General features: G+C 42.0%; 2 long non-coding RNA genes across 3 annotated transcripts; one reads left to right on the forward strand and one right to left on the reverse strand.

Annotated features, from left to right (window-relative positions):
• The first annotated feature begins 24,585 nt into the window (after window positions 1–24,585).
• LOC129143862 (uncharacterized) lies at window positions 24,586–54,468 on the forward strand. 2 transcript variants are annotated; one of them, XR_010156742.1, is made up of 4 exons: window positions 24,586–25,143; window positions 52,777–52,896; window positions 53,039–53,178; window positions 53,742–54,468. It is a non-coding gene; the product is annotated as an uncharacterized LOC129143862 (long non-coding RNA). The 2 variants fall into 2 exon arrangements; XR_008547812.2 differs by having other exon boundaries at window positions 24,590–25,143; window positions 52,777–52,860.
• LOC107974476 (uncharacterized) lies at window positions 42,197–56,665 on the reverse strand. Its single transcript, XR_001717281.3, has 4 exons — window positions 56,500–56,665; window positions 55,261–55,398; window positions 46,508–46,583; window positions 42,197–43,548 (listed from the first exon to the last, which is right to left on the reverse strand). It is a non-coding gene; the product is annotated as an uncharacterized LOC107974476 (long non-coding RNA).
• Between the last annotated feature and the right edge of the window lie 15,424 nt (window positions 56,666–72,089).

Genomic DNA, 72,089 nt, shown 5'->3' on the forward strand with positions numbered 1-72,089 from the left:
TGAGACTCTGTCTCAAAAAAAAAAAAAAAAAAAAAAAAGGGACAGAAGAATAACATTATGTAAGATTTCCAGCATATACTCTCTCTTCATTTCCCATTCCTTTCATTTCTTCATTCATGAAACAAAATATTTAGCATTTGCTATGAGCCAGTTTTAACCATCAGGACAAAATGGCAAACAAAAGTCATGAAAATTACAGTCTAGCTGAAAAGACAAAATTTATCAAATAATTATACAAATAAATGTAAAACTATAATAGTGATAAGTGCTATGAAGAGGAGATGCACACATTATGTGTCCATATCTATTGTCTGTCCATCTGGAATGATAAAGCAAATGTAAGACATTCATAATTAGAATATATTGCTATATAGAAATAATGGTGTACAGAAATTCTTGGTACTATTCTTGCAACTTTTCTGTATGTGTGAAATTATTTCAAAATTAAAAAGGCTTTTTCAAAGCAGTAACTGGTGTGGTGGTGTGTACACTTATTAGACAGAACTACCTGGATTGGTTATCTCTGTTTAGTACTTGATTCAAACTTGGCCAAATTATATTGCCTGGCATTGTAATTCCTCTTTCGGTGCTAATCATTGTCCCTGCAGAATCCTGTGGCCCACACATGGTAATAAAATGAATGAAAAATCCATTGTAAATCACACTTTGTATTAAAACATATGAACAAAACTCCCTGCCTTTGTTTTTTCTATTTTAAAAAGTGATATGTAATTAATATGTAAAATTAGTAAAGAATACAATAAGTCTAATAAAAAATGAAAATTACTTATAACTCATCAGTCAGTGATAATCACTGTTAACATGTTGGAAAATTTCCATCATATATTTATGTTTTTCATTTAGCAGTGTGAGTTGTTTGTTGTGTGTTGCAAATTACCCTGAAACTTAGCTGTTTAAAACAATAAACATTATTTTACACAGTATCTGAAGGTCAAGAATCTGGGAGTGACTCAGCTGAGTGGTTCTGAATCAAAGTTTCTTATGAGGTTGTAGTTAAGTCGTGGCTACGATAGCAGTCAGTTGAGAGCTGGGGAATTAGTGTCCAACTTCATTCATGTAGCTGTTGATAAAGAGGCTTCAGGCTCTCAGCAGGTAAGCCTCTTCATTGAGCTCACATAATATGAAAGCTGCCTTCTCCCAGAGGAAGTGATGAGAGAAAGATAGACAGAGAGGGAGAGAAGACAGAATGTGCAGTCCTTTATAACCTAGTCTTGAAAGTGACATATCATTTCTGCTATATTCCATTTGTCGTACAGACTAAACCTGACACAGTGTAGGAGATCCCTACACAAGCATGTGAATACCAGGAAGCAGCAGATGTTGGGGGCCATCTTGGAGGCTGGTGATGAGATAACACTCTACCATGAGTATTTTACCACATTGTAAAAGCATTTCCTACATTATTTCAATGATTGCATTATTTGTTATAGGCCTTCAAATTCATGTATAAGGGGGTATTATAAAGTTATGAGGCTATTTTTTCAACAAATACACCAGAATTTATCCATTCCTCCAAATCAGTGCTGTCTTTCAAACAGCTCACCTTGGGAACCTATGAACTTATTCTAGAGATGTCAGGCTGTTGTCACAAACAAGCCTGGGGTTCCTTTTTGAAATTAGGACTGGATTGTTGCAGCATATTATTTTTAATAAACTCAAAGATGATATGAGGCAGTTATGTTAGCAAGTAGAATTGCTGTAGTCTGAGGGTGTTCCCCAAAATTCATATGTTGAAACTTGTCTATGTCATTGTCTCATGCGGTGCTTAAGTCATGAGAATGGAGCATTCACGGATGGGATCAGGGCCGTTACAACAGGGCTTGTGGGAGGGGGTTTGCCTCTTTCCACCCCTTCTGCCATGTGGTAACATGGTGTGAATCTCCTTTTCCTGTCTCTTCTACTATGTGAGGACAGAGCAATAAGGCACCATCTTGGATGCAGAAAACAGGCCCTCACCAGACACTAAACCTCCTGATGACTTGATGTTAGACTTCCCAGCCTTTAGAACTGTAAGAAAGAACTTTCTGTTATTTATAAATCACCATTTTGTTACAGCAGCCCAAAAATGCTAAGACAAGAACATATGTTGGATTTATTCTTGTTCTGCTGCTGCTCCATTTGCAATACCAGACCAGATGTATTATTTAAAAATGTATTTTGACACCCAACTAAAGCTTAACAAAATGATATTTCTTAGCCAAATTAATCATCACATGAGTGAACTATGGGTGTTGAACTATGGGTGAACATTACTGATTCAGAGATTTCTGCTCTTTGGGCTCTGAATGGGTCCCCCACCCCCAGCCACCTGCCCAGTGAGTATCTTGAAGTGTTTCTTCCCTAAGTGTAACTCTCAGGAGAAGTACTATATTGATAGAAACTTACATTCTCCAGGGTATAATACTGTATTTATGTATTTACATAGCCATCAATTTTGCTGGCAAAAGAAAATTGTGGACTGGGAAAGCAACATGAAGGCAGAATCAAGGCTTATTTCACTTTGTTTCTCATGGTGCCTGGCACACAGTAGGCACCTAATACATGTTTCTTGAATTAACAGTGAAATTCTTGTGTTGTAAAAAAAAATAATACTTGAGCTAATAATACTTGTCTGGTAGTCTAAATCTTAAAAAGATTCATACTGATATTTGGTACTGGGGTTTCCTTTTTTCACTTTGACGTTGTGACATTGAAGAATTTCTTCATTTTTCTTAAAGTCCTGCAGTAACATTAGTTGGACTGAAATTGACAGCATGCTCAAAAACATGGACATGGCTTTTGTGTTCAAACTCCCCAAGTAAACAACAACAACAAAAAATCACCACCAAAAACAAATACACAAATTAATATCAGGATTTTAAAACTGGAATCATCTTCTAACTTTCCTTGGAGTTGCAATAGGTTTAGTTGTGCCATCTCTATACTAAAAGCCATTGCAGTTATTGGTTTTCTCTAAGACATCTAGAAAGATGTATGTGTGTGCCATATATGTAGTCATCATAACTTTTTCAAACAACTGCTCGGGGACAGGATGAGGCAGTGAGGAAATGAGCAAATTGCTACCATTCTCCCAGAAAGTTAATGTTATATTAGTGGCTCTATTTTGGAGGAGGAAAACAATCCAGTTTCAAAGCTAGCATAAGCATTATGCTCATCACTCTCTCACTTCCTTACAGAGGGCGCAGGAGAGTCTGTAATTTCATGCCAAGCTCTCCAACCATGATGTGGCATGGCTTTTTGCTTTACCTGGTTTCTTCCTATATTAAAGGGAAAAGGAATTAAAGGCAGTTCCAATGTTGAAACATTGAGCCCAGACCATTGCAAATAAAAACAACAAATCCTAATGAAAGGAATAAAATTCCCTATAGGAGCTCTGTAATGAGAGAAGTCACCGGGTGCCCAGAGTAGTCTGAGAAGCATACATTTAATGAGGTTCTGGTAAAACCGTGGGGACCTAGCCATTCTCTCAATGCAAATGAGCGGTTCCCATCAGCATTGTCCTCATCCTTTGGTGAACTCCTCTCCTTTCTCTCTTTCTTTTTTAAAACATAACTTCATGCTTACAGAACAGTCAAAATAATAAAAAGAAATGGAGTGCCCTTTATCCAAACCTACCAAATTGTTAGTATTTCTTTCTGTTTGCTTGCTTTATCATTCTTTCTCTCTCTCTCTCCACACACACACACACACACACACTCACATTTTTATTTTTTTAGCCATTTGAGAAGTTATTGTGTCCCTTTACCGTAAAATACTTTCAGGTGTATTTCCTTTGAACAGAAAAGAATCTGCTTACATAATCCCAATACAATTATCAAATCAGGAAAATTAACAATGATACTATCTTTTTTCTAATCTATAGCTCTTATTTATTTATTTATTTATTTATTTATTTATTTATTTATTTGAGACAGAGTCTTGCTCTGCAGTGATCACCACTGAATTCCAGCCTGAAGCCCCTCCTGGGCTCAAGTGATACTCCCACCTCAGCCTCCTGAGTAGCTGGGGCTACAGGCACACCTGCCTAATTTTTTTAGTTTTTTGTAGACAGGAGGTTTCACCATATTGCCCAGGCTGGTCTTGAACTCCTAGACTCAAGCGATCTGCCCGCCTTGGCCTCCCAAAGTGCTGGGATTACAGGTGTGAGCCATGGTGCCTGGCCCTTATTCAAATTTTTCACTTATCTGACTAATGTCCTCTAGAGAAAAAGAAAAATTACATTTTTTTTTTCTGATCCAGGATCCAATCGAGGATAGCCTGTTGCACTTGGTTTTTGGGTCTCTTTAATCTCCTTTGATTTGGGACAGTTCCTCTGTCATACTTCATGTCTCATGACCTTGACAATTTTGAAGAATATTTTGTAGAACCTCCCTCTGTTTGGGTTTGTCTGATAAGATGTAGGTTATGATTTTTGGGAGGAGGATCATGAAAGTGATGCTGTGTCCTCCTTCATCAGCATGTCAGGAGGCACATGAGTTTGGTCTACTCCAATATTGGTGATGTTAGCTCTGCCTAGCTTTTTGAAATCCTACTTCTTTTCTGTGATTGTGAGACAAAATAACTTCTTCTTTTCTTTTTTTTTTTTTTTTTTTTTTTTTGAGATGGAGTTTTGTTCTTGTTGCCCAGGCTGAAGTGCAATGGCTCAATCTCTGCCCACTGTAACCTCGGCCTTCCAGGTTCAAGCAATTCTCCTGCCTCAGCCTCCCAAATAGCTGGGATTACAGGCATGTGTCACCGTGTCCAGCCAATTTTTTGTATTTAGTAGAGATGGGGTTTCACCATATTGGTCAGGCTGGTCTTGAACCCCTGACCTCAGGTGATCCACCCACCTCAGCCTCCCGAAGTGTTGGGATTACAGGCGTGAGCCATGGCACGCAGCCCAAAATAACTTCTGAGACTCTTAAAGACACATAAATTGAAGTTGGCCCTGTCTTCATTCTTTATCTGCCACTGCCCTCCCCGCTCCAGATCTATTCTCTCCCCTCCTTTGTTGCATTTTGTACCCTGGGAGGCTGATTGCTAGGAAACTGCCTCCCTTGGCCTTCTCTGCTCCTAGCTTCCTAGATTCAGCAGATAGAAAATACCAGCAAGAGATCAAAGTGTGGAAGGTGAGGAAAGTCAAGGAATTCATTCCCCTGGGTCCCTCACTGCTTTGCTTTAGGCCCGTGTCCTTGGCAGGGGCTGTGCACCTTCAGGACCACAGCTCATTGTGTCCTCTCAGCTCTGGTGTGGGTGGCCTCCTGCTACTGCCAGTCTCTAGGTGCCTCAACACACAGCTGTGCTCTTAGCTCTACCCACACCTCGAAATGCAGTCCTTGGCTAAAGATCCTTCATTTTTAATATGTGAGTTGAATTCTGTTTCCTGCCATGACTCTCACTGGTCCAACTTTTACGTAGAACTTCTGGGGAATAGATGTCATGAAAGAGATGGCCTTTTGTACATTGTGGACAGAAGGGCCGGTGATGGCATTTAGTACATTAAGAAGAACAAAAGCCAGTTGTTGATCATTTACTACAGGTAAGGCACCAAATCAAGTCCTGAAGAACTGCGAGACATATTTCTTTTTCCTCAGAGTGCTTAGAATGGAATCGAGGAGATCGATGGTGTACGATAGAGGAGTTCAGAAGGGAGCGAGATCCCTAAGGCTTGAGCAGTAAGGGAAAGTTTCTGGGCTGCAGCAGAGGACATGAGAGAATTCAGGTGTATTAAGTGTTTTCTGTTGGCCAGGCCTGTTACCCAGAGCCTTGTTCTCTCTTTTATTTCTCTTATTTCTTTTATCTCATGGTCGCTTCATCTTACAGGTGAGGACACAAAGGCTCAGAGGAGTCAAGTAATTTGTCTGAAGTCATAGATGTAACTTGTGAACCCGCTGGGATTTGAACCCAGTTTTGTCTGAAATCTAAAGCTCATGCTCTTTTCATTGTAAAAGCAATAAGGAGTAAGACACGGGGCTTCGTAGAGGAGAGATGTTGGGAGAATTGTCAGGGAAGCAGGAATGTTTGTGATGTTTGGAGTCATTAATTTCTGAGAGAAAATAAAAGACATACAAGAAGAATCAGAGTGTAGCAAGGGCTACAGGGTTTCCATAGGCCAGTCTCTTCATATAGGAAACTAGGTGAGTGCTATTGCCTATGATGCAAAGCCAATGACCAACAGATATGATGCAGAAGAAAGATTGTACAAGATGAAAGTCGGCCATCCATTAGAGTGGAATTGTCCAGATGCCTTATTAACGGTTGGTGAAAATATCCTGAATATAATGAATTGCCATTTTTGCAGCGATCTAAGTACAAAAAGACAATGTTTAGACAAGAAATAGTTAAATGTTTTATCATCCCATATCCCAAGTTAATAACAATTAGATTAAAATTTAGTCCAAGGGATTGTGTGCTAAGATAATATATTTCAACATATAAATCCTAAGTACTTAGATTTACACACCACCTTTCTTCCAAAGAGTTAAAGGCTGACAATCAAAAAAAGGGAGATCAGTCAAAGTCTCAGAGCAAAGGCTAGTCTTAGAATTAACAGAATTAAACCAATACAGATAGAATATTTGTCAATTAAAAGTGCTCAAAATAGGCATTATTCCATTCCTGCCTCACAACAATTTTGTAAGCAAGTACTGTTAATATTATCACTTGGCCAGGAGCAGTGGCTCACATCTGTAATCTCAGCACTTTGGGAAGCCAAGGTGGAAGGATTGCACGAGCCCAGGAGTTTGACAGCCTGAGCAACCTGGTGAGACATCATCTCTATAGAAAGTTTAAAAAATAAGCTGAGTGTGGTGATGCACACCTGTGGTCCCAGCTACTCAGGAGGCTGAGGTGGGAGGATTGCTTTAGCCCAGGCCAGGAGGTAGAGGCTTCAGTGAGCTGTGATCACACCACTGCACTCCAGCCTGGGTGACAGAGCAAGACCTTGTCTCAAATATAACATATACATATACATATAAATCTATATTTTATAATAATAAAAGTAATTAAAATACAAATATATAAATAATAACAAAGTAATATAATATGTAATATATACAAATATATAATGCTATAATATATTTACAAAAATATAGGCCAGGTGTGGTGGCTCACACCTGTAATCCCAGCACTTTGGGAGGCCGAGGCGGGCAGATCATGAGGTCAGGAGATCGACATCATCCTGGCTAACACGGTGAAACCCCATCTCTAATAAAAATACGAAAAAATTACCCGGGCGTGGTGGCAGGCGCCTGTAGTCCCAGCTACTCGGGAGGCTGAGGCAGGAGAATGGCGTGAACTCGGGGGGCGGAGCTTGCAGTGAGCTGAGATGATGTCACTGCACTCCAGCCTGGGCGACAGAGAGAGACTCCGTCTCAAAAAAAAAAAAAAGAAAAAAATACATATTTACATACATTTATATATAAATATATTTACATATATAAATTTTATAGTCTATACAGATATATAATATACTGTATATAGTATCATCAAATATATAAATACATATTTATACATAATATTTATGTATTTATATATGTATAAATATATATGGTGATAATATATATAAATATACTTATTTATATATCATATTTATATAATATATTTATAAATATATATGGTGATAATATATACAGATATATGATCACAACTTTCCAGTTGCCTGGTTCTGAGTTTGCGTCTCCTTATTGAATGGGAAGAATGAGTCTTCTATGCCTGGTGTTAGGGCTTCTTACCTTCCTCTAGGCTCCAAGTCACTTTCTTCACTTTCCAACACCCTTCTTTTTGTCATAGTCCCTTACTTTTAGCAGTCTGGTCTCCTTGCCTGCTGATGCATTCACTGATATGTAAGGCCGTCGCTGATGATAATTTAAGGTATCATCTTTCCAGGGGGTTCCAAATTTTAAACAAAAACTCTGAAATGAGTTTCAATTTAATTTGATTCAATCAATTCAATTTTTAAAAAATTGGAGCTTTACTGGTACTGTCACAGTTGATAATATTGGTCACATGGTATCATATTCTGGGGTAAGGAAACCCCACATACCATGTACTTTTAAAGAAAAGTCTGGGCCAGGTGCAGTGGCTCAGGCCTGTAATCCCAGCACTTTGGGAGGCTGAGATGGGTGGATCACCTGAGGTCGGGAGTTCGAGACCAGCCTGATCAACGTGGAGAAACCCCGTCTCTACTACAAATACAAAATTAGCTGGGTGTGGTGGTGCATACCTATAATCCCAGCTACTTGGGAGGCTGAGGCAGGAGAATCACTTGAACCCAGGAGGCGGAGGTTGCGGTGAGCTGACAGCCATTGCACTCCAGCCTGAGCAACAAGACTGGAACTCCATCACAAAAAAAAAAAAAAAAAAAAAGAAAAAGAAAAGTCTCGTCCAGGTGCGGTGACTCACACCTGTAATCCCAGCACTTTGGGAGGTGAAGGCGGGCAGATTGTCTGAGCTCAGGAGTCTGAGACCAGCCTGGGCAGACTGAATGAAACCCCGTCTCTACTAAAATACAAAAAATTAGGTGGTAAGCGCCCCTAGTCTCAGCTACTCCAGAGGCTGAGGCGGGAGAATCACTTGAACCCAGGAGGCAGAGGTTGCAGTGAGCCAAGATGGTGCCACTGCACTCCAGCCTGGACAAGAGAGCAAGACTCAGTCTTGAAAGAAAGAAAAGAAAAAGAAGTAAAGGAAAGGGGAAAGGGGAAAGGAAAGGCAGTCTGGGCATGGCCATCAGAGGAGCAGAGAACATGGCATAGACCTTCCACAATGCAGTGGAGGTGGAGTAGAAGTGTTTTGGGTTTGCTCTTGGCTTTTTTTCTCCTGTAGATCTGTTTTCTTTTTTTATGAAGAGGCCATGGGTTTGGAGGAGTGGACCCTTGAGGTATCTGAGCTTGGCTTTGCTGCTGGGCTTAACCTTAACATCCCATACTCCTCCATCTTCTTAAGGGAATAAAGGAAAGGTTACAGATGGATGGCTCCCATCATCACATTACAGTGGAGAAACATCACCAGACTTACTGCTTTTAAAGAGTAATATAGAAATGCAAACTTGAAAGGCTACCTCCAAAATCCTGACATCTGGCCCTCCCACAAAGATGTCCAAAGGAAGAAAAAAATTGATTTCCATAAAGCTGGCCCTTTGCAATGTGCAGCTGTCCTCTTGGTTACAACAGATAATTTTTCCTAGATTAGCAGCACAATGTTGATTTATTAGGTTTAGCATAAAATTCCTGGAATGGAAAGTGAAAAAGATGTGAGATGTTAATTGTTTTTTTTCCTCCATATTTGCTAGGAAATAACTCCCAAAGGTCTCAGGAATTATGGTGGAAATTCTCCCCTCTTGTCTTTGCTGACTCAAGCAAAGGGTAGGCAGTACAGAGTTGAACTCCGTCCTTAACTCCCAAGAATCTCAAATGACAAGTCTCTCCTGGACACTGCATGGGGCAAAAAAACCATTCCTATGGGTGGAAAGCAGGTTGTAACAAAAAAAAAAAAGGTCCAGATTGTGCTTCGGGAGTAGGGGAAGACTGGTTTTCAATGATAGTACTTACTGGACAACTTTTTCCCACTCCTAGCCTGGACCCAACCTGAATATTTGAAATTGATACTTTTCCAGAAGATCCGAGCCATGTGTCCCTGTACTTAAATAGAGACCAAACTTTTGAGAAGTAACTCTTTCCACATGTAGAAAAATGAAATGCTTTTCTTCCACCATAGTAGTAAAAGCATAAAACAATTCTCCACAGGAGTTTGCAGATGGGATCAATAATTTGTTTTTTTCCCTTTTATTGAGATGAAGGTAAATTCCTAAAACAGACTTCTTTTTATTTGCTATTATTTTACAATTTATTTTTATTTTTTGTGGAGATGGGGGTCTCTCTATGCTGTGCAGGCTCATCTGGAACTCCAGAGCTCAAGTGATCCTCCCATCTTGGCCTCCTAAAATGCGGAGATTACACATGTGAGCCACCATGCCTGGCCCTAAAACAGATTTCATTCCTTATGCTTAAATCTGAATGCATATTGCTTTTCCTTCATTCTTCAGCATCATGAATGAACACTCACACTGTTTTGACATTGGTCAAGTTGGTCTCAACTCCAGCCTGGGCAGTCTGCATTCCCAATCAATGCATCTACATCCTGTATTCAACAGTGGCGTAGAAACTGCTGTGCTCCAAATTCAGGGTATGCAGAATTTTAGTCCTTCCCTTTTATGTGAAAGTTAAAATTTAAAGAACAGTAAAAGGTAAATAAGTCATAATTTAATATAAACCTCAGGCAGAGGCTATGTTACTCATAGCTTTGCCATCTGGAATTTTGATAAATTAGATTTGGATTATCTCTTACAGATTGTAGTTTACCTTTAAAGAGGCCAAATGCTATTTCCTGTCAGTTTTCTTAACTACCTGTCAAGCATAATTCCGCCTCATAGCCTAGGACTGATTACAGTGAAGGAGGTATAGGCCACAGCTGATCCAGCCATCATCTGCTAGCCAAACAAAGTGGTTAAAAATCAGTGCAATTCTGCCATCAGCCAAATTTTAGAATGAAATACTTTAGGGGCAGCTGCTCTTTTACCAGAAAATCATATAGCTTTAGCACTTCCTTGCTGTCTGAGATTTCCAGACCCCCTTGATATGGTTTGTCTTTGTGTCCCCACCCAAATCTCATTTCGAATTGTAATCCCCATCATCCCCACTTGACGAGGGAGGGACCTGGTTGGAGGTGACTGGATCATGGGGGCGGTTTCCTCCGTGCTGTTCTTGTGATAGTGAGTGGGTTCTCATGACATCTAATTTTGTTGTTGTTGTTGTTGTTTTTTAAGATGGAGTCTCACTCTGTCGCTAGGCTGGAGTACAGTGGTGTGATCTTGGCTTACTGCAACCTCCGCCTCCTGGATTCAAACAATTCTCGTGCCTCAGCCTCCCCAGTAGCTGGGATTACAGGCACACACCACCACACCCAGATAATTTTTGTATTTTTAGTAGAGACGGGCTTTCCCCATGTTGGCCAGAATGGTCTCGATCTCCTGACCTTGTGATCCGCCTGCCTCAGCCTCTGAAAGTGCTGGGATTACAGGCTTGAGCCACCGTGCCCTACCAACATCTAATTGTTTTATAAGGGGATCTTCCCCCTTGGCACTCTCTCTCGCTTTCTCTCTTTCTCTTTCTCTGTCTCTCATGTTGCCATGTAAGACGTGCCTGCTTCCCCTTCTGCCATGATTTTAAGTTTCCTGAGGCCTCCCTAGCCATGCGGAACTGTGAGTCAATTAAACCTCTTTCCTTTATAAATTATCCAGTCTTGGGTATTTCTTTATAGCAGTGTGAGAATGGACTAATATACCCCCTAAAAAAATCCCTTGAAAATGAACAAATTCCATCTATCTGTATGATAGACTGGTGAGTCATAGAGCAGCCCAGAGAAACACAATGGTCCATTATAGAGTGAGAAGTTGTAGGTGTTAAAGAAGATCACAAAGGAAACCAGTTCTTGCTTTCAGCTCAGCCTACATATCCTGGCTGTGATCTCCATGGCACAATCAGAATTTTGGAATGGTGCTCATTTTAATCTTATGAGTCAGGGCTTATGCGTATTCATTAAAACACCACAGGAACAGGTGGTATACAAAAGCAGAAAGCAAGAGGGGGTACAGAGAGCAGTCAAACATTTTTTCCAGTGAATGTGGGAGAAAGAGAGGAGAAAGGAGAAACTATGTACATTTCGGGAATTTCCTCTGGTTGTTTTGTGGGCAGAGTGACATTCAAGGATACAGGCTCAGATGGGGTTATAAGCCATTGGGGGTTACAATTAGACTTCTAGTTCCATTTGTCTTTTGCTTTGAGGAGTTTCTGTGGTTTTCTCTGGGAGAGTGATAGTACCGGTTTGGGATCTCTCTCTGTGTTGAACTATTCCAGGTCCTTCTTGAGAAGACATGAATAACTCTGCACTGTCTTTTTCCATAACTTGAGAGGAATTAAAAAATAATATTTAGGCCAGGCACCGTGGCTCATGCCTGTGATTACAGCACTTTGGGAGGCTGAGGCAGGCGGATCACCTGAGGTCAGGAGTTCGAGACCAGATCGGCCAACATGGTGAAACCCCATCTCTACTAAAAATACAAAAATTGGCAGGGTGTGATGGTGCGCGCCTGTAATCCCAGCTACTCAGGAGGCTGTGGCAGGAGAATCACTTGAACCCAGGAGGCGGAGGTTGCAGTGAGCCAAGATTGTGCCACTGCACTCCAGCCTGGGTGACAGAGTGAGACCCTGTCTCAAATAATAATAATAATAATAATATTTAGGCATTTTAAATTGGACAAGCACACAAGAACATCGCTGCTGTAACTGGGATGGACTCAGCACATATGTTCATGGATCTTCCCATTCATCTTGCTCTCACTTGGCTTTTGCCTGGCTGGGAATGGCCATCTGAGCCACTGGTACATCAGTGTGTAAACCTGCCAAGTTCAGCTTGGGTCTCTGTCTTCCATAAAGCCTGCCAACCCATACATCTGGACTTCCTTCTGTCACTGCTGCACAGATTCCATATATGTTTCCTGAATGTTTTTGTGTTCCACCTGAAACACCAGCAATTCCAATTGTGGGATTATATCTTTAGTAAATGTCTTCTATAGCCACGAGGCGGCAAGCACAGAGTAGCACACAGTGGGTTCTTGGGTAAATATCTGTCAAAGGTGTGAGTCATAGAGAACAATTAGAGCTAGAAATTTATTGCCAGAAAGAAGAGAAAGGAAAAGCAGGACTATAGGAGGGGTGGAGAAACTCAGCTTAAGGCTACCCAACTGACCATTAGCTTGTGAAATGTCTTCACCTGTTTTGGAGGACAGCGGAATGTGTATCTGTTTCCACGTCTAACAGCTGAAGGGTAAAAATATCTCAGTTTAGAGCTCTTTCTCAGGCATCAATCTGGTCATTTGGGCTGCCCTTCTCTTGGGCTTAGTTATTCCAGGTGTAGGATACAGGGGCCACTTGTGCACCGGAACAGAAGGAGCCCCTATGGGGGACGTGTTGAGAAGACTGCGTGGGCATGGAGAAGTGGTTCTATATGGAAGTCCTTCTAAAGGCCAAGATAAGAGACCCCCTTCACCCCTCCACCCCAACTCCTCTCAGCATTTTTAGAGACTGGGAAGCATTTCTTGACAGTGCTTTGTTTCTGAAAGAAAGCAAGACAGAAAAATTTGGAGTCACTATCCAGGAGATACTTTGTCCTCCTAGAGAAAATAAGGCTCAGAAAGAGTGGTCTGAGTATTTGTCTTAGAAGAAGTGGATACAACTGAATCTGAATGAATCTTTCTCCCATGATGAAACAAAAAATCCCAGCACAAAATCTGTGAGAATCTTGGTCATGAGAAATGTCAGAAAATGAAATAAATTTTAGCCCTGATGAAAAAAAATTATGCTAACCCAAAAATGAGCGGTTACTAAATGTAAGATACAGAGATGTATGTATACATATTTATATACACATGTATAGATAATTGATACATTATATATATGATGTGATCTACCACACACACAGGCCTACAGGCAATTGACAAGTAGGAAATGAGGAAGTCAATCAGTCAATCAGTTTCAAGGACTCTGCTGGGTGATCTACATTGTTATGTGCCCTGAAGGGTAAATATAAAGGGACAGGTGTCCAGATTGCCCTGCCTTAGAATTAGTTGCCTTTTTTTTTTTTTTTTGAGGCGGAGTCTTGCTCTGTTGCCCAGGCTGGAGTGCAGTGTCACGATCTCAGCTCACTACAGCCTCCGCCTCCTGGGTTCAAGCAATTCTCCTGTCTCAGCCTCCTGAGTAGCTGGGATTACAGGCACCGGCCACCATGCCTGGCTAATTTTTGTATTTTTAGTAGATATGGGGTTTCACCATGCTGGCCAGATCTGGAACTCCTGACCTCAGGTGATCTGCCTGCCTCAGCCTCCAAAAGTTCTGGGATTACAGGCGTGAGCCACCGCATCCAGCTAGAATTAGTTTTTAATAAAGAAAAGAGGCTGAGTAGAACCTTACTGGGACATCAAATAGTCCTGGTCAGGGAAATAGAGCCAGTAAGAACAGAGATGTAACCGCTGAGTTAGGGATGCTCAAACGCACTGATAGTACTGCAAATCCTATGTTTGGATGGGGCCAGCCCTTGCAAATGTAGAGCAGTCTGTGAGTAATTTGAGGAGATTCTGCTGTCCTCAAATCATCTCCTCTAGCCATATTTCATGACACTTCCTCCCCTGTTCTAACATTTGAAATTCTCACCTCGGAGGACTGCTTCAGTCTAGATAATGAAAATAAGGTCATTGCTAAAGCCCTCATTTCCACTGTTTTTCAGCCTTTTAAAGCCTATTTTTTTCTTGGCCAACATAAAACATGCCTTCCTTTAATGTTATTTGATGTTTTAAAAAAAAAAAGTTGCAACTAAAAACAATGCAAAAATTTTATTTTGATCACTTCATCAAACTACAAAGATTCCCCTCTCTATCCCCTCCCATTTTCTGATTGAGGAGCGTGACCTGGATGCAGAGAATGTGAGCTCCATGTGGGGAGTGGCTGTATCTTGTTTGTTGCTGTTTCCCCAACTTCTAGCAGTATTTGGAGCAAAATCAGGGCTCATGTTTGTCCTTCCATCCGGAAGATGTGGCTGTGGCTGTGAATCTGGATGAATCTTGTGCCATGAGGAGAAAATCAAGGCATAAAATCTGTGGGGATGTTTTTAACACAGAGAAGCAGAAGTGATGGGTCTGTGCCTTGGAAAGTCTATGACAGTCTTCATGGGTTGATGTTTTCCAGGCAGCACTCAGAAAGCTGCCCTGAGTGGATGAGCTAGGAGGTCCATAATTTCCATAGGGTAGAAGGACAGATAACAGTAACAAGCCACCAGTGGCCACGTAACTGCAACTATGATCAGAGAAACAGGTGAGGGCAGTATGGGTCTTAGAACAGGTTTCAGAAACTCAGGCTTTGGTCAAGCAAGAGGGGACATTGGGTACTACGGGGATGGAAGTGACGTACAGAGGACAGTGGCGTGGAGTGAAACCGATCATCTAGCCCTCTGCCCCAGACACCCCCAACTTCTTGTCATCTCCTTATGCAAGGACCCAAAGTTCTTCTGACTGGCTGCCCCTCCAGCCTCATCTCCTGTTCTGTTTCCTCTTGCCTGCAGTTCCAGCCACATGGATCTCGGTGCTATTGCTCAACCATGCTGCAGAATCACTACCATCTCTCAGCCTTTGCCCCTGATGCCCCCTCTGCCGGGAAGCCTCTTTCCCTAGATACTGACACTGCTTTTCACTCACTCCATCCAAGCCCCGCCCAGATTCACCTTCCCAGAGGTCTTCCCTGGACACCCCATCCAAACCACACCCTCTTTTCTTCTCTTTCTATCCTCCTCTCAGTTGCTTTATTTTTCTTTGTGATAATCCTCACTCTCTGACTTTACATCTACTGTATATCTATATCTATACACACACACGCGCGCATTTGTTTATTGCTTTTTCCCCCTACTAGAATGTCAGCTCCCTGCTATATTTCCAGGTCCTAGAACAATATCTGGCTCACAGCATCTTAGTAAAATGTTCGTGGGACAAGTGACTAAAGCAGATATGGTTTTGAATCCAGGCCTGGCTATGTATTGGTTGTATTATGTTGGAAAATTACTTAATCTTCCTAACCTGACTTTGCTCATTTGTAAACTAAGTTGATTATACATTTCTCAATAGACTGTGGTAAGGATACAGCACATGCAAGCCTGCCTGTGCCTAGTGCATAGTCAGTGCCCAATAAAGGCTGTGATTTCAGCTTGGTTTATATTTTAAATAATTTGCTCTTTGTTAGCTACAGATCTGAAGAGTTTTGCAGCCCAAATCCTGTTCTGTACTTTTTCTTGAGCCAGGAGTGTAGGGTGGTGGTGAATCACTGATTCACAAGTGTGATGGAAATATGTTTTAATGAGATGCATAAAGAACAAAAAAAAAATCACAAACGTTTGACTTTTCTTAAGAATAACATACTATCTTTTCCTTGTGGGAGAGATGTTATGACCTTCCGTATTATTTCAGTTTATGGAAAAAACATGTGAGTGTGTGTATGAATTGTAAACTCACCTCCGATCAGCCTCTGAGGGATGCTGGATCTATGATACACTTTGTCCTTCTGAGAACAAAACTCTTCCCAGGTAAATGCCCTTGGAACATACATTTATTTCTGTCTTAACCTGATTTTTGATTGTGTTGGAGGATGGTGACAGTTGGGAAGTATAAAAGGAAGAAATCTAAGAATAGAAAGAACTAGATCAATCTTAGTGTACTTCTGGAGAGACAGACAATGCTTGAAATTGTGCTTGTAGAGACCTAGTTTGTTAATTTAAACCACCATTTGTCTATGTTTTAGAAAAGACTCATGAAGAAATTCTAACGGTGAGTAAAGCAAATCTTATGGCCCCAAATATGCCAGATATGCCAGATAAAATTAATATTTTTTCCTGAAAACTGTTTTATATCATGCAGTGTTGCATAGTTTGCTTATCTGACAATGTGTATCTTGGGATACTGGAACATCAGTCACAGGAGTTACTATTTTCTTTTAGCATAAAAAATTTAAAAAAATCTTTAGAGATGTAGTTCTAAAAAAACAAAAACAAAGTAAGAGGGGAAGGCTTGCTGAAGAAAACATGACCTTTTAAATAATTCATCTACAGTGCTTCTTGAAACGAGAGAAATACCGTGTATGGGGATTCATGTTTTATAAAATATCAGTGAGACCATTATTTGCTGAAAATGTTTTTCTGGCACTGATTAAAATTATTACTTATTTTACTTTTCTCACTTAGATTATCTAATCTTAACATTTCTTTTCTTGTTTCTTCTAAATCCTATCTCTCAAAAGGTAGGATTAATTTACCTTTTGCTTACAAAAACAATATCTGAGTGGAGCCCTGGATTGAAATTCAAGGACTCACTAGGTGTCTACTAAGTGTAGTGGGGATAACGTTGAGTGTTACAGCTTGGAAGCTGATTACCTTTATGACATATAGCTTGGAAGCTGATGAGCTGTGTGACACTGGGTAACCCACTGTTATTCTCTGTGCTTCTAATATTTGTTCTACAGGAATAAGATAATGCTGACCAAATGATATACTAAAAAGCATTTGTGCAGCTGAGAAAATAAAGATGCTGATGCGCCATATCATTGAAGAAACAATTCTTCCTTTTGTGTCTGTTCTAGGGGAAGAGGTTAAGAGAAAGAACTGAAAATTGAATTCTGTTCTACAATAAAAGTGTAGCTGCCAGGCTCATCCTTAGAGCCCTCAGAAAATAAAGAGGTGCCATGGATCCGGCACCAATGGTTCTTTCTGACAGAGGCCTTTGGCATTCCAAGCCCCTCACTCTGCTGGCCTATTGGAGAATGTGTGCTGATTCCCAGAAGAGCCTCATGCCCTTTCTGCCTCCTGCCCAGGTCCTGGAAGTTTTCAGAGAAGAGGGTGCCATTACCCAAGTCTAATAATTTTCTATTTTAAATGCTGAATTTTATTATCGGGTAATCATCATTGTGGAAAGGCAAAGCCATTCACCAATAGGAAGCATACTATAAATTCATAGATGACATTTGCTCGTGTTTTCCTGTATGAGATCTGGAAGCCAAGTGTTTAAGTCCATGCACCCACCTGCCCACAACTTTTTTTTTTTTTTTTTTCAGATGGAATCTCACTCTGTCAACAGGCTGGAGTGCAGTGGCGTGATCTCAGCTCACTGCAACCTCCGAGTCCCAGGTTCAAGCGATTCTCCTGCCTCAGCCTCCCGAGTAGCTGGGACTACAGGCACGTGCCAGCACACCTGGCTAATTTTTGTAGTTTTAGTAGAGATGGGGTTTCACCATGTTGGCCAGGATGGTCTCGATCTCTTGACCTCATGATCCGCCAGCCTTGGCCTCCCAAAGTGCTGGGATTACAGGCCTGAGCCACCGTGCCCGGCCGCACTCACCACTTTTTAACATCATACAAGATTAAGCTGAAAAATAGGTGATTACTAAATTTGATATTCTGGAGATGTGATGGTCATGGAAGATCTTTTGGCATAATCCCTCCACCTGTTGCCTTGGGTTTGGTCCTTCTTATTTCCTGTCTAGGTAATTGAAGTGGCCTGCACTTGGACTTCCTTCTCAATAGCCCTTCATCTGCTCTCACATTGTTGCCAGAGTGCTCTTCTCAAAACACAAGTTTGATCAAGTAATGTTTTATTTAAAATTCTGGGCTGGGTGTGGTGGCACAATGCCTGTAGTCCCAGCTACTAGGGAGGGTGAGGTGGGAGGATCGCTTGAGCCTGGGAGTTTGAGGTTGCAGTGAGCTGAGATTGCACCATTGCCCTTCTGCTTGGGCAACAGAGGGAGACTCTGTCTCAAAAAAAAAAAAAAAAAAGAACAAAACAAGAAAATTCTTCATTGCCTCCTCATTGCCATCAGTCTAAAGTCCAGATTTCTTAACTAGGTGCCTAATGAAGACTGGTCTTGAAAAGATTGTTTGAACTTGCAAAATATTGTCATTGGAAGAGTTACAAGCAGGGTTTTTGTTTGTTTGTTTGTTTTTGCCTTCTATGAATAGAGACTGGAATTTATTTTTGTTCAGACTATGTTCAGAAAGAGACCATTCTGCGAGTCACCTTTGGTTATGCAGAAGTAGTAGGAGGATTTAAATATTATTCTTGTGGCTGGCTGAAATTGACAAGGGTCCCAGTGAAAATGCTCAAAATGGGATGCTGAATACCCTCTTTAATAATGCAATACTTATAACTAAAATTTATTGAGCCAAATTCTATGTGCCAGGTACTCTTGTAAGCTTTTTATTTGTATTAATGTAATGGCTGATAGTAATTCTGTTACAATCCCTTGCTATTGATGAAATGGAGACACAGAGGGGTTCAATAGTATGCCCAAGGACACACAGATAAGTAACCAATAGAATTCAGATTGGAATCCAACACGTCTAGCTCCAGAGTCCTCACTCTCAAGCACTGTGTGATAGAGCCTCCATTGCATAAGCAGGGCTAAGCCCTACAGAATTAGAAACATCCTTCCCACCTACCAAATCTGGATGTCTCATGGCTTCTTTTACTAAGCATTTGCATGTGGGGTGTGGAATTTGAAGCTAGAGCATGGCTAGAGGAATGTGCTGCCTTAATCTCTTCAACTCACTCTGGAGGAAGAACTGAAAAAGTACAGTGCAGTGGGGACTAGGATATTGGTGTCCTACATTGGTATTACATAAGGATGAATAACTCAGATATTGAGGAGTATCCTGTAAATAGTATGTTTGTCTTATTTGATTCATCTTATTTCATATTCTTTTAAATTAAAAAAATTAAATTTATTTGTATTGGTTTTTTTAAGACATGGGATCTTGCTGTGTTGCCCAGGCTGGGGTGCATGGCTAGTCACAGGTGCAGTCATAGCACACTATAGCCCATAACTCCTGGGCTCTAGTGATTCTCCCTCCTCAGCCTCCCAAGTAGCTGGGACTATAGCTGTGCCACCATGCCCAACTAGTTTTACATTTTTGAGAGCAAACAATGGGATATTATTTGCAGGGGCTGACTATTCCCACTGTCAATCATTTTGGAGAAGGAAATTCAAAAATAGGCATTTAAATCAGTAGAGAAAGTTTTTATTTGGGGGGGGGGGTGCTGTCAGAGTTGGACCTAGACAAATACATGGCCATTTAGGGGGCATCCCTTTGGTGGAGGTTGAACCAGCCTGCTGAGAGCTTGGTCGGGATTAAAGGATTGGGTTGGGCCATTGGGCTGCAAGGTCAATTCTTTCTATTAGCTGTTGTAAATAAATCTGTTAATTTGTCCTTAACCTTCCAATCTTCTGTAAAGTTTTGTTAAAGGTCATGGTTAGGTATGATGACTCATCTCAAGGCCAGAGAAGAGATGGCAAAGGCCCCATCTATCTATCTTCCTCTTTCTCTGCTCCTCTCCACATAGAAGCAATTGGATTCCTACCCAGCACAGTGCATTCTTTCAGGTCTCCATGCTTTGTTGCACTCTGGACTTGGAGGGCCTGTTGTTGACCTCCCAATCCACTTTGTTTTCAGTTATACTTTGCTGCCTGCAGCTGGGGCTTACACATTACTAAGGATTTTCTTCATGGCAATGTTTGTTACAATGGAAACTAATCATCCAAAGAGATCCTGTTTTCAAATCCTCTTTCCACATCAACAGTACTTGAGGATGTACATCTAATCAAGTGATTTCAGAAGAATATTTAGGTTATCCTGCTGGCAGCTCATGCCCAGGGTCTTTGGTGATGTGACCCTTGTTCTTTGTACATTTTTGGTCAACATCTATTGATTGAGTGTATATCATGTATCAGGTATGGTTTAGGTGCTGGGTCTACAACTGTGAACAAGACACTGAAATCCCGGCCCTCACAAAGAGTGAATGCTATTGGGAGAAATAGACAATAAATAAGAAAAATAAATAGAAATATACCACACTAACAAGCAAGGCAGTTTTGTACACTTAGGCAGGTTGTGCGCTGCACAAGTGTACCACAATCTGGGGGGGGGGGGGGGGCGTGACAGTGTTGACATCAGAGTTTTGTGTACTATTTATTTCTACAGTGTTCTTGCAGGTGTTCTTGGGGAAGATCATCTTTTTCTAATTTGTACAAAGCTGCTGTATGAGTTAATGGTAGGCCTATTAGTAATGAGTGAGCCTATTAGGAATCTGTTGCCGACATTCAGGTAAGAAATGATGGTAGCTTGGTTTAGGAAGTGGCAGTGGAAGTCGAGGAAAGTCTGTGTTTAAATTCTGTATATATTTTGAAAATAGAGCTGGAAGGATTTGCTACTGACTGGATGTGGCATTTAAGAGAAAAATTAGAATTAAGATTGCTACCAAAGTTTTTGGCCTAAGCAACTAGAAGCATCGAGTTGTCCTTAACTGAGGTAGGGAGGATTTCAGGAGGAGTTGGTTTGGGGGTCAAAGATCAGCAGCTATATTTTGGACGTGTTAAGGTTGAGATGTCTATTAAACATTCATGTGGAGCTGTCACATAGGCAGCTGGATATATGAATCTACAGGGGAGAAACATATCCAGACTGAAGATATAAATTATATTATTTTAGGAGAGCTACCATAAGCCATAATTTGTCTTTTAATGGAGGACAATGTTGGCAAATACATAATTTTTATCCAATATTTGTAATAAGTTCTTCCCTATTATATACTTTTCTATCTTGTAATACAAACTGAATAAATAAATTTGTTTTAGCTTGTCATTCTGCCTTGGAAAAGTTTGAAAAATACTTTGAACACATCATTCCTGAAATAATTTGCTCTTATAAAATTATAAAATTAAGACTAAGCCAAGTCTTTAAAAATTTAGTTTTAGAGAAAAGAGTAAATAGACCTCTCTCTAGCCATTGAATTTTTACGTAGGGAACTTGAATGTGACTGTATATGATAACTCACTGGAATTATTTTATGTGGCAAGAATGAGATTTACTGTAAATAGTATATAATATCATCAATTACTATATGAATCTCTCAAACACTGATTATAGTGTAGCAGGACGAGCCACAGACAAAATCCCTCAGACACCAAGTTAAAGAAGGAAGGGCTTTATTCGGCCAGAGGCATCGGCAAGACTCACGTCTCAAAAAACCAAGCTCCCCTAGTGAACAATTCCTGTCCCTTTTAAGGGCTTACAACTCTCAGGAGAACTATGTGAGAGGGTCATGATCAATTGAGCAAGCACGGGTTATGTGACTTGCGACTGGGTGCACTGGTAATTAGAATGGAAGAGAACAGGATGGGGATTTTCATGATGCTTTTCCATACAATGTCTGAAATCTATAGATAACACAAGCAGTTAGGTCAGGGGTTGATTTTTAACTACCAGCCCTGGGGCGCAGTGCTGGGCTATCTGCCTGTGGATTCCATTTCTGCCTTTTAGTTCTTCTTTTTTTGGAGACAGAAATTGGGCATAAGACAATATGAGGGGTGGTCTTCTCCCTTAATAGGAGTTTTCAAAATTGGCAAAACAAAGCTTTATAAAGCAAAATAGGAATGTTTTACAAAACAAAAGAAACTATTGCCAGCTTCGTCAGTATAACAACCTGTTAGCAATAGAGGGTGATTTATAGGAATCAGCCATACGTGTACAGTGCACCAACTCTTTATTATTCACAAGTAGATGATCTATTTGCAGATTTCCTGTAGTTTCATGACCTGTGTTCTCTCATAGGCAGAAGGGAATTCAGTCCTGATGCACACAAGTTGAATGTCTGTGTGTATCAAAGTGGTTCCTAAAGGCCATTCTCATTGATTTCTGGACTTTTAATATTTTTGTAATATTTTCACCTCTTTAGCCTGCACCTCGTGCAATCAAGGGCACTTAGGAAAGAGGATTGCTGCAGGCAACTTGATGTGTTTCAGAATAAATAACTCCACAGAGATCGTACTTTCTGTGCAATACAAAACCCAAACTGATTTTTTTGGTAACAAAAGAAGTCTTATTGGTTTCCACTTTTATAAATCCAAGTGTTCATCTATTGACCTTGTTATTCCTTTGTTTTCGGTGGCAGTTCACCTATATGTTACATTACAATGTGGTGCTTGAATAGCCCTTTGTAAGTTGACTTAAAAAAACAAAACAAAACAGGCCTGGCGCAGTGGCTCACACTGATAATTCCAGCCCTTTGGGAGGCCGAGGTGGGTGGTTGGCTTCAACCCAGGAGTTTGGGACCAGTCTGGGTAACACGGCAAAACCCCATCTCTATGAAAAATACAATAAAAAATTAGCCTGGCATGGTGGTGTGCGCCTGTAGTCCCAGCTGCTTGGGAGGCTGACGGGGGAGGATAGCTTGAGCCCTGGAGGCAGAGGTTGCTGTGAGCCAAAATCACGCCACTGCACTCCAGCCTGGTCTACAGCGAGAGGTCCTGTCTCAAAACAAACAAAAAAACCCAAAACAACTTTATTGAGATACAATTCACATATTATACAATTTATCATTTAAAGTGTAAAATTTAATGGGTTTTAGTACTCACTAAATATGCATAGGGCTATGCAATCATCACCACGGTTTAGTTTTAGGATATTTTTATGCCCCCTAACAAAGCCTAGTACCTACCAGCAGTCACTCTCCATCCTCCTTTTCCCCCATCAGCCCTAGGCCACCACTAATGTCCTTTCTGTTTCTGTGACTATGACTATTCTGGATATTTCACATAAATGGAATCATAAAATCGGTGGTCTTTTGTCATTAGCTTTTTTTTCTCTTAGCATAAGGTTTCAAATTCATCTATGTTGTAGCATTTATCAGCACTTCCTTTTATTGCAGAAAATATTCTATTGCATGAATATGCTACATATTATTCATCCATTCATCAGTTGATAGACAACTGGATTGTTTTTACTTTCCTGGCTATTATAAATAAGCTAGTATAAACATTTGTACACAAGTTTTTATGGGCACATATGTTTCCATATTCTTTGGGGAATATACCTAGGTAGAATATACCTCAGCTAGAATTCCTGAGTCATAAGGTAACTCTAACTTTTTGAGGAACTGCCAACCCTGTTTTCCAATGTATAAATTGGCTTTTAAAATATTACCTGTACTGGGTTGGGCACAGTGGCTCACATCTGTAATCACAGCACTTTGAGAGGCCGAGGCTAGTGGATCATGAGGTCAAGAGATCGAGACCATCCTTGGCAACATGGTGAAACCCTCTCTCTACTAAAAATACAAAAATTAGCTGGGCATGGTGGCACACGCCTGTAATCCCAGCTACTCGGCAGGCTGAGGCAGGAGAATTGCTTGAACCTGGGAGGTGGAGGTTGCAGTGAGCCGAGATCGCACCACTGCACCCCAACCTGGTGACAGAGTGAGACTCCATCTCAAAAAAAAAAAAAAATTTACCTGTACTGCTTCCATTCTCTGTTAAAGTGAATTTTATCATTAATTTATACATTTTCTATGTATCATGCTGTTACATGTACACACCCACTTTGCAAAATTGTTACCTTAATCACATTTTGTTAATATTTATTCGAATGGCAAGAGTGCCTGTTTGTCTCAGTCAAATGAATTTTTAGAGAACTGTTTCATTCTTCTGAGGTTGCACAAAATTAATGTGGTTTAAAAGTTTTAATTTAAATTTAATTTTATTTATTTGCGTTTTGACTAGGTATTAGAGTGACCCGGTTCAAAATCTGGAAACACAATAAGATACATGGTGTATTGTCCCCCTCCCTCGTCTGTGCTACAGATGCCCAGTTTCCTTCCCTGGAGGCAGCCAGTGTTACCTGCTTCTGTGTGGTCTTCCAAGGAAGATGTTTTAGTGCAGTTTTAATTTGAAGAGAACAACTTAAAAAAATGTGTACGTGGGAATAGAAGGGCTTTGTTCTAAACTCCGTTGGTTTGTTTGGTTCATGAAAGTCAGAACAGCATGACTTTATTTCAAGGTTCAATAACAATAAAGGATTTATAAGTTTAATAATTGTCTTCAATAGCTTGAGGACATAATCAAAACAATTGACTTCTCTTTAAGTCTTATTTCTGCCCCAGGAACCTGTCCTTGATCCACCACCTTCTGGTTATTATTTCACTTTGTTCACATTCCGGGGACATACAATCGGCTGATTTTATCTTCTCTAACTACATTTCTGCTTCAGAGGCTTTAGTTGGTGGGAATCATCTTCCAAACTCCCCAAAGCTGGCTTCTGCCCAACTCACAAACCTCATCTCACATGTTGCTCTTTTCCCCTCTTTCACCAGTTCCAGGCACACAGACTTCCTGTCAGTTCTTGGTCAAGCAAGTTCTCGTCCACCTGAGGACCTTGTCCTTGCCTGTTCTTCCGTCTGCCTGGAAGGCTTTCTTCTGTCTTCTGTGCCTGGCTCCTTCCCCACCTTCCGGCCTCACTTGAGATGTGATCTTCTCTGACCATCTTAGCTGAAGTCGGCCTCCTCTCCCTTAATCTCCATTGAGCTAAACAGTTTCTTTCATCTAGAACTTACTATAGTAATTATGTATTTACTAGTTCACTGTCTGGAATCGTTTACCCTAGAGCAGTCTACGATGTAAAGCCAGGATGGTCAAACTACAGCGCAAGCTTTGTTTTTGCAAAGCTCTGGAGGTAAGTATTGCTTTACATTTTAAAAGGGTTGCTTAAAATTTTTTTTTAAAAAAGCTAAGAAGATTGGGCAGCAGAGACTTCGTGTGGTCTGCAAAACTATTTACTATCCAGTCCTTTACAGAAAAATGTGCTAATCCCTGGGCTAAAACAATGGTCTCCAAAGTGTGGTATGTACATTCCAAAGATTGTGCAAGATAATTCAGTAGGTTCTTAATTGTTTATTCTTTTGCATTCATTTATTGCTTATGTTTTATAATGCACATAATTTTTAGTATAGTAATAGATACATATAATTTATAAATTAACATATACATACATGTTTTGGGAATAATGCTCAGAAATTTTTTAATAATGCACTTTATGATAAAAATTTTGGTGGCAACTGGGGTTAAAATACAAAATTTATGAGGGCAAGTGCCATATTCTCTCCTTCCATATTCCCACCATCTAATACATACTCAATATAATGCTTTTTGAATAAATGATAGCAGTAGACTTAAACATTTATTGAGCACATATTAACTAAGCTCTCAGAATGTAATATCTTCTTTAATGATTAGAGCCACCCTATGAGTTAGATCTTGTTACTTTTATTTTACAAATGAGGAAACTGAGGCCCAGATAAGTCAAACAACTTCCTGAAGCTCACATTACTAGTAAAAGCTGGAAGCTGAGTCTGATGCCAGTCTGACTCCAAAGCCAGTGTTTTTAACCATAAATGACCTGTCTCTAATTTCATCCTTTTTTTTACTCTTTATGTGTATCAGAATGCAATTACATTTTGAAACCTTGTGTGTCTTGATGTTGAAGACATATTGGCTTAGAAGGGGTAATCAAGTTTCCCATAGCAGTATATGAAAATAAAGAAGGGCACTTATCCCATATTTCTAATAGAATAAGTCACTTTCAACAGTTTTTTTTTGTTGTTGTTGAATTCTTGGAGTCAGAATTAAGAAATCTGTGGGGTTGTTTTTTGTTTTTTGTTTTTTGTTTTCTGAGACGGAGTCTCGCTCTGTGGCCCAGGCTGGAGTGGCGCGATCTCCGCTCACTGCAAGCTCCGCCTCCCGGGTTCATGCCATTCATTCTCCTGCCTCAGCCTCCCGAGTAGCTGGGATTACAGGCGCCTGCCACCACGCCCGGCTAATTTTTCGTATTTTTTTTTTAGTAGAGACGGTTTGCACCGTGTTAGCCAGGATGGTCTCGATATCCTGACCTCGTGATCCACCCGCCTCAGCCTCCCAAAGTGCTGGGATTACAGGCGTGAGCCACTGCGCCTGGCCAGAAATCTTTGTTTAAGTATGGTTCTGCAAATCATTTAACTCCGTTAAGGTCAACTTCTCATCTATAAAATGGAGCCAATAATAATGTTTATCCCAGAGGTGGTTTCCAAGGTTACGCACATGTGAAAGTGATTTGCATATTAAGGTCGATAACAGTGGTCCCAACCGTTTTGGGCACCAGGAACAGGTTTCATGGAAGACAATTTTTCCATGGATGGTGGGGTGATGGGAGATGGGAGGGGAATGGAAGGATGGGTAGGAGGGGAAAGGGGATGGTTTCAGGATGAAACTGTTTCACCTCAGATCATCAGGCATTAGATTCTTATAAGGAGCACACAACCTAGATTCCTCACATGTACAGTTCACAATAGGGTTCACGATCCTATGAGAATCTAATGCTGCCGCTGACCTGGCAGGAGGCAGAGCTTGGGCGGTAATGCTCACTTGCCAGTCACCTCCTGCTGTGTGGCCCAGTTCCTGACAGGGCCAGGCTGTGGCAGTGGGGGTGGAGACCCCTGCCTTATGGGACTAGTGTTTGGGAAGAAACACCCCTGGTGTATAAAATACTAGTCTTTCTTCTCTAGTCATATATAACTATGTAGAGGCATACTTATCTCTGCCCCCTTAGTTTTATTACTGTAACATGCTTTGCTTAACAAACCAGTTGGTTAACTATTTAAGGAAAGCATCATCATTCTGGCATAGGAAGGATTCAAAACCCAAGTCTAAATTTGGCATTCAGTTCCTAGGCTTCTTATAAACTCTCGTCTACTTGATCTTAGTCAAAAGTGCACATGACTACTATCTGCGATGTAGATTTGAAAGAGAGAACAGTAGCATTTATCAGCATCTCCTTTACTCACAGGATCAGAACATGAAGAACACAATACTTTAGTTGTCATATCCATCAACATTAGAATTAAATTGGAAGTTACTATTTAGATTTTGCCAGCGCAACTCCTACTTATCAGTCTTAAAAAACAAAATCCTTCAAGTTTTCTTTGTAAAAACCATAGCTTTTAAAGCTTATTTTATATTAAATTATAAAATAAAACCCAAAGCATGTATCATATTTTCACTTCAAATAATATAATTTACACATTTGAAACCTGAGCTCCCGAGACCATAAGCTAAATCTGAAGTCAAAACTTTCAAAAAAAAAAAAAGAAAGTCACGTTAATCATTCTCACAGAGTTCTGAAATTTTTGCCATAGACCCTTTATCTTTTTCCTTCCCTACAAGTGCCTGGTGGCTTCTCTTCTACGAGGAATTTTTGCAGTAGAAACAAGGTCATGTCTTTCTTTTATTATTTGCCTTTGTGTTGCCGCCAGTTTTAGGACCTTACTTAGAAATTCCCAGTACATGGACTATGTTTACCAAAACTTGTAAATATTTGTAAACCTGTGTTCTCTAAACGGTTGTAACGATTATTGCTACATGGTCCATTTAGCAATGAATCATGGTCTGCCCCGTGACACATTTTCTCTTTTGACCTGAGCCATTATTTCAACATTTCATTGTTATTTAATTTTTTCTTTTTTTTTTTTTTTGAGATGGAGTCTTGCTCTGTCACTCAGGCTGGAGTGCAGTGGTGTCATCTCGGCTCACTGCAACCTCCATCTCCCAGGTTCAAGCGATTCTCTTGCCTCTGCCTCCCGAGTAGCTGGGACTACAGGTTTGAGCCACCACACCAAGCTAATTGTTTGTATTTTTAGTAGAGACGGAGTTTCACCATGTTGACTAGGATGGTCTCAATCTCTTGACCTTGTGATCTGCCTGCTTCGGCCTCCCAAAGTGCTGGGATTACAGGCATGAGCCACCGCACCTGGCCTCATTGCTATTTAATTTTACATGAATGTGTCTTGTTTTCTCGAACTGCATTTCAGGGTCTTTAAAGTCCGGTCCACTTGTTAATTTTTAATTTTAAAAAAATAAGGAAATAATTTTTGCAGAGACAGAATCTTGTTATGTTGTCTAAGCTGGTCTTCAACTCCTGGCCTCAAGCGATCCTCTCACCTCCACTGCACCCAGCCCCACTTGCTTATTTTTGAATTCCACAGCATGGAGCAGAATTTCTGACAATAGCAGGGTCTTGAGTTACCAGACTTGAGTTTCAAATCCAGCTCTATTCTTTACTATTCATGTGACCCTGGTCAGTTTAGTTACCTTCATAAGCCTTTTTCTTCATTTGGAATGGGAATGATAATTCTACCCTGTGTGGTTACAATTGAATTATATGATTGTAGGGTGGGCCTGGCTGCAGCATCTCATGGTTCCAGGGCTGCCATCCATGCAGACCACTGTGTGCGTGGCACTGCCTGGCTAGGGGACCTGGTACCTATTAGGAACTCAGTAGAGGGCAGTTATTGCTATCACTGAATCCTGTTCACTTGGTTAACCAAGCATAAAGAAGACATGCCCAGCAGAGGCAAGGTTGAACTGTGTGTAAGTTGTTGGCGGGGAAAGAGCTACCTTTGGCTCAAGGCCTCGTGAAGCTACACAGATTCAAATTCTCCTTAGGGACAAGTCAGCTATTTTGTGAAGCTATAACAGCTATTGTGTCAGTAAATCCTTTTAAATAAACAGTTCTAATCTCTGTCCTATGGTAGAAAGGTTGGAAGGTGAGAAGGAAATGAGCTACCATGTTATCCTGATCCTCTGACCCTTGGATTCTCTTCTCCAGTCTGTCTTTGTGAGTGGACAGATGTCAGCTGGTACTACCCAGCAAAGATAGACACATGCTTACAGTGAGTTTGGGCATTTTCAGATATTTTGAAATGTGAGGGCATCCAGATTCTGAATCCAATTTTTATGGTTAGCAATTGGTTTTAGTTTATAACAGCAAAAAAGAATATAGTTTGGATGGGATGAAAGAAGGAAACAGAAGTGTTAGAAACAAAATGCTTGTTCCTTGGTGCTGCAAAGAAATAGCACATGAACATAAATTTAATTTTCTCAGCAAGGCAATTTTTACTTCTATAGAAGGGTACGACTCACAAATGGAGTAATGGCGAGAGCGCACCTGAACAAGGGAGGGGAAGGGGTTCTTATTCCTGACACAGGTAGCCCCTACTGCTGTGTCGTTCCCCTATTGGCTAGGGTTGGACCACACAGTATAAGCTAATTCCAACTGGCTATTTTAAAGAGAGCAGGGGTATAAGCCAGAGTGGCGGGGTCAGTAGTTTGGTGGGAAGGATGGTTAGGTCCAGGTAATTAAAGGTGATTTAGGTCAGAGCAGGTGACCAGGGGTGACGCAGGCAGGTCAAAGCAGGTGACCGGGATGAGTCAGGATGGAGCAGGGGACCAGGGGAACAGATGTGAACTACTGATTAAAACTGGTGAAAAAGGTTGTTTACTGAAACCACGAGGAAGTTAAACTTTATTTTTTATTTATTTATTTATTTATTTATTTATTTATTTGAGACGGAGTCTTGCTCTTTTGCCCAGGCCTGACTGCAGTGGCACTATCTCGGCTCACTGCAAGCTCTGACCCCTGGGCTCACCCCATTCTCCTGCCTCAGCCTCCCGAGTAGCTGGGACTACAGGTGCCCACTGCCGCGCCCGGCTAATTTTTTGTATTTTTAGTAGAGACAGGGTTTCACCGTGTTAGCCAGGATGCTCTCGATCTCCTGACCTCGTGATCCACCTGCCTCGGCCTCCCAAAGTGCTGGGATTACAGGCGTGAGCCACTGCGCCCAGCCTAACTTTAAAATGGAGGACAAAAAACTGAACATACTGACATATTGATTCTTTGAAGAGAAATCTAGAACTCACTGTAACCAACAGAAGAACTTAAGGCCTGGTGAATGAAGTATCTGAACCTCCAGGTAGATTTTTAGTAAGCACTGAGCCTATGATGGGTACTGGTTTAAAGCCCTAAGGGTGGTCTTAGTTTAGTTGAAGAAAAGGAAAGAAGATGTCCTTGAATCATTATTCAGGGTCAAGGAATGAGAGGTGTTGGTGAAACAGGCAGAGAGAGGACGTGATATTAGATTAATGTCACATCATTGCATCCTATGGAAGGACCTGTAATGTTGTTAGGCAGTTGCTAAGGGCAAATTACAGGAAAAATATTAACTGGTTAATAGAATCATGTAGTGATAATAGAGAGCTGAAGGCACTTTCAGAGATGATCCGGCCCAGCTCTCTCTCTGCAGGCAAGGGAATGTCTAAATCATCCAGGACAGATATTGTTGACATCTCAAAAAGCTCATTAAGCATAAAGAGTCCTCCACATTTTGGGGTAGCCCATCTGATTATTTTATCATCAGAAGGTTAAAAAAATCTCATCCTTACCCAATCTAAAACTCAGATTGGTTAGGTTTTTATTTTCTTTTACACAACCAGCCACAAACTGGTGCTTATGATGATGGTGTCTTGTAAATGAACAACAAAGAGCAGGGACCACTCGACCTTCTTACTGCATGCCTTCTTTGTCTCAGAGAACCAGTGAGGTTCATTTGCTCCACAAAAATTTATCAAGTACCAAGCTCTGTGATAGGAGCTAAGGATGAAGGAATGAATAAAGTGGAATCCCTGCCCTCAATCCATTTGAGTCTAGTGGGATGGGAGCAGACAAGTAGAGAGGTAATATTTACCAGGTAATGTGTTAACTGTAATAACGTTTTTTATAAACATGAGAGTATTTATCAAATGCTGGGAATTGAGGACTAAGCTCTGATTTTTTTCTTATCTTAGCCAAATTCCTATCTAAAGGGGTCTGGAGAGTCATGCCCTACAAACCATAAATTCTCATCAGATGGGTTTTATTTAAGCCTATATATCGTGATTTACTTTCCAATCTGACTCTTGCATAACATTGTGTGACAAACAAGAAAATAAAAATATTTTATCCCAAAACATGTTTCTTTGCTGTATTTTGAAATGGCCGTGCAAAGCTGTCCTTTGTGGCAGAAAATTTGCATCTGTAAAGAAACTCTATTAACATAGCTAGATCTTTTTCTTCCAGGCCCTCCCAGTCCTGAAGAGGTTAACTGAGAGTCTAGCACCTTTTAAAGGTCTGAATAGGAAACGTTTGTCTTCTGTTGTCTCTAAGGGCAGCCACTATGAGACTTCAAAAGAACCTTGGTCTCCAGAATCTTAACCTGAACATGAAATTGACCTATAGCCTGGAAGCCTGCCCCACCCCCCGAGTTGTCCCGCTGTTCTGGACCAAGCCAATATATTTCTTAATGTATCTGATTGATGTCTCATGACTTCCTGACCACCTTGGGTACATGTTCTCAGGATCTCCTGATAGATGTGCCAGAGGCCATGGTCACTCATGTTTGGCTCAGAATAAATCTTTTCAAATATTTTACAGCTTGACTCTTTTCAGCGACAATAATTGTGCTAAGTGCTTCAGGCATATTATCCCATTCATTCTCACAACTCCCTTGTCACTGTCAGGCCGTTGAGCCCAACCTAAGCCATCATATCCCCTGTGACCTGCATGTATGCATCCAGATGGCCTGAAGCAAGTGAAGAATCACAAAAGAAGTGAAAATGGCCAGTTCTTGCATTAACTGATGACATTTCACCATTGTGATTTGTTCCTGCCCCACCTTAACTGAGCGATTAACCTTGTGAAATTCCTTTTCCTGACTCAGAACCTCCCCCACTGAGCACCTTGTGACCCCTGCCCCTGCCTGCAAGAGAACAACCCCCTTTGACTGTAATTTTCCACTACTCACCCAAATCCTATAAAAGTGCCCCACCCCTATCTCCCTTTGCTGACTCTCTTTTCGGACTCAGCCTGCCTGCACCCAGGTGAAATAAACAGCCTTGTTGCTCACACAAAGCCTGTTTGGTGGTCTCTTCACACAGACGTGCGTGACAGTCACAAACTTATGATTGCAAAAAAACCTGTTGAGTGCAACCTTTTCTTTCTGGTTGGAACTTATTGTTTTGTAGTTTTGGTTTTTTTGTTTGTTTGTTTTGGTCTGTTTATTTTTTATTTATATTGGCTTTTTTGTTGCCTTTTTCAGTTTTATTTCGGTGGTTGAAACTTTATGGCACATTCTAAATTCTTCCTGGCAATGGCTTAGTGTGAATTTATGATCAGTCCTGCTAGTTTTGCTTGTTAGATGTAAAGGAAATTTTTGAGGCTTTAGAAATCCCTTTTCTCTCTCAAATTTATAGGCTTTCAAGACTGTTGTTTCTATGGGTTTCAAAATCCTATGCTGGCAGTCAAAAACTTTCTTTCTCTTTGCATTTCTGCAGTAATTCTAATTCTCCCGGAGGCAGGTGGAATCCTCTGGAATGTCATATGCAAGCAAGTGAGGAGGAAAAAAGAAAGAGGACATGTTTTAACATATCATCTCTCTTTTACAAAATAAATGGACACACACAGATACTTACACAGTTATTGACTCGAGGAGTCACTGCACATTCTCATATAAAGATATTACATCTTAACTAGAGATAATTCTTAAACTTGCAAAATATAGATTACTTCTAATTGCATCATGTCAGGCATCGATGTACTGGGTAAGGGTTTTTTTTCCCCCCTGTAATTATTTCTACTTTGTTGAACACATTGAGCTAAAAAATCCTATACGAAGTTGTTCCTTTAGGTAAATTAGTTAATTTTCAATAAAATTACAGCTTTTGTAAAATATTAACAGGCACTTTTGTCTCTTCTGCATTTCTGCATTGGACTCCCCGCATATCTATACCACACATATGTATGATTATTGTTCTCTAAAGCTGTAATTATGCTGATAATAATGATCCCGAATGACCGTAAAGATTGTCTCTGATTACATTTAACAGCAAATACAAAGACACTGTTTTTCCTACTTGGGTATATTTAACAGCAAATGATATGAACGATCCAGACAGCTGTAATGGCTGATTTGGGAAGTCTGTTTCCTGAATAAGGTAGAAATTCACCACTGGGGAAAGAAATGCTTCCCCGTTACTTTTATTGTGTTACTGACCCATCACATACGCTCAGCCTTCCAAGCTGAGAACGTGCCAAACTATTAACCAAAATAATACGTCTGGCTCCCAAAGCTCACATTTTGTGTAAATGCAAATGTAATCCCGAGGTGTATTAGTTAGCAAGATGGCCGTCTGGTGGGACACTTGGTATCATGTGCCCTTCCCGCTCCATGGCTTGGAATGGAATTTGTGCTGGCCGTCAACGTTCTTGAATGCATTTCCCTCTGAGCTTGGATAGAGGGTAAGACAGCCAAATGGAAACATCTTCTTTCAGGTTCTTTGGAAATACATTTATTGATCTCTCTCAATCTTTGGCGGGATTTTCTTTCTTCCTGGATGAACAGGAACAACTCTGGGAGCCGCTTGCAGTGACAGGATGCAGCTGTGTGTATACCTGGATGCCTTAGAGAATGTGTCAGGGAGAGAACAGTTAGGCAGTACATCTCTTCCTCCTGAAGTCCAGAATGTATGCGTATATTTACAGTTCTCTCTGCTTCTCTGTGCCCTTTTTGTCTTTCTCTGTTTATCATTCTCCCCTTCTCTCATCCTTTCCCTCGTCTCCTCCCCCAGCACCTGATAACCATGTTACAGGATGGAGTAGGATGGAGTGAAAATATGTTTGCTCTCCAGGCAGCATGAGAAACAGCAGATGTACTACAGGGTGTGGGAGGAGAGTTTCAGTGCACAGTGCATTGTACAAAGAATGCATAGGGGAGGTTAATTGTTATTATCATTACCATTTATTAAAATGTAACAGTGCAGACTGTATCATCATTGATCTGGTGACTTAATATTTCAATTGGACAAGCAGGCAGTTTTAGACCTAAAATATTAAGCACCTAAAAAGACATTTAAAAACATTATTCACAGTCCCAAAGAAAAGCAATAACAAAAAATGTTTCATTTTCCCTCTGATTGTTCCTGGATTTGTTCTCTTTTCTTTGGTGGAAAATGATGGTGCTACCTACAATTAGATCTGCCTGACTCTGAGTGGTGTGGCAAAACTCTGTTAGCTATTTATTTGGATTCTTGAGGCCCTAGGAGCCTGCGGTCCTGTTGGTGTGAATTGTATTAGGAAGAGAGGAGAGATAAAAGATGTAAATGGAAATCTATCTGTCTACCCATCTATCTATCCATTTATCTATCTATCTATCATCATCTATCTATCTATCTATCTATCTATCTATCTATCTATCTAATCTATCATCTATCTGCAAGGAGAAAGAGAGACTGAAGAGAATGCAGGGTTATAGAAAGGGAGAAAAGGGATTGAAATCATTGTTAAAAGGAATGAGAAGGTACAGCTCTACCAGTCTATAGCATAATTCCATTTTGGCCAGGTAAACACCATGCTGACACCAGGCTACAATTTTTCTCCTGAAGCACAAAAGGAAACTCACAAGGCTGTGAGTTAGGAAACGGGAAACAAGATGCTCCTGCTGCTGTTGGAGTCTTGAGTTGTTCCTGAAATGTGACTGTGGCATACCCTGAGAACAAGGCATGATGCAGAATTGCGCAGTCTAGGTGCCTGTATTTCAGCTGGCAAAGCTCCCACCTCTGCCTCAGACTCCTTGTCCTGCCACGCAGGCTCCAGACAGTGACACTAAAACATTGCTCTGTATGGTACTTTGTCTGAAAAATAGCTTTAGAACTGTACCAGCTTTACGGCTCAACAATTGGAGCATTTAGGTGAAATTTGGAACCCAGCCATTAAGAGAACTGCTAGGGAAAAACATGACAGTAAAATCAAATTTCAAATCAGCATCACTTACCATATGGGAAACTGCAAATTCAGCAAAAGGGAAGGCAATGCTGAAATTCACCTTCAAAGCTAAATATTGTTCCTTAGACCAATTTCAACCTCGAATTCATTTGAATTTCCTTTATGTCTGGTTACATCTGAAGTGAAGTAATTAGCAATAGGCTTGTTAGATTTTTCTTTCCTTATGGAATTTTTTTTTTTTCAGAGAGATAATGATCACTTATGAGGTCATATTTGTCACAGGAATGGCAAAGAATAAAGTGATTCCCAACATTTTTTAGCATGAGCCACCTTTTTTGTTTTCCTAGCAAGTTTAACTTTATTGAGTTTAACTTCATGAAGTTAGCATACTAATTAATTTTAATTACTAAAGTTAACTCAATGTAAATACATGTTTAATAGGCCATTAATTTAAACACAGCTTTTATGAGACATAATTTTATATATCACAAAGTGCAATTACTATGAAGAATGGCTTTAGAGTTAGTTCCAGTTACTCCTGACTAAAGCCACAGCCAGGTGTTGCCTAGAAAATCATATTTGCCTTGGCCCTGTTTCCTCTATTCTTTTTATCCAGCCGATACCAGGACATTTGCTGATCTTCCATATTATTCCTCATCACATCATATCTGGAGTGGCCCTTTCTTAACAGCAAAACTTTGAGACAACCCCCCATGTAATGGTTACTGGAATTACTTGTTGACCGAGGAAATATATGTATGTATAAAACTACTGTGAATTCAGGAATGCTTTTCTTCTTTTTTTGTTTTTTGTTTTGTTTGTTTGTTTTTTGAGACGGAGTCTCGCTCTGTCGCCAGGCTAGAATGCAGTGGCGCGATCTCGGCTCACTGCAACCTCCATGTCTCAGGTTCAAGCAATTCTCCTGCCTCAGCCTCCCGAGTAACTACAGATGCCGGCCACCATGCCCGGCCAATTTTGTATTTTTAGTAGAGGCGGGGTTTCACTGTGTTAGCCAGGATGGTCCCGATCTCCTGACCTCGTGATCCACCCGCCTCTGGCCTCCCAAAGTGCTGGGATTACAGGCGTGAGCCACCACTCCTGGCCCTTGTGTGTTTGTTTGTTTGAGATGGAGTTTCACTCTTTTGCCCAGGTGGGAGTGAAGTGGTGCGATCTCGGCTCACTGCAACCTCCACGCCTCCCCGCACCGCACCCTCCCCACTGCCCCTGCCCTTCAAGCGAGTCTCCCTCCTCAGCCTCATCCTCAGCCTCAGCCTCAGCCTCGTCAGTAGCTGGGATTATAGGCCCCCACCACCACGCCCGGCTAATTTTTGTATTTTTAGTAGAGAAAAGCCCCGTAGGCTTTTTCCTCTTTAGAGACAGGGTTTTGCCATTTTGGCCAGGCTGGTCTCGAACTTCTGACCTCAGATGATCCACCCTCCTCGGCATCCCAAAGTGCTGGGATTACAGGTATGAGCCACTGCATACGTCCTAGGAATGCTTTACTTGATCACAACAATGATACATATTTGAAAGTAGGGGGAAATATATGGTGAGATATATCGCTCGGCATAGGGATAATGATTGGGGAGCATGTAGATTCACAGAACACTTTATAGTAATGCCAGGCCCCAGAAGGTAACCACTCCTGCAGGAGTTTGAGGAAGAAGAGCAGTTTTCGCTGGATGTCTAGGGAAGATTCCACAGGTGAACCTGCATTTGAACTTGGTGTTGTCAGCTTTCTCTGTTCCTAAACTTTGCAGTATAAGAATGTAGCCGAAGGGCCGGGCGCAGTGGCTCACGCCTGTCATCCCAGCACTTTGGGAGGCCGTGGCCGGTGGATCGCCAGAGGTCAGGAGATCGAGACCATCCTGGCTAATACGGTGAAACCCCGTCTCTACTAAAAATACAAAAAGTTAGCCGGGCGTTGTGGCGGGCGCCTGTAGTCCCAGCTACTCGGGAGGCTGAGGCAGGAGAATGGCGTGAACCCGGGAGGCGGAGCTTGCAGTGAGCTGAGATGGTGCCACTGCACTCCAGCCTGGGCGACAGAGCAAGACTCCATCTCAAAAACAAAACAAAAACAAAAACAAAAAATTGGCCAGGCGTGGTGGTGGGCATCTTTAATCCCAGCTACTTGCGAGGCTGAGGCAGGAGAATCACTTGAATCCAGGAGGCAGAAAACAAAACGAAACAAAACAAAACAAAAAATCAAAAAAGAATGTCTCTGAAGGCTTCACACTGTCAGATTGCCAGGCAGTGAGTGGGAGCTGGTGCTGCTCTCAGTATAGCTGCTATTGGGAAAAGGATGGTTGTTCTACTGATTAAATGTGACTCTAGTTGGTATTTGAATTTGAGGGACCTAGGAACGTCTCCCTCAGGAATTCTTCCTCAACGGCATTTCCTCCCCACCAGCCTCTCTGCATAGGCTTTCTCTTCTTTAAGGCAGACCTCATCCCCCTATTGTATTACGAGCTCTCTAGAGGACAGAGCAGGATCTTTCTGCACAGAAGAAAGTCTTATGGAAGTTGGGAGCGGTTAGAAGAAACCACAGCCATTTCCCACCCACCCCATTCCTTTCAATGGCAAAAACAATAATTACTTTTGCACCAATCTAATATTTATATTTAGCCTAATAGAAAGATCAAGTTAGATATATATATAGAAAATGTGTTGCTCAGAATAAGATGGAGCTCTTTGAGTCTAGATAACCGTGGATGCCTTGGGGTCACTGAGGGGCTTCCGGCATCCAAGCCTGCTCCATGTGATATTGTTGGTTGGTACATGCTTGACTCAACTGAACTGTTTCAATTTCTTGCCTTGGAAATGGAAATTTGGACCTGAAGGCAGAGAGTCTGGGAGTTTTCAGAGCTGAGTCACATTGACGGCAGTTTTCTAAAGAAGAGGATCATGTACTTTAATTCATCCTTCAGTTCCGTGGGCTACTCCAGTATCTTTCCAATGACATCTCACTCCTTTTTACCTAAAGTTGGCCAGATGTGGGTTCTGTTATTTGGTCCCCCAAAAACCTTAATTATTATGTAAGTCTTTAGGACGGGGGAGTGGACTATCCTCCTTTGGACTGTAATCCACTGAGGATTTTAAGGATCCTTAAAAATCAGAGTTGCAGCCCACATATGCCTTAGGAGGTTGTGGGATTTGGACTATGCCAGTGAGAATCTGAATAAATAGTTACACAGTCTAAGACCAACCTTGTGTTTTCTTAGAGGTGGGTGGGGAATGGCTGTGCTTTCTTCCAACCACTCCCAACTTCCATAAGACCTTCTTCTGTGCAGAAAGTTCCCACTGTGTCCTTGTGGAGAGCTTATTTAATGACTTGGCATCATGAAACTTGACCAGGCTTATCTGGCTTAATGCCACTTTTATAGAGAGACAGTACTTCTTGTTTCCTCCCTTAACCATCGGGGCTGGTTTTAGGAGGAATGAGTAAACAAAATAAATAAGTGCTCTATTTAAAGCACTAATTTTATGTTGGTAAATGTAAGAAATTTTAAAAAATTGTTTTAAGTGTATAGTTCCCAGCCATGGTGGCTCATGCCTGTAATCCTAGCACTTTGGGAGGCCGTGGTGAGAGGATTGCTTGAGCTCAGGAGTTCGAGACCATCCTGGACAACATAGCAAAACCCCGTCTATATAAAAAATACAAAAATTAGCCAGGTGTGGTGGTGCATGCCTGTGGTCCCAGCTACTCAAGAGGCTGAGGTAGGAGGATCGCTTGAGCCTGGGAGGTGGAGGTTGCAGTGAGCTGAGATCACACCACTGCACTCTAACCTAGGTGACAGAGTGAGACCCTGTCTCAAAAAAAGTGTACAGTTGCAAGTATATTTTAAAGATACCTATATAGTAAAAAATTTTAAAAAGTATTTATGTAAGAAAACTTGAAATAGATGACAGTGCTAATAGCCATTCTGAAGAACTGGTGGTGTTATAGATGCTCTCTTCCCCACCATTTCCTGTTTTTCACACTCTCATAATGTGGTGTCATTATCCCTATAAGAATTTTTGAAAGCATAGGACTCAGGGAGAAAAAATAAATACAACTAGTCTACTTTATGATTAAAAATCAAAGAGAGAGGGAGAGCGAAGAAGAAGCAGGGCTAGGAGTGGGATAAGGAGAGATAGAGAGAAAAGGAGAAAAATGGAATTAGATATTCTCAAGTGTTGCCAGATTGTCACAGAAAAAAAAATCCTGGTATAACTGTCTTGAAAAATTTTAAACTTTGACATTTTTGTCTTGAAGTAGTAGAGGATTTTTGTGCTTATTTTCAGTTTATGAATGAGTGGTGTTTGTGTCAGCATCTTAAACAATGGAATAAAAATGAATGTATTTGTTTTTTGTTCAGTGTAACTGTTTGAAATGCCAGATACTTTCAGGGATGAAGCGGCTGCTTCTCAGAGAACTGCTCCAGGTTTTAGGTTGCAGGGTTATTTGGCAGAGGTGCCCACTTTCTCTATTTGTCTAAGACAGAAATAGGTCACACAAAAAACAAAGATATATAAGAGAAACCCCCTTCTAGGTTCAAAAGGAAGTGAGAAAAAAATTGGTATAAAAAAGAATTCTCTTTTTAAGCACATTAAAGTCTCCCTTTTTCAATCTTTTTTTTTGGCAGGGTCTTGCTCTGTCACCCAGGCTAGAGTATTGTAGCACAATCTTGGCTCACTGCAACCTCCGCCTCCCAGGTTCAAGCAATTCTCCTGCCTCAGCCTCCTGAGTAGCTGAGATTACAGGCATGCACCACCACACCTGGCTAATTTTTGTATTTTTAGTAGAGACAGGGTTTCACCATGTTGCCCAGGCTGGTCTCAAACTCCTGACCACAGGTGATCCACCCACCTCGGCCCCCCAAAGTGCTGGGATTACAGGCATGAGCCACCGTGCCCAGCTCTGTTTTAGACTTTTAATGTAAATATATTGTCTTGGGAAATGTTTTAATTAGAAATTTTAAAAATATTCAACACATATAATGTACCACGGTTGTTATATATTTCGTTGACTAAACCAATATCTTCCTTGACATGGTGTGCACAGGTATTCACATATCAATTGCAAAAGGGCTTCATTCAAAGCATACAAGAAACAATTAACCAGATTAATTCAATAGGAGTTGGAAATGGATTGGCTTTTACAAACTATCTCGACCAGAGCCTTCCAGTACAACTTTTTGAGATGATGGAAATGCTCTATCTCTGTATTGCCAATGCAGTAGCCACTAGCTTCATGTAAGTAATTGAAATGTAGCTGGTGTGACTGAGGAATTAAATGTTTAATTTAACTTAATTTCCATTAAGTAGCCACACATGGCCAGTGCTGTGTTGACAGCACAGATCTAGACCGTCATGTTTATTTGGCAGATAAGGAAATCAAGAGAGAGGCTGAGAAGCCCAAGACAGCGGTCCAATATAGCATTAATAGTTTCAACCAATTTTCATGAAGGAGAGATTAGGGAAAAGAAGGAAGACAAATAAATTGGGTACATTAGTGTTCTTTTTTTTTTTTTTTTTTTTGAGACAGAGTTTTGCTCTTGTTGCCCAGGCTGAAGTGCAATGGCGTGTTCTTGGCTCACCGCAACCTCCGTCTCCTGGGTTCAAGTGATTCTCCTGCCTCAGCCTCCAGAGTAGCTGGGATTACAGGTACGCACCACCATGCCTGGCTAATTTTTGTATTTTTAGTAGAGACAGGGTTTCTCCATGTTGGTCAGGCTGGTCTCGAACTCCTGACCTCAGGTGATCCACCCGCCTCAGCCTCCCAAAGTGCTAGGATTACAGGCATGAGCCACCGCACCCGGCCGATGGGTACGTTAGTGTTCTGAGACTGTTCCCTTATGCAACTTTTATTTTAAATCCCTTGAGATGCCTAGAAACCACTCACCTGGTAGGGGTGATGTGTAAGATGTGTAAGATTACCCAAATTGATTTCACCCCTCAAATCCACTCTGATTCTTACACTAATACATTTAGAAAGCACTTCATAGTTTTCAAATCTTGTTCATCTATACAGTTTTCTCACATTGCTCTTTTCAACATCCATGTCAGGTTGGAAGAGAAAATATCATCCCTCCCCTATGTCTGAGGTTCCAACAGGCCAAATGAGTAGCACAGGTTCATGTGACTAGCAAGTGCAGCTGCTGGGGAAGGTTTTGACTCTTAGTTCAGCCTCTTTCTGTTACACCCGGCTGCCCTTTATCTAAGTCCCTGAGAAGTGTTAAGACTTGGGAACCTGCGTTAGTATTAGGGGCAAATTAGGAAAGCCCCACAGAGCAGAAGCATCTTCCACAAAACATCCTCTGGCAGAAGTCTAGTGGGAGTATAAACTCCAGAATCAGGAGATATGGGATTGGTAACAGTCTGTCAAACGTACTACAAGTATAATTTGGGCAAGTTACTTAGCCTCTTTTAAATATCATTTTCCTTGTTGGTAAAATGAGGATAATAATGGTACCTAAAAGACTTCTTGTGCAGATTAAATTAAATAATTCAAGCAAAGTGCTTTGTGCAGTAGTTGTTAGCTATAATTATGAATATTAATATAGAAAGAATTAAGTTATGTTTTGATTGCTTCCTGGGCCTATTTCTAGATTCAGAATCAGGAAACAGCAACTTTGGTCTTGGCATGCTTTAGAATGCTGCTGAGTCTTTTCGCTTTGTCACCAAATTCTTTCCTTCCTCTACAATTCCCTATTCTCTTTCTCCCACTACCATACCATCAAGAAAATGGAATTGAGTTTCCACCCCGGAAATCTCTCCTTTGTTGCTGTAAATGTTGTGGGGCTCTAGGGAAAGAGTGAGGCACGTGGGCTTTTAGAACCATTGATAGGCCTCCTGATGTCCATAGCATCGTGGGAACAACAGTATAAAGCTGCATGCCCAGTTCAAAGGAGTGTATTTTGAAAGTTTTCTAAAATTAAACCTTTTCTCTCCGTGAAAAGATTTTTTTTTTTTCTCACAGTCCTCCTATCCTTATCACTATAAAAATTGAGCCACTTTCTGGCTATGTCATGCTCAGGGTCAGGTTCCAGCCCCAGCTGAGGGCTGAGGGGAGTGGGTGGACATGGGGCAGGGAGCTGGAAGAACACTCGAGAGACAGCAGGTAGATGAGACATGGCTTTATTCAGCAGCAGTTTTCATTAACAGCTTTCTCACACTAGCTATCTCACACTGTCTGCCCTGTCTCAGTTGCTTAGTTCAGCAGCTCCCACACACACAGCTGCACCGCCGGCCCTCCCTTGCCTTCAGGGTCAGCAGCTTAACTCTCTCTCTCTGGGCACAAGTGAGCTGAGCTGTGTCCTGGCTCACTCCTGTCTATCTACAAAGACAGACCCCTCTGGCTCTCTCTCTCTCTCTGGGTGCCAGCGCACCTGTACAGTGTCAGCAGGACAATTATACCTTTTGCAAACAATACTGGCTTAGAGCAAGGGATGGCCTTCCCATGTTATGGCTACATGGCTGTGATAACAAGTGGAGTTATATGCGTGCACTCTAAACTCGCAAGTCACACAGAATGCAAACATCCTACCTTGGCCTATCCTTGAACAAACCACAGCCATGTTCCTTACAGGCTATTATTAAAAAGTCAAAAAATAACAGATGCTGGTGAGGTTGCAGAGAAAAAGGAACACTTACACACTATTGGTGGGAATGTAAATTAGTTCAGTCATTGTGGAAGACAGTGTGGCGATTCCTCAGAGACCTAAAAACAGAAATACCATTCCACACAGCAATCCCATTAACAGGAATATACCCAAAGGAATATAAATCATTCTATCATAAAGACATGTGCACATGTATCTTCATTGCAGCACTGTTCATAAGAAAAGAGACATATATTCAACCTAAGTGCCCATCAATAGTAGATTGGATAAAGAAAATGTGGTACATATACATCATGGAATACTATGCAGCTATGAAAAAGAACAAGATCATGTCCTTTGCAGGAACATGGATGGAGCTGGAGGCCTTTATCCTTAGCAAACTAAAGCAGGAACAGAAAACCAAATACTGCATGTTCTCACTTATAAGTGGGAGCTAAATGATGAGAACACATGGACACATAGAGGGGAACAATAGACATTGGGGCCTATTGGAGGGTGGAGGGTGGGAGGAGGGAGAGGATCATGAAAAATAACTAACGGGCACTAGGCTCAATAACTGGGTGACAAAATAGTCTGCACAACAAATCCCCCTGGCACAAATGTACTTCTGAACTTAAAAATAATTTTTTTTTTTAAATTGAGCCATTTTCAAAATGGATAGGAGAAATGAGCCTGAACATAAAGCCTGTCTCTAATTCAGAAGTTGTATCCAATAAGCTTCTCTTCTCCTTCTCCAGCCGTCCTATGACCTACAGCTCTTCCATAAGCTTTGGAATGTTCATGATGGATCCAAGAAATCTTGGTATCGAGGGTATCATTTGGATCCATATGTTTTCTCCCTAATGGTCAAGCCCTAGTATGAGAGAAAAACACCAAAATTACAGAAATCCTACACACGAAATAGAAGAAAATTGAAGACCTTATTCTAAGTTAAAATAGAATGCAAATGATAACCTGTTACCCTGTCTGGTGAGACAAAATACACAACACTGGAAAACTGTAAAAGTACCATCTAGGGAAATAAATCTCTCGTCTGTAATTTGGGTGAGCATAGCTCATCCTAAATCCATTAATTACCATCCTTTAAAAAGCACTCCAAATCAATATGTTCTCCCCTTGGAGATTATTCAGATGAGCAGAACGGTTGTAAAATACTTCTTTGGCTAATATGGATGATGACCAGAGAAGGTTGTAGTATCATTAAGGCCCCAATCTCAACAGAACATAACAAATATTTCATAATTACTGTGATGAGTGAAATGCCATCTTCTCCATTCTGATCAGAGATTGTATTTTTGTTCTTGTTAAAAATTTGTATCACAGCAGGAGTGTGAATAGATAACCTATAAAGTGATTTATTTTAAAATAAAAAATTTTAAAATAAAATTTAAATAAATAAATTTATTTAATAAATTTAAATAAATTAAATTATTTATTTATTTATTTTTAAAATTATTTTTTAAATATAATAAATAATAATTATATTAAATATATATAATATAAATATATAATATATAAAATATAATATATAATATATTATATATATTATATATTTATATAATATATAATATATAAAGATATATAAATATATATAATTATATTAAAAAATATAATTATTTTTAAAATTATTCAATAAATAATTTATTAAATTATTTAAATAATTTAATTTATTAAATTATTTAAATAAATTTAATTTATTAAATAAATTTAATTTATTAAATTATTTAAATAAATTAAATTTATTAAATAAATTTAATTTATTTAAATAAATAAAATAAAATTTAAAATAAAATAAAACAATTTATTTTTTAAAATAAAAAAATATTATGGTTAAAGCCTGGCATTGACATAATGAGGACCACAGTTTTCATCTCCACACAGGCCAATTAAATAAAAGGTCTACTTCACATTTATAGGCTGGGCCCCCAACTGGGACCAGGCTTTTAAGCATTGTGCATCACAGGACATAAAACGCTGGGGCTACAGAATGTTTATGGTTCATACTGCCTGTCACAATTACTGAAAAAAGCAACACGAAGACCTTGGACTTATATTTGAAGGACAGTCCATTATTAATATGGTGAGAAAGCTCTAGATCTAGGTTTAAGCTTTTGCGGCTCACCAACTATGTGACCTTGAGCCTGTGAACTATGGTTTTGCCATGAGGAAGATAGACATAATAATAGCTTTTCTTCCGTCACCACAAGGTAATTGTGGGAAATACACAAAAGAATGAACGAGAAATCTTGTTGTAATGGTAAAGTGCTTAGACAAGTAGAAGATAATATTTATAGCTTAAATGCTGAGATTTAAAAAAACGGTTACTGTTGTGTGTTTGTTGTGTCTTCCCCCTGGGGTAGCTTTAAAAAATGTGTCCTGCATTTCTGTTAGGATGGCATTTAGACCTCCACTTCATCAAAGTCAGGAAGAAACTTTCATCAGTTCTTCTTCCTTACTGAAATAGAAATCCCCTATGTCTCCAGTGGCACGTTATCATCACAAAATACTGTTACGATAAATGGCCATGAAGCAAAGTTGATAGCCACTTCAAAATTATCCTTCCACATAAATTACATTAAAAACAACACCGTGTAACACCTGTAAGAAAGGCTACCTTCAAGAGAAGTTATTTTTAGTTGAGAGGGTGGAAAGGAAAAAGACGGCACATGCCAGTGCCTCCTGATGAGCTGTAAAACACCCACAAAAAACAGGGGTGAGGCCGGGCATGGTGGCTCATGCCTGTAATCCCAGCACTTGGGGAGGCCAAGACGGGTGGATCACCTGAGGTCAAAATTTCGAGACCAACCTGGCCAACATGGTGAAACCCTGTCTCTACTAAAAATACAAAAATTAGGTGTGGTAGTGCATGCCTGTAATCTCAGCTACTCTGGAGGCTGAGGCAGGAGAATCGCTTGAACCTGGGAGGTGGAGGTTGCAGTGAGCCGAGATTGTGCCACTGCACTCCAGCCTGGGCGACCGAGTGAGGCTCCGTCTCAAAAAAACCAAAACAAAAACCAAAACAAAACCCAAAAAACCAGGGGCGAGCACATTGCTTTGACTTCTGTTTTATACCCATCCTGAGTTGTAAATATTAAAATCACAGACGCAGAAATGCTCTTAATTTTCTTTTATCTCCTTCCATTAAATTAAGCTTTAGTTTGAAAGTCACACAAGATCTCACATATTGCCTCTAAAAAATTGAGTGGCGTGCAGAGAGAAGCACTTCAGTTAGAGTGACCTGGGGGAGGGAGGCTTGGGGTCGGGGGCTGCTTCTTGGATCTATACCTTAAATATTGGCACCGTTGAAATCCTCAACAATTTAAATACTGAGGGGAAAATGCCGTATGTAGTGAGAAATAAAGGATATAAAACACTTGGACCAGTGATTGATAACAGAAAAAGGAGAGAAATCTCAGTCAACTGGGACAGTTAGTTCAAAATCAGGCTGGGTTGGTGCTAAGCCACAAAGACTAGTCTTGCAAAGCCTTTAAATCTTTGCAGGGCTTCTGGGTACTGAGTTGGGGGATCAGCCTCCAGGCCATAAGAAGTTCCACTCTGGGGAGGAGAATCAGATAAGCGAGGTCAAGTAGAGAGACAGCTTTCTACTCCTCTAAGGATTCATGCCAAATATATTCTCCTCGGGCCTTTAAACAGAAAAATCTCTAGTTTCTTCAGATAAAATGCACAGTCACTGCATAAGTTGCTGATATAAGGAAAAGAACAGGAGTAATCTTTTTGCTGAGGCAGGCTGTCCTCCTTTGGGGAAACCTTCGATTTGGATTCATTTCTCATGAGCGGGAGAGAACACTTACCTATTTTCTTTTCTAGATTCTGTGCTCATTAGCTCTCTTATAGCTTTCACTCAAACATGGACTTAGCCCCTAGAACCTGAGGAAACATAAATAAAGAGAATCTCAATATATTTTATTTCTTTATTTTGTTTTTTGTTTTTACTTTTTGAGAAGGGGTCTTGCTCTGTTGCCCAGGCTGGAGTGCGGTGGCACAATCTTGGCTCACTGTAACCTCCCCCTCCCAGGCTCAAGTGAACCTCCCACCTCAGCCTCCTGAGTAGCTGGGACTACAGGCACATGCCACCACACTTGGCTAATTTTTTTGTATTTTTGGTAGAGACAGGGTTTCGCCACGTTGATCAGGCTGGTCTCAAACTCCTGAGGTCAAGCCATCCTCCTGCCTCGGCCTCTCAGATGTAAGCCACAGCACCAGGCCTGAGAATCTCAACATATTTTAAATAAGGTTCTTTTACTTGGGGTGGGTTTTAAAAATATTAATAGAGAAGCACGTATGTATATACAAATATATATGCATATGTAGGAAAATACATATATGGGATGCATGCAAATGTCTGCTAACACCAAATGCCCTTTAAATGCCAGGAAACTATCACATGAATGAAAGAAAAGAGGTGGGAACAAGTAAGTGTTGGTTTGGGCTAGATTTTGCCTTAGAAAGTCAAGAAGAGACTGAATCAGATTCTGCACAAACCATGCCTATTTAAGATGCTCAAATATTTAGAATCCAAAATAATTCAGACTGGGCCTACAGAAACAAATTAGTGGAATTGAAGGTGATTTATTGAAACATTCTTTTTCTCTCTGTGAAAGGCAAATAAATCTCAGGACCGACCCTCAAATCACTCAGCCAAGGGAAAAGTGAAGCTGGGGTCTGTGTCATGCAAACCCGCCTCCCATCTTATTCCTAAGTAAGATAGCTACAAAGATAAAAAAGCCACATACCTCCCTCATAATTGGCCCACAAGGAAATTCCTTGTGAGCCTCAAGCTCTTTATCCTAAAACCATTCTGTGGAATTTCACCCTGGCAATGTAAACTGATAACTTATCTTCACCTCCCCAGACAGAAAGTCATCCCTCTGAGGTTCACCTGAGACATATGCATATCTGATGGCTTCTTCTGTCCTGTTGTTTAAGTAAAAATGCAGATTCACTGAGCCAGACTAAATTGTGTTTTCAGTGAAAGGCTGATCAAGGACTCAAAAGAATGCAACCTTTTGTCTCTTTTGTCTAGCCTGTGTGGCCTGGAAACCACTACCCCACTCTTCAAATTGTCCCTCCTTTCTGGACTGAACCAAAGCAATGTACATCTTACACATACACATATTGATTGATGTTTCATGTCTCCCTGTCGCCCTAGAATGTACAGAAGCATGCTGCACCCCAACCACCGTGGGCACATGTTGCCAGGACCTCCTGAGGTTGTGTCATGGGTATGCCCTTCGCCTTTCTAAACAAACTTTCTAAACTGATCGAGACCTGTCTCAGATTCCAGATATTTTGGGTTCACATCTCTGAAGCTCAGTTGCTATTTTTCTTGTGAACTGGGCTTCATTCATTAAACACATATTCATTAACTGTTTACTAAGCACCAGGCCCTGTACTCATTGCTGGAGCTCAACAGTCATCAAGAGATCACAGCTGCTGCCCCAGGAAGTTGTAATCTCTCCAAGGAGGTAAATAGTATGTAAATAAATTCATAATAATGATTTAAGCATAGTTAAGAAATTATTTCATTTTAATTAATCACCTCTTTAAAGGCCCTAGGCCGGGCACGGTGGCTCATGCCTGTAATCCCAGCACGTTGGGAGGCCGAGGCTGATCAATCACGAGGTCAGGAGATCGAGACCATCCTGACTAACACGGTGAAACCCCATACTACTAAAAATACAAAAAAATTAGCTGGGCGTGGTGGTGGGTGCCTGTAGTCCCAGCTACTTGGGAGGCTGAGGCAGGAGAATGGCACGAACCCAGGAGGCGGAGCTTGCAGTGAGCCAAGATCATGTCACTGCACTCCAGCCTGGGCAACAGAGCAAGACTCTGTCTCAAAAAAAAAAAAAAAAAATTAAAAATTAAAATAATAATAATAAAATAAAGGCCCTAGCTTCTGATATAGTCACATTTTCAGGTACTGGAGGTTAGAGCTTCAGCATATGAATTTTGGGGGAACACAGTTCAACCCATAACACTTCCTGATCCTAGTACATAGTTTTGATCCTGAGAGGCAATGACTGGGATTCAGAGAATCCATAGACTACTGGTTTGGAGGGTGAGGGCTACCTTCCACCTGCACCTGCTCCCAGAGCTCAGTGGTGCAATGAGCGGGGCGCCATAGGAACTTTTAATGTTCTGCATTTCCTTTCTGTTGTTTCCTAATATTAGACAGAAATAAGAGACCTGAGCTTTAATCTTGCTCTGAAAGAGAGAGATAAACATGGCATGCTACAAGAATTCGTAAGAGAAAGATATTACTTGTATTTGGTGGGTCGCAGAAGCTCTGCCTAAGAGGTGACATTGTTGATGGGCCTTGGAGAATGGGCAGCAGGTGGATGTGAAGAAATTAGAGCATCAGAGGCAAGACAAAGGCGTGGATGCAGGAGCATGGCTTGTGTATGGAGGTTATTCCTTGTGAATCTATTGCACATGAGGCATTTGGTATGTTATAACTTTGAATTTCCCCAGAACCTGTGTGAGCTAAGCTAAATAGGAATTTACACTGTTTATTCTTTTCAACAATGAGGATACAAAAGCTTAGAGAGGTTGAAAAGCTCTTAAGTGACAGCGAAAGGATTGAACACACCTGTCTGACTTCAGCGTTCTACCCACAGACAGGCACTTGTGTTTCCTATTGCTGCGCTAACAAGTGATGACAAACTTAGAGGTTTAAAACAACACAAATATATGATCTCACAGTTCTTTAGGTCAGAAGTCTGGGTGGGTGTGATTGATTTTCCTGCTCTGGGTCTCACAAAGCCGATCAAGGCGTTGATAGAGTGAGGCCCTGTCTAAAAAAAAGAACAAAAAAAAATCGATACAACAAAATGTATTTCATACCCACCAGGTTGACAAAAATGTTCAAGTTGGACAATAAGTGTGGGCAAGGATGTGGACCAATATGAACTTTCATCTGCTGCTGGTAGGAAACATAAACGGGTGTAACACCTTTGGAAAACCATTTGCAAAGTCTGCAACAGTACAATGGTTTACTAAAGTTGACACTGTGACCCAGAAAGTCCACTCTAAGGTTAGGACCAGCTACATTGTTTGTGGGGGCCACTGCAAAATGAAGATGCAAAGTCGCTTATTAAAAAATTAAGATTTTGGCTGGGTGCAGTGGCTCACTCCTGTAATCCCAGGATTTTGGGAGGTTGAGGCTGGCAGATCACCTGAGGTTAGGAGTTCGAGACCAGCCTGGCCAACACGGTGAAACCTCGTCTCTACTAAAAATACAAAAATTAGCTGGGTATGGCCGGGCACGGTGGCTCACGCCTGTAATCCCAGCACTTTGGGAGGCCAAGGCAGGCAGATCATGAGGTCAGGAGATTGAGACCATCCTGGCTAACACAGTGAAACCCCATCTCTACTAAAAAAAAAATACAAAAAACTAGCCAGACATGGTGGCAGGTGCCTGTAGTACCAGCTACTCAGGAGGCTGAGGGAGGAGAATGGCGTGAACCTGGGAGGTGGAGCTTGCAGTGAGCTGAGATCGCACCACTGCACTCCAGCCTTGGCGACAGAGCGAGACTCTGTCTCAAAAATAAAAATTAAAAAAAAAAAAAGCCGGGTGTGGTGGTGGGCGCCTGTAGTCCCAGCTACTCAGGAGGCTGAGGCAGGAGAATCACTTGAACCCTGGAGGTGGAGGTTGCAGTGAGCCAAGATTGTGCCACTGCACTCCAGCCTGGGCAACAGAGCGAGACTCTGTCCCCAAAAAATAAATAAATAAATAAAATAAAATAAAATTAAGATTTCAAGAAAGAGACAGTAGAGTTCCAAAGCATAGGGTCCTTCTAAGCATGGGGAGCCTATATGTCTGTACAGGTTGCATAGCATCAGCTGGTCCTGCCTAGATATTTACCTTAGAGAAACTCTTGGGTCGTGCAGTTCAGGGTCCATACAAGAATGTTCAGAGCAGGACTGTTGGCAATAACTAACAATAGGAGACTCCAAACGTGAGTGACCAAATTAGTCACTGGAAGACTGATCAGTGAAAAATGAATGAATTAGAGTTGCTGACAACCACATGGGAGCATCTGAGGAGCACAACGCTGACCCAAAGAAGAAGAGTCCCCAAAGAATACATACAACAAAGACTCTATATAAAGTTTAAACAACAACAACCAACAGCCTGTAATCCTAGCTACTTGGGAGGCTGAGGCAGGAGGATCGCTTGAACCTGGAAGGCGGAGGTTGCAGTGAGCTGAGATTGTGCTATCGCATTCCAGCCTAGGCAAAAAGAGCGAGACTCCATCTCAAACAAACAAACAAAAAACAACCCTGCAAAGCTGAATTACATATTGTTTAGAGAAACAAAAATATGTAGTAAAACTATTGAGAAAACAAGACAATGAAGAATGCGAAACCAAGGATGGTAGTTTCTCTGCAGAAACAAAGGGGCTGGGATGGTCTTCAGGGTTATGGGCGTGCCCTTTTTTACAAACAGATCCTTGGGTATTTGGTTTTTGTTAAATTCCTGTTTTTCATACGTTATATATTGCTTTATAAATATTAGTTTTCATTTATTAAATATTTAGTAAACTTAAAAGTAATGCAAGTTGGCCCTGTTTGTGGGGAGAATGGTAGGAAATGGCCGGGCGCGGTGGCTCACGCTGTAATCCCAACACTTTGGGAGGCTGAGGCGGGCGGATCACGAGGTCAGGAGATCGAGACCATCCTGGCTAAGATGGTGAAACCCCGTCTCTACTAAAAATACTAAAAAAAAAATTAGCTGGGCGTGGCGGCGGGTGCCTGTAGTCTCAGCTACTCCAGCGGCTGAGGCAGGAGAATGGCGTGAACCCAGGAGGCGGAGCTTGCAGTGAGCAGAGATCGCGCCACTGCACTCCAGCCTGGGCGAAAGAGCGAGACTCCATCTCAAAAAAAAAAAAAAAAAAAAAAAATTGTGGTAGGAAATTTCCAGACCTTTTTGAGTTTTTAAGGCTTTTGGATGTACAGTTGACCCTTGAACAATGCAGGAGTTAGGGGTACCAATATCCTTGCATTAGAAAATCCATATATAACTTCTTTTTTTTTTTTTGAGACAGCGTTTTACTCTGTTGCCCAGGCTTCAGTGCAGTGGTGCAATTTTTGCTCACTGCAACCTCTACCTCCCAGGCTCAAGCCACCTCAGCCTCCCAAGTAGCTGGGACCACAGGCACGTGCTACCATGCCTGGTTAATTTTTGTATTTTTTTGTAGAGTTGGGGTTTCACCGTGTTCCCCAGGCTGGTCTTGAACTCCTGAGCTCAAGCAATCCATTTGCCTTGGCCTCCCGAAGTGCTAGGATTACAGGTGTGAGCCACCACATCTGGCCCATATATAACTTATGACTGCCCACTAACTATTAATAGCCTGCTGCTGACTGCAATCCTTACTGGTAACAATCGATCAACACATATTTTTCATGTTATATGCATCTTATGCTGTATTCTAACAAGAAAGTAAGCTAGAGAAAAGAAAATGTTATGAAGAAAAACACAAGGAAGATAAAATATATTAACTATTTATTAAGTGCAAGTGGCTCATGATAAAGATCTTCACCCTTGTCATCTTCACATTGAGTAGGCTGAGGAGGAGGAAGAGGAAGAGGAAGAGGAGGGGTTGGTTTTGTTCTCTCAGGGGTGGCAGAGGAGGAAGAAAATCCATGTATAAGTGAACACCCACAGCCAAACCTGTGTTGTTCAAGGGTTAACTGTATTTTCTTTTTATTATGTAATGGGGGCTATTTGCACACATCTACTAAGAAGTGCAAAGAAAATGTATTTCTTTATTTTCCATAATGATATAATCTTCCTCATCCTCCCTCACTCGACTGAGTGGTGATGGACAGTGGAGGTGGGGGCACAGTCAAGCCTTTTAATCAGCCCCTCTGTATCTATAGGTTTTGATATGGTTTGGCTGTGTCACCACCCAAATCTCCTCTTGAATTGTAGTTCCCATAATCCCCATGCATCATGGGAGGGACCAGGTGGATATAATTGGATCATGGGGTGGTTTCCCCTGTCCTATTCTCCTGATAATGGGTTTGTTCTCACAAGAGCTGATGTTTTTATATGCAGCTTCCCTCTCTGCTGGTCACTCATTCTTCTCTCTCCTGCTGCCATATGAAAAAGGACCCGTTTCCTTCCCCTTCTGCCATGATTGTAAGTTTCCTGAGGCCTCCCCAGCCCTGCAGAACTGTGAGTCAATTAAACCTCTTTCCTTTATAAATTACCCAGTCTCAGGCAGTTCTTTATAGTACCGTAAGAATGGACTAATACAGGTTTAAACAGTCATTTTAGGAAAATGTTCAATCTCCTTTTTCTTCCTCTCTGGATGTAGGGACCTGGGAGTGCGACATGGTGGCCACAGGAGAAGAGGGCTCTCATCTAGACCTTCTGACTGTCCTCTGGAGCTTCCTGGTGTCCATGCGGGGCTGCTGCTCTGGGCTGGCCCCAGGGCCTTTGGCCGGTGTCCATGAGGTAAACGTGAGAATCTTCTTTCTGGTTGGCTCTTGGCTACAACAGCCCCTGGTGGTTTTCCCCTGCTAATGCGACCCCACAGGATCCTAGGAGTTCTAGAAATTGCTCTGAGTTTAGCTGCATTTCTGTCAAATCTCTGAGGCCTCTTTAGGAGGGACGTGTTTTTCTCCGGCCATGACTGCTCCCAGGCCGGGCCCACTGCTCTCAGTGCAGTGGCCTTCCTCTCCATTCTGGGGTGAGAAAAAACTTTCCTTCATGTCACACAGGAGCTGAGGGCAACTTGGGACAGGTCCCCAAAACTCTCTGTCTAACCAGGTGCTCCTGTCCCTTTCCCTTGGCTGCAGCTGAAGCCGTCCCTACCAGGTTGACAAGAATTGCATGCAGGGTTCTGGACAGGAATATAATAAGTATTAATCAGGCTGCTGTTTGGCGCACTTCCTTTTTGCCGAAAATCATGTGGCACTAGATCCTGACCATTTGCATCCCCCATTGTTCTATAGATAAAATCTCTGACATTAGAATCATAAGGCTTTGGCTTAAAGATCACTTAAGTTATTTTTCAGACCCGGAATTCCAGCAACCGGTTTGACAACTCCTACAGAGAAACAGGATCCACATAAGGATACAGCTTCTTCATATCCCTGTCCCATGACTGCACCCTGCGTTCTTCAACCAATCAATGTGTCAGGCCTCTGAGCCCAAGCCTGCACGTATACATCCAGATGGCATGAAGTAACTGAGGAATCACAAAAGAAGTGAAACTGGCCGGTTCCTGCCTTAACTGATGACATTACCTTGTGAAATTCCTTCTCCTGGCTCATCTGGGCTCAGAAGCTCCTCCACTGAGCACCTTGTGACCCCCCACCCCTGCCCGCCAGAGAACAACCCCCTTTGACTGTAATTTTCCACTACCTACCCAAATCCTATAAAATGGCCCCACCCCACCTCCCTTCACTGACTCTATTTTCGGACTCCGCCCGCCTGCACCCAGGTGAAATAAACAGCCTTGTTGCTCACACAAAGCCTGTTTGGTGGTCTCTCCACACGGATGCATGTGGCACAATGATCCCCACACTTCACCCCACTCCAAATCCCCAAAAAGCCCTAGGCCCACACTCCTTGGGGAGATGAATGTGAGGTTTCCTCCCATCTCCTTGTTCAGCGAACCTGAGATTACACCTCTTTCTCTGCTGCAACCTGGAGTCTCAGAGTATTGACTTACTGGGTACATCAGGCAACAAACCTGTTGTAGTTCTACAGTTGCCCATGTGGCCTGGAGCCAGCCCTACAGGAGACTTCCCCACATGGAGCCCTCTGTTTTTGGCTTTCCCCCTCCTTTTTTGTGATACTGTACACCCCTTCCGGACAGACACCAGAAAGGAAGCCGTCATCCCAAATGTGTCAAACCCTTATCTCCTGAAGTGGTGTAGGAAACACTGCCTCAAAATATGGCACCTTGGAAATTGAAAAAGCAGAAGCAGGAAGGCTATCTCACCTTTTTCTTTTTCTTTCTTTCTTTTTTTCTTTCTTTCTTTTTCTTTCTTTCTTTCTTTCTTTCTTTCTTTCTTTCTTCTTTCTCTTTCTATTTTTTTTCTTTCAACAGGGTCTAGCTCTGTTGTCCAGGCTGGAGTACAATGGTGCAATTGTGGCTCATTGCAACCTCTGCCTCCCAGGCTCAGGCGATTCTCCTGCCTCAGCCTCCCAAGTAGCTGGGATTACAGGCGCCCACCACCACGAGTGGCTAATTTTTGTATTTTCAGTAGAGACAGGGTTTCACCATGTTGACCAGGCTGGCCTTGAACTCCTGGCCTCAAATGATCCACCCGCCTCGGCCTCCCAAAGTGCTGGGATTACAGGCGTGAGCCACTGCGCCTGGCCTACCTCACGTTTTTCTTGCCCTTCTTCTCTGAAGCAAGTCATAAAACCTAGGAAGGTCACTGTCTGACCTTGCCCTCCTCCCCTGAAAATCCTCACGTGACAGGTGTCCTGCCCTATGCCCAGAGGGAAGGAATGTCATGCACAAAGGCCAAGAGGAATGTGAACAAGCAGGCTTTGGTAAATGCCCACCCCCAAGTTCATTACCTCAAGATAATCCGCATTCTCCAAGTATGCTTCTGCATGACTGTCCTTGAAAATCCACAGATGACTGTCCATGAAAATCCACAGATCTCCTGTTCCTTTGGGTCTTCATTTTCTGAAAGTTCCCGTGTCACATAATACCTATATTAAATAAATCCATATGCACTCTCTTGTTAATCCGATTTTTGTTATTTGAGTCTTAGCCATGAGCCTAGCATTGAATGAGAAAAGATATTACTTTTTTCACCTATACTTTCCAGTCCCTGCCTCATCCTCTGGGGGCAGAAGGGGTGGGCCCACCATCTCTTACCTGACAGTCACTTCTCCTTCCCCATTTCCTCCTTCTCTGTCCTGCCTTTCCTCTGGCCACAGTGGCAGTTGAAAAGCAGGGAGAGAAAGTGCCTCAGAGGAAGGGAATATCTAGAAGGTTTAGATTCCTTACATTATTATTTTGTTGTTGTTTTTTAGATGGGGTTTTGCTCTCATTGCCCAGGCTGGAGTGCGGTGGTGCGATCTTGGCTCACTGCAACCTCCACCTCCTGGGTTCAAGCAATTCTCCTGCCTCAGCCTCCTGAGTGGCTGGGATTATAGGTGTGTGCCACCACACTCAGCTAATTTTTGTCTTTCTAGTAGAGATGGGGTTTCACTTGTTGGCCAGGATGGTCACGAACTCCTGACCTGAGGTGATCCACCCGCCTCGGCCTCCCAAAGTGCTGGGATTACAGGAGTGAGCCACCGTGTCCAGCCAATTTCTTTTAAAAAATAAAGAAATACAGGTGAGGTGATGACACCGCCCACCCTACCCAGACCTTGCCCACACTGGTTCTGTTGTTTCCTTACACTAATTTTTGAACATTTAAGGATTTTAAAAGCTAATTTGTCCAGGGACACTTCTGCCTTACTTTCTTGCAAGTAAGCTCATTTCAAGATGCTAATAAGAAAGTATGTTTCTTCCCAGGAAGTCAGTCAAATTAAGGGAGGAGACCACCCCTCATATTGTCTTATGCCCAATTTCTGCCTCCAAAGAAAGAAGAAGTAAAAACTAAAAGGCGGAAATGAAATCCACAGGCAGACAGCCCGGGCCACACCCTGGGCCTGGTAGTTAAATATCGACCCCTGACCCTGACCTAATCGGTTATGTTATCTATAAATTACAGACATTGTATAGAAAAGCACTGTGAAAATGCCTGTCCTCTTCTGTTCCGTTCTAATTACCGGTGCATGCAGCCCCCAGTCACGTACCCCCTGCTTGCTCAATCAATCACGACCCTCTCACATGCACCCCCTTAGAGTTGTGAGCCCTTAAAAGGGACAGGAATTGCTCGCTCGGGGAGCTCGGTTGTTGGAGACGTGAGTCTTGCTGAAGCTCCCAGCCGAATAAAGCCCTTCCTTCTTTAACTCGGTGTCTGAGGGGTTTTGTCTGCGGCTTGTCCTGCTACAAAATGTGGAAAGTGGGACAATCACGCCCTTGTGAAACAACAATCGCAGCACTTCAGCCTTCCTGGGTATGGTCTTTGATCTTTCTGCTTGGCTGTGAGGGGAATAAAGTTGTAATGGCCGAGAGCTCAGAACTTAGACTTGTAAATGAGGAGCTTTCTGCTATGCATGGTAAGCAGGCAAGCAATTTGACCTTCGCCTGATGCTCAGAAGCCAAAACACATTCCAGACAATTCAAGAGTCAAGTGCAAAAAAATTAAAGTGTAAAACACTGGACAAATAGAATTAGATATTTGTATATTTATAACATCTGGAGCGGTAAAGACTTAGTAAACTTAGAAGTAGTAGAAGTCATAAAGAAAATAATGGGCCAATTTACCTGCATGAAATTAATTTTTAAATGAATTTGCTTTATCCTAACTGGCTGTTAGTGAAATTGGTCACAGGCAAATTGGCTTTTAAATGAATTGGTTTGAGAGAAACTGGCCAGCACTTCCTCAGGAGTGGTTGTGGGAACAGAGCCAAGAAAGAAATATGTGAGGCCGGGCACAGTGGCTCATGCCTGTAATCCCAGCACTTTGGGAGGCCAAGGTGGGTGGATCACCTGAGGTCAAGAGTTCGAGACCAGCCTGACCAACATGGAGAAACCGGTCTCTACTAAAAATACAAAATTAGCCAGGCGTGGTGGTGGGTGCCTGTAATCCCAACTACTTGGGAGGCTGAGGCAGGAGAATTGCCTGAACCCGGAAGGCGGAGGTTGCGGTGAGCCAAGATCGTGCCATTGCACTCCAGCTTGGGTAATAAGAGCGAAACTCTGTCTCAAAAAAAAAAAAAAAAAAAAAAAAGATACAAAGAAAGAAATATGTGAATAAGACTAACTTTGTTAGAGGCAAAGACAGGATTGGTGACTGACTAGATACAGCAGGGAGGCAGGATGGAAAAGTCAAGAATGAATGGGAGGTTTATGAGCCCAGGTAGCTGGGAGGGTAGTGGAACCAATTAACCCAAGTAGGAAGCAAATCCGGAGGAGCATCCTTGGTCCTCGGAGTTGATATCACTATAGGTCACTTGTTCTCTAACTTTTGCCTGCATCAGAATTACATGGAGAGTTTGTTAAAATGCATATTGCTGGGCGCATCTGTAGAGCTGCTGATTCAGTTGGTCTGGGTTGGGGCTTGAACTTGCATTTCTAAAGAGTTCTTAGGTGGTGCTGATGCTACTGACCCTGGACCTCACTTTGAGAATCATCATCTGGTTTAGGGGTGAAGGTGGTGGGGATAGTGTCCAGCAGAGAGTTATTATTGTGGGCCTGGAGCCCTGGAGAGAGATCAGGGCCAGATATAAGGATAATTGCTACCATTTCCTGTAAAGCTTCCCCTCGGTGTGCCAGTAATGAGCTGATGGGCCCAAATATTGATTACGCATTAGGGTGGGGGCTGGGCAGGGGCTGGAGAGCCCAAAGCCCCCGGACCAATTGTCTTTAGCCTGAGCAGCCACTTCCATTTATCCCAGAATGCATACTGGCATTATCATTTTTCTAATGGAAGCAGTAATATGGAAAACTAAAATGTTGAAAAGCACTGACTGAGCACTTACTCTGTGGCAGGCTGAAGTGATATTCCTATGAGCAAGATCCAATTATTATCCAGATTTAAGAGAAGAGAAAATGGAGGTTTAGAGAGGTTAAGCCACTCGTTCATTGTCACATGGCTAGTAATTGGCAGATCCAGGATTAAAACTCTGTCTGGCCCATTTCCAGACCTTGAGCTTCTAATCATTGTGCCTCTTAAAGGATTTGAACATTACCTGCATAGAGGTGATATTTAAAACAATGAGATTGGATGAGACTATCAAGCAAGAGGGCATACAGAGAAATGTCCAAGTACAGTACCTTGGGGAACATTTAATCTAGGGGATGAGGGGAAGAAATGGAGTCCCAGAGGATGTTACGGAAATGAAAGGAGAAGAAAGCATGAAGAAAGTAAAAGAATTTCATTAGTATCATATGCCTTGGAGCTGTCAAGAAAGAAAAACAAACAAAAAAGATTACTAAATTTTGAGACTAGGATTACTGTTCTTGAAAGGAACTGCTTCATCAGAGAGGTAAGGATGAAAAGTGAATGTTTAGTGACCTAGTGGTGCTTAGCAAACAACCCCAGAAATAGCAACTTAAAATAGTAGCGTCATTTGCCGGGCACAGTGGCTCACGCCTGTAATCCCAGCACTTTGGGAGGCCAAGGCGGGAGGATCACAAGGTCAGGAGTTTGAGACCAGCCTGGCCAACATAGTGAAACCCCACCTCTACTAAAAATACAAAAATTAGCCTAGCACGGTGGCATGCGCCTGTAGTCCCAGCTACTCGGGAGGCTGGGGCAGGAGAATTGCTTGAACCTGGGAGGCGGAGGTTGTGGTGAGCCGAGATTGTGCCACTGAACTCCAGCCTGGGCGACAGAGCGAGACTCTGTCTCAAAAAAAAAAAAAAAAAAAAAGTAGTAGCATCATTTATTGTTTCTCACATTTCCAAGCATTGACTAGGCTCTAGGCTTAGCTGGGTGATCCTTCAGCTCCAAATGGTGTTGGCTGGGCGCTGGGAGGCTGCAGTCATCTGGAGGCTTGATTGCACAGAAACATCCCAAATAGCTGATTCACCTCACTGGCTGTCAGTGCTGGCTGTTGGCTGAGAACCCAGCTGGGGCTGTTGGCCAGAGAGCCTCAGTTATCCCCTGCACACAGTTTATGCATGAGGTTGAGTTTCTCACAGCATGGTGGTGGGATTCCAGCAAGATCTGTTCCAAGTTCATAAAAGTCAAAGCAGTTGATCTCTATTTTTTTGAGACAGAGTCTCGCTCTATCGCCCAGGCTGGAGTGCAGTGGTGCGATCTCGGCTCACCACAACCTCCGCCTCCCAGGTTCAAGCGATTCTCCTGCCTCAGCCTCCAGAGTAGCTGGGACTACAGGCACCCGCCACCGCGCCCGGCTAATTTTTTTTGTATTTTTAGTAGAGACGAGGTTTCACCGTGTCAGCCAGGATGGTCTCGATCTCCTGACCTCGTGACCCACCCGCCTTGGCCTCCTAAAGTGCTGGGATTACAGACGTGAACCACCTCGCCCGGCTATAAAGCAGCTGATCTCTTAAGTCTGTCTCTGATGTTACATAGTATTGTTTCAACCGCACTCTGTTAGTAAAAGTAAGCCACAAGGTCAACCCAGTGGAGGAGTAGACTCCACTTCTCAATGGGAGGAGCCAAAAATTTGAGTCTATTTAAAATTCATCACAGGATAGATGATAATAATGTGGTTGTAGCTAATATAGATTCTTTTCCTTTCAATAAATATTATATAGGCCGTATGCAGTGGCTCACACCTTTAATCCCAGCACTTTGGGAGGCCAAGGCAGGTGGATCACCTAAGGTCAGGAGTTCGAGACCAGCCTGGCCAACAAGCTGAAACCCCATCTCTACTAAAAATACAAAAATTTAGCTGGGCATGGTGGCGTGCAGCTGTAGTCCCAGCCACTCTGGAGGCTGAGGCAGGAGAATCGCTTGAACCCGGGGGTGGAGGTTGCAGTGAGCTGAGATTGTGCCTCTGCACTCCAACCTGGGAGATTCTGTCGAAAAAAAGAAAAGAAAAGAAAAGAAATATTATAACAAAGGGAAAAAAAGAACAATGGATGTTTGAGAGCACAGTTTTGGGGAAAGATTGTTTTAGGTATACAGGTGAATTAGCTGCGTGCGGCTATATAACAGTATAGGTAACATCCCGTTACCTTTGCCATATTCTAATTGTTAGAAGCAAATCACAGGTCCTACCTGTGAGGGGACGTACATGGTCAGGAACACCAGGAGGCAGGAATTACGGGGCCATCTTAGAGTCTGCCTACCACAGAACGCTGAAAGTTGATAATAGCCTGGAAGGCAATGGCAAGAGTAGAAAGAAAACCAATCTCAAGAGAGAGGTCGGGGACAATTGGTAGACAGGAGTTAAGGTTACCTGTAAGTTAGATTTGGAAAGGGGAACTTTTTTGTTTTCAACATATAGGAAAAGGGAGAGAATAGGAGAAGATGAGAGAAGTTTTGAAGTACGAAGAAGGGAAATTTCTAGGAAAGCTTACATCAATGAACCTCCATCTTCCCCATAAAGTAGGAGATGGGATTATTTGCTGAGTCTGAGAGTTAAGGAGGGATTCATGCTTTGAGGAAAATGGGAAATATTTGAAACAGATGCTATGGGAAATGCCATAGATGGTGATTAAAGTGAAAATAAGGAGAGAAAAGGATAATTAACAGCAGACAGAGTCAGCTTAAGTTGTTTCACATGAATCGTTTTAGAACTGCTGGCCAACAATTTTAGATATGGGCTGATGATGGGATTTAAGCTACGTAAGAAGGCAAATGAGGTCAAGAATAAGCAAACGTGGTAAGAACAGAGCTTAAAGAGAAGATTTCCATGAGGGCAGATTGTAGCCTTAATAAGGCTGAGGGAATAGTAAAGGGGATTTTAAAAATTCTTAATCTTACTTGAATTTCCAGCAAAATGTGTTACCCTGTCTTGTTGAAATGCTCTCCTCCTTGCTTCATAGCCTGTGCGCTTTGTGTTTTTCCTGCTTCTCTGGAATCTTGGTCTTGTTCTGCCTTTCTAGTTCCTCTGTTCATCCTCCAGCTAAAGGTGACCATCAGGGTTCTCCCCTAGGACTGCTTCAGGGTGATTTCCTCCACTCCCACGGATTTAATTACTCTCTAAAGGCTGCCAAATTGCCAAAGTTATGTTTCTAGTCCAGATTTCCTCATTAATTTCAGTCTATGCCCAGCTGTCTGCATGACCCACAGGCATTAAAGCTGGACATTTCAAAAAATAGAAAGCACTATTTCTCCCCACCACCCTCTCCCCTCTTCTTCCAGCAATTCTCTATCTCAGGGAAGGGCACGGCACCACCATCTACTTATTTGCTCAGCTGGGAAACTCCATGTCATCCTTGACACCAACTTTCCCTCACCCCATCCCTATCTCTATACTACTCTACCACTTTCTTTCCCCTTCTCTACGGCCATTCTTCTACTCTCTCTTCCATCATACTTTGCCAGATCACTCTATCAGACTCTTACACTGCCTTGCTACTTCTAATACTGATTCCTACAACCTATTTTCCACCCTGTAGCCAAAGGGATCTTGCAACCTGCAAATCTTATTATGTCAACACACCTCCCCACTCACCCTCTCACCCTGACACATGGACACACACCATTTAAAATCTGTCCTATTGCCCATGGGATAAGTAATAAAGAACAAGCATTTGCTGAGAACTTTACTTTGTGCCAGGCACTATAATTTACTTTTTATTTTTATTTTTTTTGAGACAGAGTCTTGCTCTGTTGCCCAGGCTGGAGAGCAGTGGCATGATCTCAGCTCACTGCAACCTCTGCCTCCCGGGTTCAAGTGATTCTCCTGCCTCAGCCTCCTGAGTAGCTGCTGTTACAGGTGCGTGCCACCAAGCCCGGCTAATTTTTGTATGTAATTTACATTTTAGAAGTACAAATCCATCAGCATGCTATTTCAGGATGCTCATTATCTGGTCCTAGTCTAACTCTTCAGCCTATCCTTATCTATTCCTTCCTTTTTACCTGGCTCCTTCCAAATCACCCTTGAAAAATCAGCTTAAGGTTATTATTGCTTCCGGCGAGCCTCCCCTATCCTAGGTTCAGCCTCTCTTAGGGAACATGAAGCCATCACAGTCTACAGTATTAACCTTCTCATTTGTCTGTCTCCAACACAACTCTGTCTTATTAGTTTCTACACTTGCACTGTCTTTCACAGTGCCCAGTTCATAGTAGATGCTCAATAAATATTTGCCAAATGAATGAGTGAATCTTGAAGGTAAAACAATTCCACATATGGATAGAGTTCAAAGGAGTGGCTCTACCTGTGTGTGGCTCCACACCTCTCCCTAGCTTTTTCTATGTTGACAACCTTTTTTACATGTTTAAAAAATAGATGTCTAAGGTGGGGCACGGTGGCCCACACCTGTAATTCTAGCACTTTGGGAGGTTGAAGCAGGCAGATCACTTGAGCTCAGGAGTTCAAGATCAGCCTGGGCAACATGGTAAAACCCTGCCTCCACTGAAAATACAAAACTTAGCCAGGCATGGTGGTATGGGCCTGTAGTCCCAGCTACCTATGGGGCTGAAGCAGGAGCATCACTTGAACCCAGGAGGTTGAGGCTGCAGTAAGCCGAGATGGCACCACTGCACTCTAGCCTGGGTGACAAAAGTGAGACCCCGTCTCAAAATAAATAAATAAATAAAAATAATAAAATTAAATAAAAAAGAAAAAAGAAGTGTAATATTTAATTTTAAGTTACATTGTGAGGTTACGTAATCCCCTACTGTTAACCACAAATCTTTAGCAGGGCCCACAATAGAACAGAAATTTAAAGGAATAGTGTTTGGGAGGAAATATATGTTCAACAGCCACATGCCCCACTTGGTGATTGGACCATGCAAGTCAAGGGTTAAATTCAACAAGCAAGGAATAAGACAGATTTTTTTTTTTTTTTTTTTTTTTTTGAGATGGAGTCTCGCCCTGTCACCCAGGCTGGAGTGAAATGGCGCAATGTCAGCTCACTGCAACCTCCACCTCCCAGGTTCAAGTGATTCTCCTGCCTCAGCCTCCCAAGTAGCTGGGATTTTTGTGTTTTTAGTAGAGACAGGGTTTTACCATGTTGGTCAGGCTGGTCTCGAACTCCTGACCTCATGATCTGCCCTCCTCAGCCTCCCAAAGTGCTGGGATTACAGGCATGAGCCACTGCACCTGGCCTGAGAGATTTAGAATTGAGGAGAAGAGAACATAGTAGCTAGAGGTGACTAGGCAAAAACATAAGCCCGTGAAGTCCCTGGACACACTGGGAAGGTCGGAGGATTTCCCATAATAAATGAGCTGGGGATTTGAACCGATTTTATTTGAATCTCAATGCACAAAGTGACCCTAGTAGATATGGAGTTAAGAAAGTCAAATGCATGTCTGTAATTATTTTTATCAGTATATTCTTCTTTTTAAAAACCCAGATATCGAGAATCAGTCCAGATCATTATATTCTTATCCAAGCATTTCTGCATTGTTTTTAGCTACATGGAAGGGACGGGATGGGAGGATTAGCAAAACATTTGGGTAAGGACAATATATTTTTAAAAATAATCAAACAGAACTGTGGATGAGATAATTTTAAGTCTTCACAGAAGAGCTCAAAGGAAAAAATACCTTATCCTTGACAGACTGTAAAATTTGGTTTTGTAGAATGTAGAATGCATGGGTTTATTTATTTATTTTTTTTGAGATGGGGTCTCACTCTGTTGCCCAGACTGAAGTACAGTGGCACAATCACAGCTCACTGCAGCCTCGACCTCCCTGGGCTCAGGTGATCCTTCCACCTCAGCCTCCCGAGTAGCTGGGACTACAGGTGCGTGCCACCATACCTACTAATTTTTCTATTTTTTGGTAGAGACGTGGGTTCGCCATATTGCCCAGGCTAATCTCAAACTCCTGGGCTCAAGTGATCCTCCTGCCTCAGCCTCCCCAAGTGCTGGGATTACAGGCATGAGCCACCACACCTGGCCTGTTTTTTTTTTTAAATCAATTAGTAATAAATATGTGCCTTTCCTCACTTCTCTACTTTCTAACTCCATTTCTGTTATTTTAGATGCAGTGTTCCTGGCCCCCCCCCTTTTTTTTTTTTGAGACGAGTTTCGCTCTGTCACCCTGGCTGGAGTGCCGTGGCGCAATCTCGGCTCACTGCAAGCTCCGCCTCCCAGGTTCATGCCATTCTCCTGCCTCAGCCTCCTGAGTAGCTGGGACTACAGGCGCCCGCCACCACGCCCGGCTAATTTTTTTTGTATTTTTAGTAGAGATGGGGTTTCAGCGTGTTAACCAGGATGGTCTCGATCTCCTGATCTCGTGATCCGCCCGCCTCGGCCTCCCAAAGTGCTGGGATTACAGGCGTGAGCCACCGCGCCGGCCTCCTGGGCACTTTTGACACTCACTGCGTGGGCTCACACCCCATTAGACTGAGATGGAAGGGAGGGTTTAGGAGGAGGTGTCCGGATCAGGGAAAGAAGACCTGTGTGACCCTGCCTGGAGGTCACAGCATAAGACATGAATGAATGAGAGCACTGGTTCTCAAAGTGAGGTCCTCAGGTAAGCAAATCCTCATCACCTGGGATGATGCTTGTGAGAAATGTGAATTTGGGGTCCCAACTCAGATCTACTAAGTTCAGGGTAAGGCACTGCAATCAGTGTTTTCACAAGCCCTTCAGGTGAGCCTGACACATATCAAAGTTTAAAAACCTCAGTGGGCTGGGTTTTTGCGTGAGTACTTTAGTAACCACAGGCAATACATACTTAGATTATTTTTCTACTCTTTTCTGCCAAAATGATTTCTACTACTGAGATAGTCTTAGAGGTTACATTTTTAAAGTAATCATGAAGAAAAAACATATCTTGAGAACACTGAGAAAACATAACAGCCACTAACTAGGCTCTATGGTCAATGCAATTTGGTCAACGCCATTCCAGAGAGTACTCGAAACAGGGCAGGAGAGCCTCCTACCTCTTTGACTTCCCCATTCACCATCCCACGTCTCAGGTTTCTGTCATTATTTTTCTAGAAAAGCTATAAAAATCATCCCACTTCCTTTTTGCATTCACCACAGTCACTCGCATGAACTTCAGTTCACTTTTTAATTTTATTTTTTGCTAGGCTTCCTGAAATCATGGGATCAGTTCACTTTTAAGTGTCTGGGTTTCTGCTAAGCTGCAGAGCAGCCTTTCTCCTTGCATTTCTGCCCTGCCACGTTTATCTTCCCTGTTGAGATTGGGTAAGAGGAGATGGACAAAAAGTGGTGACAGTTACTTTCACTCTAAGGGAAACTAGGAGGCATGAGTTCAACAAATAGTAATCATGATCATTTTGCGTGCGATGCAATGTGAGAGGAAGGAATACAGATAAATACATAAGATGCGATATAAATGGTATGATAAGGGTGTGTATAAAATACAGAGAACATAGATAAGGAGCAATTGATGGAATGGTGGAGAAATGGATTAGGAGAGGTACAAAAAGGAAGTAACATTGGCACCGGTCCTTAAGGTCAAGTTCAACAGGTAGATGGACATGGGAAGGGGATGTCGGGTGAAGGGGACACCATGAGCACAGGCTTGCAGATAGGAAAGGTGTTTGGGGCTTATTTCACCGTAGTTCAGTGTGGCTGGAATATAGGGGACAGAGCAAGAGCAGATGCAAAAGGAAGTGGCCCACACTCTAGGATCACCTGTGAGGGCCCCTTCCTGCACTCTTAAATATTTTGGCATAATCACCGTTTGGATGACCACATAGAGAACAGTTTCAGTTGAGCAGTGGGATCAGAATCAAAGTTTTATCTATTCTATCTATCTGTCTGTCTGTCTGTCTGTCTATCCATCTATCTAATTTTTAAAGATAGGGTCTGGCTCTGTCACACAGGCTGGAATGCAGTGGCATGATCCTGGCTCATTGCAGCCTCAAACTCCTTGGCTCAAGAGATCTTCCTGTCTCATCCTCCTGAGTATCTAGGATTACAAGTGCCTGCCAGCACACCTAGCTAATTTTTAAAAAGTTTTTTGTAAAGATGGGGCTCACCATGTTGCCCAGGCTGGTCTCAAACTCCTGGCCTCAAGTGGTCCTCTAGCCTTGGCCTCCTAAAGTCCTGGGATTAGAGGTGTGAGCTGCCATGGCTGGCCAAAATTTTGATGTATAGATTAGGAGATGGACTGTAAAGAAGGGTGGTCATTTGAATAAATGATTCATAGGAGAAAACAGGTTTTACTGTAACAACCAAAGCCTACCAATATTGAGTTTCCTTATTCATTATGCATGTTATTAGGGTATTTTTAGCTCCAGCATTATGATTTTGCAAGTAAAATAAACTTGGGGTGAATGTTGATGTGGCCCTAAGTATCTTACTTCACTGAATTGGAATTCTACTCAGATTAGTCTTAGTAGATCTTTCTTTCTTCCCTGCCAATATCCGGGAAGCAAAGAAAAAGAGATTTCTTGAAGTATAACCTATTAGAACTTGCATAGAGGCATGGCGAGCAAAGGTTTTATAGAAATACCTGCAGATGTTTGGAGCTGTAAGAACACAGTGCTTGAGGATGCTGACCCTGTGGTGGGATATAATGTTGAGTGCCTTTTCCCAGACCCAATATCATTAAACCCTGCATAGACGGGGAACCCAGAAACCATAATCTCTCCATGCTCCAGAGCCCTGCAGAGACAACTGAGGTTTCTGAATGAGTTTATTTCTAAATACAATAGGGAAGAGGTTATTCACACAGAGATTGTCACCAATATGATTATAGGTCCCCAATTTTTTTATTATACATGGCAATAGACCAGACACTCTGCAGATCTTATTATTTCCAACTTGATGTTTAGGATAGCATGGCAGATTGTATTTTCCAAAGATGCCTACGGTAATATCTCCGAAACCACGTGGTCTTCTGCAATGGGACCTTGTCACGTCTGCCTTGAATGTGAGCAGGATCTGTGACTCCTTTAACAAACACAACATGGTGGAAATGATGCTGTGCCATCTGGCCTGGAAGCTTCCTGACTCTTGGTTCCCTCTGACAAGCCAGTTGCCACTTTGGTGAGAGGCCCCAGTCACATTGAGAGGCTATGTGTGGTTGCCCTGGTCAACACCCAACTGCCAGCATCAACTGCCAGCTATGTAGCGAGCTCTCTTGGACATCTAGCCCAGTCAAAGCCTTGGGTGACTATCACCCCAGCCAGCATCTGACGGCAACTTCAGAGAGAACCCAGATGAGAACTGCTCAGCTGAACCCAGTCATCCAAAAAACTGTGAGAAATAGCAGTGAGTTGTTGTTTGAAGCCATGAAGTATTTTGAGCTGTAATCCATACACTATAAAATTTATCTTTTTCAGGTGTACAATATACAGAGCTATAACCATCACCATTCTCAGTTAAAGAACATTCTTGACCAGGCGCCGTGGCTCACGCCTGTAATTCCAACACTTTGGGAGGCCGAGGTGGGTGGATCATGAGGTCAAGAGATTAAGACCATCCTGGCCAACATGGTGAAACCCCGTCTCTACTAAAAATATAAATGTTAGCTGAGTGTGGTGGTGGGCACCTGTAGTCCCAGCTACTCGGCAAGCTGAGACAGGAGAATCACTTGAACCTGGAAGGCGGAGGTGGCAGTGAGCTGAGATTGCACCACTGCACTCCAGCCTGGTGACAGAGCGAGACTCTGTCTCAAAAAAAAAAAAAAAAAAAGAACATTTTTATCACTTCCCAAAAATGAAACCCCCTGCCCAGCAGCAGTCACCCCCCACCTACCCACCCCCTAGTCTCTGGAAAGGACTAATCTACGATGCCCCTGAGGGTTTGCCTATTCTGGACACTTTACTGTTTGTTTTGTTTTGTTTTTGAGACAGAGTCTTGCTCTGTCACCCAGGCTGGAGTGGAGTGTCATGATCTTGGCTCACTGCAACCTCTGCCTCCCAGGCTCAACTGATTCTCTTGCCTCAGCTTTCCAAGTAGCTGGGATTACAGACGTGCCCCACCACACCCAGCTAATTTTTGTATTTTTAGTGCAGACATGGTCTCACCATGTTGGCGAAGCTGGTCTCAAACTCCTGACCTCAAGTGGTCTGCCTGCCTCAGCCTTCCAAAGTGCTGGGACCACAGGCGTGAGCTACTGCGCCTGGCTGAATTCTTCTTATGTCACAGCCTACAGACAGGTTAATGGCCGGTTTCTTCTTGGCCTACCACCATCCATCGTGTGGTCTCCCAGGCACCTTCTCATCCCAGAAAAATCCCATCTCCCACTTATATGGTTCACAGGTGGTCATCCGTCCACCAATCCTAATCTGAGTCTTTGATTTCAGTTCTGGGTAAATTTCATGTGTACTTTAATCTCGGCCCCTTTACATGGCTTGTTGATTTATGTGGCTTCTTGAAATGCTGTTTACAAAATTAGACACTTGAAAAGTGGCATAATTGGTTTGCATGTGAAAACTAAATCAAGATTCACCTCAAACCCAACAAAATAAATGAAGACAGAATGAAGCTTTTGCCTGGCATTTAGCAGGGCTGGCACAGATTTTTCCTCTATAGCACATGGAAGAGCAAGTGAACAGCATTCCCTGAAGTCTCACCAGGAGCTCTAAGCTCCAGAGTGAAGCCAAATCAGGCTGCTAACCCGACGGAGAAAACTTGGTGTGAATATACATATATATGTCACGTATCTGTGTGAGCATATAATATGTATCTATATATAGTCAGCTAAAGCTGGCAATGAAAACAAAAACTCTACTTTCTTGGCTTACTCAAACTGCATAAAAATAGAGTGTTTAACAATCAAGGAAGAATGTGCAAGCCACTGCTGGTTAAAGGATGTGTGGCTATCCCATGAAAGAACCTATTAAGAATCCTACAGGCTTACTGCTGGCTTGGTTTGGAAGCCAGAGGCCAGCTCTTTGTCATGTTCCGTGCTAATTCAACAGGAATGACTTCAAGGAGGGTTTTATGTTCAGGCACGATTTATGTGGCAGGGAAGAATAAAGGGATTTCTATAAGCTAGCCCAAGTTAGGGGATCTCTTTGAGCGATTAGTCCAATAAATATGTAGATGCTGGTGAGGCTGGGGTGAGGAGTCTGGGGAGAACAAATGCACACAAAATGCATGTGCACACTCACGTGATGTGTGTTAAATGTATATGCAGATATACAAGCACTGCCAGCCATTGTATGGGTTTTTGAGAAACCATGGATTTTGGGGCACTGGATAAAAATTTCTGGTGATTATAAGTTTAAATTACAATTTTAAAATTTTAAATTTTTTTAAATTTATTTTTTATTTTTTTGAGACAAAATCTGGCTCTATCGCCCAGGCCAGAGTGCAGTGGCACGATCTCAGCTCACTGCAACCTCTGCCTCCTGGGCTCAAGCGATCTTTCCCCCTTAGCCTCTAGAGAAGCTGGGACCACAGGCGTGTGCCACCACACCCACCTAATTTTTGTATTATTTTTGGTAGAGACAGGGTTTCACCATGTTGCCCACCCTAGTCTTGAACTCCTGAGCTCTAGCCGTCCACCTGCCTTGGCCTCCCAACATGCTGAGATTACAGGAGGAAGCCACTGTGCCCGGCAATGTAAGTTATATTATAATTTTAAAATAACTTCATCTAATATTATTTGACATCTATATATTCAAATATAGGCAAACATATATGACAAACATATTTATTTGACAAACATATATGAAGCATCTGTCATGTGCCAGGCACCATGGTTGGCAGTAGGTATACAAAGATGAATAAAGCAGACTTCCTGCCTTTGGGGAGCTTGCAATCCATTGAGCAGGACAAATAAAATTATTCTGCAATGTAATCAAGGGCTATAATGTTGGCATAAACCAAGTCTTTTTTTTTTTTTGATACAGGGTCTTGCTCCGTTGCTGAGGCTGCAGTGCTGTGGCATGATCTCAGCTCACTGTAAACTCTGTCTCTGGGTTCAAGTGATTCTTGTGCCTCAGCCTCCCAAGTAGCTGGAATTACAGGCATAAGCCACTGTGCTCGGCCTAAACAAAGTCTTTTGGAATCATAGAAAATTGTTCCAGTTACTTTCACTGTGTAACATATTAGCCCAAGACTTACTGGCATAAAGCAATTATTTTATTATTCTCCTAGACTTGGTGGGTTAGGAATTTGGAGAGGGCACAGAAGAGACAGAGAAGAGATGACTTTTTTCTGTTTCATGATGTCTGGGACCCCAACTGGGAAGACACAATGAGCAGAACTGCTGAGTGGAGTGTGTGCACATGACTCCCCACAGAGCCAGGCTTCCTCACAGCATGGCAGCCTCAGGCTCCAAATGTGTGTATCCCAGCAAATAAGGCGAAAGCCACATCACTTCTTATGACCCAGCCTCATAAAACACTAGGATCACTTTTGCAATACTCTATTGCATGAAGCAGCCTCAAGCCCACCCAGGTGCAAGCGGAAGGGGCATAGAATCTAACTCTCAATGGGATGACTGTAAAATAAGTTTGTGGCCATTTAAAAAACTGCTATGAAAAGACAGTGCCTTAGTAATTTGGGGAATCGGGAAGTCTTCACTGAAGAGGTGATGTTTGGGATGCATCTTGAAAGAGGGACAAAAGTTTGCCAGGAGAAGTGGGGTGAAAAGAGAAATGATTCTTCATAGGGAATGTCACCTTTTAGGCTTACATGTACACAGGAAATACTGAAATACAAGGAGTACAAGGGGATAACTAGGAAGTGGATCAAGCATCAAAGGAAAACCAGTCTCATAGCTCCCAGACACCTTGAATACATCAGCATGTTTGAACTGCTAACTCAACTCAATAATTGTCCATTAATTCTTAAGCCATATATAGGGTTTGGGAAAGAACCAAACCATAGTTATTTATTTGGAAAAGAACTGTGGAGCAGATAGGTTAAAGTTGGAATTTAAAGTGGAAAGACTACTTTCTCTTTAACGAACACATAATACCTATTCTGTCAGGTATCATACTAAGGACATGACAATTTCAACTCACTTAATCCTCATCACAGCCCTAAAAGGTAGCTATTGTTATTCTCTCTCAATTATGGATTAAAAACTTGAATCCCAAAGAGGTTAAGTAACTTGCCCAAGGGCACACAGTGGATCAGTGGCACACCCAGGATTCAAATGCAGGTTGTCAGGCTCAGCCTGAGCACCTCGCCACTGCTCCAGGTCACCCTCAGACAACTAGAGAGAACAGTGGCTGAAATTAAAGGCAACATGGGGAGCTTGACTTTGATCCGTATGACAATTGAGAGCCATTTAGGGCATCTGAAATGGCAGTACGTGTAATGTAAATTGTGTTAACCTAACTAGTTATTGGCTGAGCCAGACAGGAAAACAAGTCTCTAGCTTTTTAGTTCAACATTCTTCACTATTCTATAACGCTGTGCTTGGAGATAGTATTTTATGGTTCAGTGCCACTACTGAGACTCTTCTTAAATGATGAATTAAGAGGCTGGACTCTTGAAGAAGCAAGCAAGGGAGGTAACTCACGCTCTGCCATTTTATCTGCAGGGTACTTCCGAGGTGAGGCCAAATTAGTTGACTCATCCACGTAGTTGTTTTAAGGCTAATCTAGGACAATGCAAAACATACCTCTGTAGTTTGACTCTCAGTGATGAAGCACAGTATGTAATTAGAAGCAGTTTCATTTGTCCATCCATTCAGTACTGTTTTTTTTTACTGCCATGGGCTGTGACTGACCTAATATTTTGCTGCATGGTATAGTGCCTTTTATATATACATGCTGACGTCAGGCAGGACAGCATTAATGG

This window comes from Pan troglodytes, chromosome 3 (genome assembly GCF_028858775.2).
Source record: "Pan troglodytes isolate AG18354 chromosome 3, NHGRI_mPanTro3-v2.0_pri, whole genome shotgun sequence".
NCBI lineage: Eukaryota > Metazoa > Chordata > Mammalia > Primates > Hominidae > Pan > Pan troglodytes.